Genomic DNA, 72,089 nt, shown 5'->3' with positions numbered 1-72,089 from the left:
ATTTGTGGCTCAGTCGTGATCGAGTGTCTGGACAGGTTTGAGAGGCACAGTGAGGAGGCAAGCATACCTCTTAGCTGCTGCTGCTATCGATCACATCACTCAGACCTCACTCCGTGTATGTTTTTCTCTGTCTCTTTCACAGACACACACACACACACACGCGCGCGCGCGCGCACACACACACACACCTTTTCTTCTTTCATGTAGGCAGAATTCATTCAGAAACGCAGACACTCACAGAAATTTATTTTTGTTTGGTGCATTTGTATTTTACACTCAGTAAATGGCAAAACCGTTGCTTAGGGAGTGTAAAATAATCACTCAATGAACATGCCTCGCTGTCTCATACTGGATCTCAATACTCTCTCTGCCATACACACAAAAGTAGTCCGTTCCGCATTCACACACACACACACACAAATTCTGCATTTCATGCATGCATTCACTCATACACAAACAGGCAGAAACAGTAATGCACTTATACGCACGCACACTTACTGGATCAGGGTGTTTGGGGACCATTACTGTGTACATTTATGCATTTGGAAATGGGAAACGGTGAAAAAGTGAAACGTTTTTCATAATGCATTTGGGGAAGAACACCATGGACTGAATTGTCAGCAGTTTAAAAATGCAATGTACTTACCAAATCAGTAATAGCAGCTTGTCTATTTGGAAACACTTTTGCAGCAGTTTCACCGGAGGAAGTACTTGCTCCGATACAGTTTTTACTCCTGACAGAAACAGTAGTCGTTAGAGAGTTCCACAACAAGTTTTGCACTGATTTATAGCAGCTGTTAAGTGGCCAAAACTCGATAATGCCTATGTCACAACGTGGGCGGGACATCAGGGGAGAGAGAACTACTGATATGAATATGTCGAAGGTACGTCACAAAGGTGGAGACAAATTCCACCTGAAGGGATGCGATACAACAGAATGGGGGATGGGCTTATCTGCCCTACACTAGGGAAGTGGTGAAAAGTAGAAACGAAAAGTTTCTTAGTGCATTATGTTAACTGCACGTGGCTAGCCTGATTTTACAGGGATAAAAGAAAACAAGCGGTTGAGTTTATATGTGGTTGAGTCCGGAGTTTTCCTTTAAGGATGCCTTTAAGAAACTGTCGCACATCAAATTTAGCAGATAAAGGAGGAGATAAAGGCAGACAAGTAGAGATAGCTGACAGATGGGCCTAAATAGAAGAATAGGCCAAATAAGCATTGAACAACTCACACAAATAAGAGAGAACCAAAGGAGCATCCACAGTAAGTGGGTCCATGTTATGAGAGAGACACCAAAAAGAAAACCTCTTCCATTTGGATAAGTAGGATTTCCTAGTTGTAGGTTTCCTGGTCTCCTGCATGAGTTGCAGCACATCCTCAGAAAAAAGGTGCCTATGAAGAATCAAAACCCTATCACCCACAGTGTCAGGTGAAACGTGGACAGATGGGGATGGATAAATGATCTCTTGCTTTTGTGATTAGATCCACCCTGTGAGGTAACTTGTGATTATTGCCCCTGGCTAGATGCAGAAGAAGAGGAAACCAGTGCTGTTGCTATCAAGAGAGAGACACCAACAAGATTTTGGGAGCATCTTGTTGGATTTTGAACAGGACTTTCAGAATGAGAGGAAGGGGAGGGAATGCATAAAGAAACATCCCCTTCCAAGAGAATGAGAGAGAATCCACTTTCCATACCAAAGGACATAGAACTCTGGCACAAAACAGAGGAAGTTGTCTGTTCAGAGGGGAGGCAAAAAGATCCACTTGAGGAGTATCCCACTGGTGGATAATGTCCAGAAACATATCTCTGTGAAGCATCCAGTTGTCGGACTGAGTTAAGGACCTGCTCAGAGTGTCTGCCACAATGTTCTGACCAAAAGGGATATAAACAGCTTGAAGAATCACTTGACACTTGACAGCAAGATCCCATACCAGAAGTGCCAACTGGCAAAGAAGATAAGATCTCATTCCACCCTCCTTGTTGATATATCACATTACTGTGGTACTGTCTGTGAATACCGTGAGAGTCCCTAGACAAAAGAAAGACTGAAAAGCCTGAAGAGCCAGCAGAAGGGCTCTCATCTCTTTGACATTGATGTGCTTCTTCTTCTGAAGGCCACACCCCTATACCTTTAAGGAGCCAAAAGTCGCCACCCATCCCATGTCTGAGGCATCCATGAACAATTACTGCAAGGGATCCCTAGATTAAGAGACAACTGCTGAATCCACCAGAGAAGTTCCTGTCTGAAGCAAGGAAGAAGGGGAACTACAAAGTCTAGAGGATGTGCATGTTGAAGCTACACTGACTTCAGAAACCACTGGAACTTTCTCATATGAAGCTTGGCCAAAGGGAGCATCAGAATGGTGGATGCCATGAAACCCAGAGGTCTCATAAACTCCCTGGGAGTAATGGAAGCCAGAGAAAGAAGAGTGTGAAAGAAAGAAAAGAGAGTTAAGGCCTTTGGAGGGGGCAGGGATGCAAGCATTGGCACCGTCTGAATCCTGCAACCCAGAAAAACATGACCCTGAGAAGGAGTCCAATAAGACATTTTGAAATTTACTGTGAACCCCAGACCCTGAAGAAGAGATATGGCAAAATTAAGATTTTGCAAATGGGTCTCTGGAGAAGATGCCTAAATCAACAGGTCATCCAAGTAAGGAAATATATGGTTCCCATGAAGACTGCAAAAGGCAATCACAGGAGCAAGGTATTTGGTGAACACCCTTGGGGCAGCAGAAAGGCCAAAATGCAAAGCAGAGAACTGAAAATGTCAGGAAGCAACAGAGAAATGCAAAAACTTCCTGAAAAGAGGATGGCTCAGAATATGGAGATAAGCATCCTTGAGATCCAGAGGCACCATATAGGCATGAGGGAGCAAGAGAGGAAACATAATCTGAAGAGACAACATCTAAAAGAAAGGTACCTTTAGAAAAGTGTTTAGATGAGAGATGACTAGAATAGGTCTTCAAGTGCCCTCTTTTCTGGGCACTAGAAACTGTCGGCAGTAGAACCCTTTCCCCCTTTGGGACACAAGCATCTCTTGAATAGTACCCTGAGACAACAGATCTTGTAGAATCTCTGGTAAAAAAGGGAAGCTGTTCCCAAGGAGGCTGAGGAATGCCCATAAAAGGAGGATGAGATTTCCACACCATGAAGTACCCTTGACAGATAGTTGACAGAACCCAAGAATCCTGAGTGATCTGAAGCCAAGCCAGAAAAGAAAGAGAAAGGTGAAGACAAAGAGGAATGTGGATGGGAGGGAAAGGATAGTCATACAGCACCTGGTTTGTCCAGAAAGGAAGGCTTCAGAGTCCCTGGAAATTGAATAGTCTTAGCAGGAGGAGTCCATTTCCACTCTTCTTACCCTTAGTAGAAGGATGGGATGACCTATGAACAAAGGCAGGCTTAGCAGTGTAGTTTCTCTGAAATTTAGGCACAGGAGAATCCTGTAAGGTCTTACCCTTAACCTGAAGGGACTTAAACAAACAAGCAGCACCTTCCCAAAACAAAAGTTTAGAATCCAGAGGGGCATCCATCAACTTAGCTTTAATATCATCAGGTAGAGGTTGAAGCCTAAGCCAAGAATACCTCCTCATAACTGAACCAAAAACAGCAGCCCTAGAAGAGGCATCCAACACATCATAACTACATTTAACAGAATGATGAACAACTTGAGAGGAAGTCCGTAGCAAGGAAAGAACAGACGTTTTACCTTCAAAGTCTGGAAAATCAGAAATGAGTTGACAGGCCTGAGAAAGAAGAGCCAAAACATACCTAGACATATAGGTCTAATAATTAATAGCCCTAAAAGTTAGGGTAGCAGAAATGTAAACCTTTTTGTCCAGCCTGTCCATAGTTCTGCTGTCCTTGACAGAAGGCAATATCGTGGGCAAAGGAAGCAGTTGAGACAGCTTTTCAGAGGCTACGGACACTACCAAGGGGCCAGCAGCATGACTTTTATATAACATTCCTCGGAAACCCTATAAAACCTATCAGGCTTCTTGGGAGCAGGGGGAAGAGAATCAGGTAAAAAACACCAGCAACGAAAAAGCAGTAGAATCAAATGACAGCCACAGATAAAATAAACAAAACTTTATTTCACTCTAGCACGTCAGCCAACAAGCTTTCAAGGAGTGAATAAAAGACCAAAAACACATCAAATAAATATTCAGAACAATAAAACAATCAATGCATCCTTCATTACCAATTAATTAATTAAATACTCCAATTAAGTTCAGTATTGAGTCCTTGTGGAGACAAAGTATTATATTTAAGAATAAAAACAGCCTCTTTATGCAGCGTTTTTTCTTTTATAGAAGTTACTTCACCCATACCAATAAGAATTTGTTCCAAAACACAGCCCCTGAGTAATATAACATTTCCAGAATGATATTTTCTAAAATGTACAGCTAAAGGGTTATCACAATTACAATTTTTTTATTTCCCTTATATGCTCTTAAAATCTAGTTTTAAACATCCTCTGGGTTCCCCAATATAATACTTATTACAGGGACACTTCAAAAGATATACAACCCCCACACTACAACAAGTGAAAACCTGATTTGGACTAAACCTAAATCCATTTAGGAAGAAAATCAGGTGCCTGACAGACATTGGAAAAAGCATCCAGTAAAGCATCCAAGACAGGAGGAATAGGTGCAGCTTTAGGAAAGTCCAACTGCAGCAACTCATTGTGCTTCTTATGGATATCAGAGATTGAGTACAATTCTATTTAAAAAATCATCATAGAGAGTGTGTCCCCAAAGGAAATGTGGTCCCAAGGAACATCAGGACCAAAAGAGTCTTCCACCTCTGACCCATAGTCCAAAGAAGGACTTTGGGTAGAATAAGTTAGGGATTTGTCAGCAGAATCTGACTCATCCTCAAAAGAATTCTGACCTCTAGGCCTTTTAAGAGGAGTAGAGGACCGAGGAGGAACAGGAACTGAAACCACATGAGGAGGCTTTATGGACAGTAAGGCAGAAAATGACCCCTGAGTAAAAGCCTGCCACTCACTTAGTGGAGCCCTAGAAGCAGAAGATGTTTAATTTTTTTTTTCTTTTTTAAGGGAACATCCTGAGAAGGCTCAGATCTAGGACGACAGTCGGGAACCATAGTAGAAACTTCTTCCCTAACTAAAAACTGAGGAACTTCCCTGAGGCCCCTTAGAAAAAATCAACCATACTTCCTTCTGAACGTCCAAGATGGACACCTGCAAAGCCTCTTCAGATGTGCTGCCAACTAGATCCTCTCCCGCTTCCAGCATTGTCATGACAGAGAAATCTGACACAGCCGGATGAGCCTCCAGGTTCATAACAACCTCTGGAGAAACACCTGTCAAAGGCTGGACAGCAGAAGATTCAGGTCGTACCTTTTTCACCTTCCTCTTCCCCAACAGCTGACCCTCACTGAGGAAGATTCCTTCCATAGTATCTTTAGTGAGTAGCTTAAGATGCTGGTTCTCAAGATACAAGGAAATGGAAGAAAGTCTACTGCGAAGGGTTTTTGGAATAAATGCCTGACAAATAAAACAAGACATATGGGCATAAGAAGCACCCAAGCTAAAAAGACACTTATCGTGGCGGTCTCTATGGAAAATCTGTCTCCTACACTGGTATTTACCCTTCCTGGATGACATTAACCTCAAGGAACACAAAAAATGGATATAAAACAAAATCCCAATGAGGCACATATCTTACAAAAACAGCAAACAGGAGTAGGAAGTCACTGGAGAACAAAAATGGCTTCAACTGGCAGAAGATGGACGCAGGTAAACAGACCGATGGTGTGAAAGATATGTTCAGACTGGCGGAAAAGAAGTTCTTTTTTGTAAGCCTGAATGTCACATTTATGCCCTACATTATACAGGGAGCGTATGGTGAAGTTTGGCATATCTTTTAAATTTAGAAGTCTTTGGAAAACTGGCCAGATGTCAGGCTTCCATGGCAGGGAATCCCCTTATCATTAAGAATACTGCAGCAGTGAATGTAAGGACATCTAATAACACCCAATACACCCTCTCAAGAGATGTTAACTTTCATTGAAACATAAATAGGGCTTGATGGTGAGACAGACAGATTTCCCAGAGAATCCCTCTTTTGTAGAAAATATGTCCTTTGTATATAAAAGAAAGCTGGCCCCTCACCCTCTTTAAGTGAAACCTGGACAAAAGGTTGGGGAATCATAAATGCAACCTGGGTCTGGACCCTCAAGCCCTCACTGGAAGGGGTCAAAATGAATTATAAATTAGTAATGTCAATGGATACCTATTATTTGAAATGTTGTGGCTCAGCTACTAATGATCCCCTGGATCAGCCTAGTATTAGCCTACAAATGTATGAACCTATAAATGCCACGGTAAATACACTTTCTGTGTAGACACATTACATGATTTTATAGTGTGAAAGTTAGATATTCTGTTGTATGTATAATGTTTAAACCTCACTCTGTAGTGCAAAATGTATTATTACATTTAAATGGCATAATACATTTTGCAAATGGTGAAATTATTGTAAGAAGCACTCAGAGTTCCTCCAAGGCACAAGGAAAGGCTATTATCTTAAAACAAGAAAGGGCATTAGATGATTCTGAAACATTTTTTTTATTTTTTTGTGTGAATTTTGGCTATATAGAGTAGCACTCACAAGTCACTTATGAATAAAACTAATACCTGACACAACACAACCATGAAAATTAAACAAAAATTCATAGGAAATGTTTTTGTAAGGGGTTTGTCTCCCCCCAGTTTACCCTTTTGATTATAAATATACTAACTCCAAGGTCATACAACAACACGGATAAGGGAAATACCCTGTTTAAAAAAAAAAATCACATCTTCCACTTTGCAAGACCATAGACCTTCTATACAGAAATTTAAGGAAATACTTCAGACAAACCAGCTTTTGATAAGCTGACTGTTTTATGCCACTTGGGACTTTGGACTGAATTGTGGGTTTAATATCAATAGTTACAGCAGTTATGCCAAAACTGACCATCCACACTCGTGAATATATTAATTTATTAAAAGCTGTCAAGATACTATCCACCTCAACAGATGCAGATCTAATTGTTAAACATATAACAGAAAACAATACAAAATATACCAAAATATATTTATGTCAACATCTGTTTTATTATAGGAACAAATGTGCATTTTAAAGCAGTAATAAGCTGTTGTACTGTAGAGATTATTTTTCAAACTGTTATTCATTTATTATTAGGGAACTCAAGGAATCTGGGGGTTATCTTGTCAGTGAAAGTAATTTTGTGAACATAAAAATATGAACTGCTCCATACCTGTAAAGATCTCACTTTATTTGGTATGATCAATAAGCTGGGCTAAAACTACACTAAATCTATCAGATATGGCTGAGTCATTGCCAGCTTTTCTTAATTTATACAACCTACACTTCCCAAGCTCTGCTTTATTACATCTCCTTATTCAAAGCAACATTTGTGTTACTCTGCATTATGTTATTATAATGCACCTTAATCCTGCTAGTTTGATGCATTACACCATCACAGAAAGTCTACATTAGCTCATCTTCTTTCAAAAATACCTTCCTGTGTGACTGCCTTTCCTTCCTTAACGTTCCACAACGTACTCTCTCCACACAATAACTCTTTTGTCTGTCTGATCTACTGCTGTTTACTCACTTCCATTGGTGCTAGCTATTATCTGTACAGGGCACTGGCTCATGCATATGTCACCTGTTGGGGCCACAGTCTTCTCATACAATGGGGAGAGAGTTTCAAGCACAGATAACATGCAATCCATTAGCTATCTGAGAGTGGCATGAGTAGCATTTACCAGTACCAAGGACTCCTGTCCTCACTCCATCCTATCTTCTACAGACAATACGTTTAGGTACTACATTCCTATCTGGAACTGATGATAGCAGTTTCACATTATAATTTCATTCCTTCTCCTCCCATCTGTTATTCTCGACTGATGCCCTTCACAGCAACTTGCAAGCTCTTTCCCTTTTACCTCTGTCCTACTGTGGAACCATCTATACACACACATACATATATATATATATATATATATATATATATATATATATATAGATATAGATACATGAGTCTAGGACGTTTGATCGAATGATCAAACATCCAAAACCCAAACGGCCAGGCATACATACACAAAAGTGCTTTTCATCGAAGAAGCACTTTCGCATAAGTATGTCTGTTGCCGAGGCTGTACTATGGTGTGGATAAGGGAAAATTTCCTTTTCCCCAATGTAGTGCAGTCTCAGAGGGAGAATATTAAAGTGGGGGGTTGTGGGGGGGCACAGTCCCCAACATGGGGGGTGCAGAGGGTGGCAAAGCCCCCCTGCTAAAATGTTAATGTAGTGTTTTTTTTTGTTTTTTTTTTAGTAACACACTTTAACGAAAGTGCTTTTTCGATAAAAACACTTTCAATAAAGTGTGTTCAGTGGTTATGGATTCAGACATTTGATCATTCAGTCAAATGTCCTAGATCCATATACATACATACACACACACATATACATATATACACACATGAACACATGGCTCCCTATTGAAATTTTGAGACCCGCATTGCCGAATCCCAAAATTCTTAAAAAAAAAAAAAAAAAAACTGAAAAAGTAGGGTAAAAGGGAATATGGAACACCACTTGTTTCTAAAAGCTTGTTTTTTGCTGGGGAACCCCACCGCCAAACTATATAAAAACTATGACATCTTCATACCTCAGAGAAAAGGGAATATTCTGAGAAATGGAAATCTCGGACTTTGCATATGCAAGCCCAGAATTTCAGTATTCAGTGTCCATATCTCAGGACATGGTAAAGCAGGTCCCAAGATTTCATATGGTTACATACATGCATGCGCACACACGCACGCACGCACACACACATGCACACACACACACACATACACACATATACATATATGTATATATATATATATATATATATATATATATATATATATATATATATGCGCCGCTGTAGCGTTGTTGCCTCACAGCAAGAGGTTCTCCTGTTCGATTCTCGGCTGGAGTGCCTTCTGTGTGGAGTCTGCATGTCCTCCCTGCGGTTGAGTGGCCTCCGAAAGACATGTGTGAATGGGCGTGCCTTTGCTGAAGGTTGGGCGTCGGGCTGGCAACTCAGCACCATAAAAATTGACTGCCAATCATTAGCAGACCGGAGTTCTGCTGTGGCGACCCCTAACCGGGAAAAGCCGAAATGACAAACAAATATATATATATATATATATATATATATAGATCTATTTCAGTAGATCGAACATATTACAAGTTCAACCACATATGGCCACAATCATATGTTTGAACTTGTAATAGTTCGAACAATGAAGTAACAAAAGAAAAAAACAACAAAAACCAAAATTAAATGTCTGTAACAGCAATGTCATGTACTTTAAATAGCAATTGACTCTTGTTACTGTTTTAGCAATGCATTATGCTTAGTTCATAGCTTCATAGGTAGGTACTAGGCTATTGGCCTTAGGGCCTATATAAGCCTAGCCAAAAAGGTAGTCTGGCTTTCACCACCCAAGAAAATTATTTACCTGTGCCACTGTCGAGCAGAGCCACAGAAGTGATCTCCGGGGTGAATTTCCTATTTCCCTTACAATCATCAAGATTTTTCTTGAAGAGTGCTAATGAGGAGCTTTGTTTGATATAGATAGGTAGTTTGTTCCAGAGTATGGGAAGTCTCTGGGACAGGAATCTATCCCAGGGCATGTTCTGTTTATTGTGGGGACAAGGTTTAGGTCCCTAGAGCATGTAGCTCAGAGGGATTGGGATTTCTTTAAGTGGAGCATGTCCAGCAGCTCTGGGTTTGACATAGCTTTGTATGTTAGGCAGAGATCGCCTCTGAGTAGGCGATATGTGATGGAGTAAAGCTGAAGTTTTTCGAGACAGTCTGCGTAGGGCATCTGTTTGAGGCCACTAATCCTCTTTGTGAGGTATTTCTGCGGCCTTTACAGTTGTTGTAGATATCTTGTGAGGTACATAGCAAAAGGGGTGTTGTACTCTATAATGGGTCTAATGAGTGACAAGTAGAGGGGAACAATGACCTATTTTTTTCCTAGATGTGAAACCTTTTGTGATGAGGTGTGCCACGTAGAAGGATTTTTTGACTACTGTGGCAACGTGATTATCAAAGGTGAGACTACTGTCCACCTGTGTCCCAAGGTCTCTTAGCACACTTTCAATGTTAAGTAGACTACCGCCTATGTGGTAGTTCATGGGTACAGAGTTTTTACCAAAAGGGATGACAATGCACTTTTTGGCATTGAGCTTGAGGCCATGGCTTTAACACCAGCCATATGTCTCAGTGAGGCCCTTTTGTAGTGTAATCATGTCACCATTTTAAATGGCTTTATGCTTAATATACTTTTTTATCAAACTGTCCTTGCTAGACCTTCCCAGACTGAGCCTGAAAATGGTACATCTGGAATAATGCCAGTTAATAAAGAATATATACAAATAATAATATCTTGAATTAGAGTTTTGTGGCAGTCTAAGTGTTACATACATGTGGTTTTCTCAACAAAATGGGAAAATCTTTGCTTAAAAAAAAAAAAGATATATATATATATATATATATATATATATATATATATATATATATATATATATATATATATATATATGCAGGTTATGATTACTACAAAACATTTAAAGCATGGATATACATTAGGCGATCTGTGACACATAATCTTCCACAGAAATATGTGTAAAGCTGTGCAGCACACAATATGTATTGCATGGAGCAGCATGATTATGCTATGAAATCAGGGAAAAAGATACATTTGTTAAGGACGTCCCTAGCAGAGTCCCCATCTTAACAGGGCCCAATAATAATTGCGTATATTAGTGCTCACAGTACTACTATAAGGTGTACATATTTTTCCCAAACGTCCAGTATAATAACTCCATGCTAATATCATATATCATTCCCCCACATTATACTATGCACCCCCTCAATGACATCCTGCTATTGTATACAGAAGGAAAGGTGCAAGATATGCAAAAGAAATTCTTCCAGAAGTCTCTATCCAGGTCATTGGAACTGCCATCAGCTCCTCACTTGATGACTTGATCTGCTTGGGTGAAAAGTTTGGTCTTAGTCACTCTTTCATATAAGGACTGAGACTGTGCAGGGCTTGGCAGGCGGGGTAAAAAAACAAACATCTGGCTGCAACTGTAAGCGCAATTCATGCAGCACAGGCATAGTATGGCACACCTGAGAAGTGACTCTCAACAGCCTTGCGACTGTGTTCTGTACCTGCTGCAGGTAAGCCAAATAAAGTGAAGGAGTTGACTAGAAGAATCAGGAACACCTTAGACTTAAACCAGACTGGTGTAGGGAGATGGAGATGATCCGGAAAATAGACAAGCAACACTGAAATTAATGAATACATTGGAGACTATAAAGCATCAATCCCTCTAGAAGTGAAAGACTGGAATTTTATTGACATTGTTAAATGTATGAGTGAACTGTAAAGGATATGCTCCAATATGTCACTAATTGAATGAGAAAGTAGCTGTAAGTAAAACAGTTTTTGTTCTTTTAATATTCGTATTAAAAATTTCATGATGAGATGTGAATGTTATATCGTAAAGCAGATTTGCATAGAGTGCAGTCATGTATTTTAAGTGTGAGATGGGGGGAGTCTTTATAAGTGATTGCTGTACATGTTAAAGATGTTAAAACAGGCAAGTACGTTTTTTAGCTTTATTCTATAACAAGATAAGAAAGGCTGGGTAAAAGCAAGTTAAGGATTATCTAATGTGATCTTAAGCTGTTGTGGGGTCTAAAAGTAGTATGCATGTGTTTAGAAAGGTTGCTGTTAACTTTTTTAAATAAACAACTCACAAAGAACTTTTAGCACAGTGACTTAGGCAACAGAAAGTAGAAAGGGCTGTCATAAACCTTAGGGATCCTAAAAACAATAAAAATGGTATTAGACATATTTACGAAATGTCATTAAATATGTATAAAACAGAGAGATGCATTTATTTCTACAATATTTAAGAGAATGACAAAGATGTCGTGAAAATTGATTACAAAGGATCAATATGATTTTGTGAAGGTGAGGCAACATATCTCTCAAACTCTTAGAGGAAGAAATCTGGACAAATCCATACATAATGAGGCAAATACCCCAAAATAGGGATAATTTTTAAATATTGCTCTTACAAAGTTAGGAAGGTGATAGAATAACAGGTTTTGCATTAACAAACATTTTCTGAAGGGTATGAAGTCTGAAACTCAACTGTCTGTCACTACTTCCTGAGTCCTAACCTCAATCCTCAATGATTTCCCAGAAAACCACAAGTTTATGAGAAATAGACCAAAAATATGAGGTACAAATATGGACATTCTGTGAAAATCTGTACAGTTGAGAGGAATGGGAGGTAAACATCTAACAACATAAATAGAACAATGATAAGCCAGATGGAAGCAGAATGTAAGAAAATACTGTTATTGTTTGTGGGCCTTAATGCAGATAAAGCATTCAGAAGACCCAGCTGGGATTTTATGAGTAGGGCAATGGAAGCATTTGCATATATGAAGGGCCAGAGGCAAGAATTAAGGCAGGAGAGTTTCTCTCATACAAGCTGTGTTTGAACAGAGGAATCAGGCAGAGGTGTCATCTTTTGCTTTGTTATTTGCTTTATATTTGGAGCCACTGGCAAAGTAAATAAGAGACTCACAATTTCAATGGTATAACTAGTATGTTATCACATAAAATGAGCTTTATTTGTAGATAATATTATATCTGATGTTGTCTTTTTCATTCTTCCTCACTGATGGGTCTCAAATCCATCCTTGGATCTGACTCGGTCACATTTCTAAGACTTCGGATCTTAATCTTGAGCTTCTCCCTCTTCCCATGATGCACTGCACCATCCTTAACTCATTAGATCTCATTTGCCACTACCATGGTAAGACAGAGGATTCTGAATCACAAGCTGTAAGAAGTTTTTATTTATCTAGTTTATTTTTTTGGTCTTTGCTCCCTTGGTTGCTGTTTTCAGCCAGAAGAGCTGCTATTTCCTTTTTTCTGATTATCTTTTGGCTAGGCTGCTTTGTGACTTTAAGATTGCACCATGTCTGTCTTCTTGTGTGATGCTTCAGTTTTGCAGCTAAAGGGTGTATGAACCGTGGCTTCAACCATCCACCTTTTTGCAGAATTGTCTCGTATTGTTGGTTCGTTCCTTAACAAGATATTGACAGACTTTTGTTATTTCAGTTTCCTATCTTACAGAAATCTCATGCATCTCATGTCATTGCAAAACCTACTATGTGCTTACTTATAGGTGGTAATTTTTATTTCTATGACAGGGTACTAGTTATGTCAGGGTTTCATCCCTCTCCGCTGTCCAGTTTTTGCAGAATGTCTAGTTCTGGTTTTCTGTCAACTAGTGACAACTTTTTTTTAGACTGAATTAAAAAAAATAATGACAGACTTTCAGATTTCAAACTAAATATCCTCAGAGGATTCATGCCAATGCAAACGTATTATTCTACTGGCCTTCTAAGTTTGTAGAGCAGTATTTAGGATTTGTCCCTGTTTTTGAGCCTTTGTTCCTCTTAAGGCTTTTACTGTTTCTGTTGGGGCTCAACCCCCATAGAAAAGAAATGAATCAGCACAAAAAATTATATTGGATCCAAGTTCCTAGGGCCTCGTTTAGATCCCAATTCCTCCTCAGATTTGACAGATTTGGTCCCTATGATGTTATCACTTACTTGCTGGTTTTCATCAGATCCCAAGTCTCAGATCCAAACAAATATGCTTTACCAGGTGACAACAAGACTTTGGACAACTTCCTGGCTTCAGAGGTAATTGTAACTCCTTTGAATCCTGATTTCCCCACCTCAGTTCTGACTGGTTCGACCAATCATTTAAATACAGAGAAATAAGCAGTAAAAAAAGACAAGGGACAACACAACAGGGATCTCAATTCCAATTCCTTGGAAACGAAGATCCTGGGGCTTCCATCAGATTTTAAGTCCTCCTGGGATCTACAGGTCCAGTTTCTAACTGTTTTAACTTGTCTGCTGATTCTCCTTGGATCTCAAGATCTGACGGAATAAAGCTTCCAGGAGATGCAGGGTTTTGGGCTACCTCCTGGGTTCAGAAGTAATTGGAGGCTCTGCCGGATCCTAAAATTCCCCCCTAGGATCTGATCAATTCCACCATTCCTTTTCTTCAGATATGACAGTTAACAGGTACAATTCTCAGATCTGAAACCACTGGATGTAGAGCTTCTAAACTAGTGTACCCTTCTTCAGATCTGAAGCACTCCTCTGATCTGATGGCTTCATTATTCATTATTCATATTATTTCACTGAAATAATGATGGGATGGCATTTAGCATTTACAATGCTCTTGAAAAAACTGGGAATAGTGTCTTCCTCAATTATCATTACCATATCTTTTGGTCTTTTCCTCATAAAATGTGTCATTTGCTGGCAAATGATGGGGCAGAGTTTTAAGCCACTAAATAGTGATATATATTTCAGTTTCAGACTTCATATTATTCAGAAAAATGCATGCTAAGACAAATCCTGTTTTCCTTTCGGTAACTTTCTAAAGTTATATGACCCATATCTAGAGCATATCCCTATCTTGGTGCGTGTTCCCTCATTCTGTCAGGCTTTCTCTAGAATGTTGTTGCTCAAAAGAATTGAGAGATATGTCCCTTACCGCACATGGAGATTTTGTCAGTTCTGTTCTGTCATAGCTACATGGAGTTGGTTAGTTCCCAGTTTTCCTGACTCTGGTCTGCCCCCACAGGATCTTCCATTGCAGAGTCCATTTTCCACCCTGGCACTAAGGTTCGAGAAAGAAACAGGTCCTCCTTCCTAAAGACTATCGCTCGATAGGAAGAGAATGAGATCTTCCTTCACTAGTCGATCCCCCCAACACATTTTACTTTAGTTCTAAGGATCTGCCTTTTACTGGCATGACTTTCTCTCCTTTTTTTAGATCTGGCCCAGTTTTCCTCCAGAATAATTGTTTTACTGAGGGGAATTCCCCCTTAGAAGTACAATTACTAGGAGCATATATTATGACTCCTCCTTGGGGTCTGTCACAGAGGAGAGGAGGACTCTCCAAACTTTCTACCATAATGTTCCCTTTCCCTTGAACTGCTGTGGAGTGCAGGAGTCCCATTGGATGTGGTGGTAGTGACAGATGTCAGAAGCAGGAGATGGGGTTCAAAGTCTGGCTATCCATCCATCCTCCCAATAGTAAGTCTGGAACAATGGACACATTTGTATAAAACTAGTTCACCTAAGATACTTCCACCCTGAGGATATATAATTACTCCACACTTTCTCTAGACCTTAGCGGTTTATGAGATGGAACTTCAAGACTCTCCCAACCTCCACATCTGTGAAACACCTTAAAGAACAACTGCACCCACAGACTCAAAATACATGTTTATTTCATCATGGTTTGGTGTTTCCTACATTTTAACACCACTCTGGGGCTTGTTAGAGCTTTTTAGATATTTTTATAAGCAATTTCTGACTCTGACCACATGGGGTCTGGCATCTTGAAATAATTCTGACTTTTTAGTCTGCCTCTAAGTATGCCAGGATACATTGTTTGTCTCCAAAAAATTGCATCAGATCTGCCACATTTTCCCTAAAGCTCCTGTTAGTGCACTGATTTTACAGGCATTCACTGCTGTGTTATAATCACCTACTTTTGGCTAAAATTTTATCCTTTTTCAATGACTACTTCAAACACAAGCCATGAAAATGCTACACAACAGAACTGAAAATGCATTTTATTGCTCTTTCTTCTTAGAAATGCTAACTTGATTTCTTTTGTGAAGGCTGAAATCTAGTTCTTCAAGGTATCTTCCCTCCCCCTTAACACCTACCTTCCCTAGCTGTCAAAGAGCTAAGGGTAATTTGACCCATTATCTGCATGTGATTGACAGCTCACAGCAGGTGACCAGACTAATGTACTGTTTTCTTGTCAGCCTTTCCTTCCTTACAGTGGGAGACTTTTTTTGTTGCACTCCTCCTGTCAAATTTAGAACTAAGCTCCATAGCACTGGGAATAATAACTTTTTCAAAGCATCAAACTCCCACTTATTTTTCCTTCCTGTTTGGTTAAGTAGCTAACAAATGATGCACTATAAACAAACAATATTTCACAGCCTTGCATGACAGCACCCACATGCTTTTTTTAAGTGGAAATTTAAGAAATTTACGGTATTGCATACTTCTTGTAATCTGTAGTGTTGTCGAGTAATTGTGACAGACATCTGCTTCTTATGTAAAAGCATGCAATTAATGTCTACACATGGTCATTGCAAATTTATGCTCTTAGTTTTTGCAGCTGTTACTGTGCTTCTGCCTGTACTTTGTCACATATTGGTAGGGCTCTGCAGAAAAGTGAAATTATAGTTTGACATTTTTGCTAGGTTAAGAATGGGCTGGGCAAGGCAGCTCTGACATCACAATGTGTGAGGTCCACTCGCTCTTCTATACAGCATGCAAATCAGGCGGGGATTACATCACTTTGGAGGAGAAAACGTCCCGGTAGCTAGAACAAGAGCTCTGGCAGATGTGACATCATCATTTCAGAGCCAGCTAGAGGTTTTTCAACTTGGTTTTCAAAATGAAAGTAAAACAGTACAGAAAGGTAGGAAGCCTAACAGGGAAAACAGTTGAGTGGATTAGTTTTTAAAGCTGCAAGGGTGATTTTTCGAGGCTATATCAATGAACAGGGACTAAAAGAGACAGCAGGGTGAGCAATCTGCTTTAATATCCTGTTGGTGCCTTTTAAAAAAAAATTCCTAGCATCCCCAAGATCCCCTCTATCCTTTCCTACTTGCTCTTGAATCCAACTTGATGGAAAGCCTCAAGAAGGTCTCTTCTCAACTACTATTCTACTCCATCACCCATTCCTAACACTTCAAACAGGCTCAGACCTTTTCAACGGAGGGTGCTTTCCAACCAACTGGCCCCAACTAGACGATTGTCAGATTTGTCTGCATGATTCTATTTTACTTTGAATAACTCTTTAAAGCATTGTTGCTTAATGCCCTTTTGTATGGGCTTTCTTTGTTCAGGATATCAGTGAAGGAGGGCATCATGAAGGCATGACCTTGGCTGCCGCTGGAATCAAATTCTTCTTCTTCTTCTCCCCTTGACATACATTTTCAGGAAACATAGCGGTGGTAAGAAAATGTGGCTATAGTCTCCTTTGGGGTTCCTCAAAATTTATGCGAGAATGCTTCCTCCAAAGGCTAGGGAGGACTGCTTCAACTATAGGCATCCCTACAGAGATAGAAGGGATCCACAGCACCTGGGTTTTAAATACTCCTTCTTTGATAGCCTCAATCAGCATACTGAACTATCTACCAACTTTCCACCTCTCAAGACTTTTGAGGGTTCTGTTTCCTTCCATCTGGACACCAGTACTAATATTATAGACAATACTAGGAGTATCGAATATAAGAGATTTCTACATCCTCCTTTTTCCCTTACCCAGTTGGAAAGAGTTTGTAGTTTAATAGACTCTAAAGCTGCTACAAAAAAAGTATACTGGGGTCGTGAGACCAATCCTAAATCTAACTAATCTCAATCAGTATGTAAGGAGTTGAAGTTCTGTATGCTTTACAGCTCAGTCCATCCTGTTTCTTATGCGCAAGGTTGAATGAATGCACTCCATTTGTCTCCAGGATGCACAATACCACATTAAAATAAATAGGCATTTCAGGAGTCATCTTGTTTTCGACTAGGAGCCAGTCACTTCCATTCATATTACCATCCTTTACTCTCACCACAGCCCCCAGGGTATTTACCTGACACTGGCTGGTCATGGAACTCACATGAGATTAGCAGGATTCCAGCTGTTTTCCTTATTCGTATGGCTGGCTTCTCACTGCCTGAACCATATATCACCTTCTACAAACCTTTTTTGGTATACACCCTTTGAATCCTGGACATTATGGAAAATATAGCCAAATGAAAACTGATTCCTTACAGTTCTACGACTCATGTTCATCCTCACTTTGATAAGTCAGAGATAGGTTTTACTGTTTTTGCATGTCACTTTCAACAAAAACACTGTTGTTAAGCTTTGAGTTGTCATTTTTTCTCCATTTCTCTAGCTCTTCTAGATACAATTTTTCATGTGAATCCTTCAATAGACTTGACAGTACAAGGACCTATTCTTTAACAGCCTCTATCTTTCATGCAAAACACACCCAAAATTACAACCTTGTATTCACTGCTGGACCCATTCAGAGGACATTTTTTTCAAACACACCATTCTCTTTCCTTCTGTATTTGCTACAGTATCCACATATGGCCTACTCCCCATCTATCATTGATCCCAAAGTATTTGCATAAAGCCAGCAGGCTGAGGAACTCTGTTATCTCATTGCCTCCTTCTGGCATCATCGGGTATGTTTCTCTCTCTCTCTTCTAGTTTCATCTGAAACATCCTCCAAGGTTTCTAGAGCTCTATCTGGATTTCCTATCTCACCCGCTGGAGATCAAGTATCTGTTTTTCCATACCTTCTAGCTAACTGCATGGTTACTCCAATTTCAGTGCATATGTTATGGTCCAGCCTCGCTTCCTCTGTCGTGATATTATTTAGCTTCCCAGAAGAATTTGACTAAGAAGGCCTATAGAAGCAAAAGGAAAACATGACCCAAATGGGCTCCCTATCAGAAGATTTGCCCTTTCTCTGTTACTACTTCTGCCATCCTTCCCTTTCTTGCCAACTCTTTTTAAGGAGAAGGCAAGTTTTCTCTACTATTAAACGTCAGTTAGTAACTATATTGATTTTTTCACTCTAGAAACAAATTCCTTTCTTTCCTTGACGACTTCCAGATTATGTAAAGCTTTCCTGAAGGGGATCTTGCTGCTTAGATCCCCCCATGAAAGAGCCATCTTCTCCTTCAGGTCTCACTGTTATTTTTCAGAGACTGACACTGAAACCCTTGAATCGGTAGGCAATTGTGATATGAAAGTTCTCTCATGGGAAACTTTCTTCTTGTTAACAAATACATTGGCAAAATAAATTTCAGAACTCCAAGCCTTGTTTGCCAAGCCTCATTTATATTTTTTACATAAAGATAGGGTCTCCATCTAGACCAGTCCCCCTTTATAACCATAGTAACCACAGATATGAACATTAGTCATCCATACTATTGCCAATTATCGTTCACAATTTTTCTAATTGGCAAACACATCTTAAACCTTTTTGATGTTCATATACAATTATGTTTATAATTCATGTGGCCAAACAGTACAGAAAGTCTGATCAGATGTTTATCTCCCTTCCCTTCTAATCACTTTGGTTAAGCAGTCTTCAATATTAACCTGGTCAAATAGATTACTGACCGTATTTTCACTGACTTATTTCCAAAGTAGTTGTAGAATTGCCTCCTCATTCTAAAGCAATTCTACCATTTTTTTGGCCACTGCAATTAACTTTTCTTTTAGAATTTCTATCAACATTATCAAAGTTGCAGTCACTTGGTCAAAGCCTCAGACCTTTATGACACTTCATAAGCTTCTTTTGCTTCAACAGTGTTCAGGCACATATCCTTCTTTCAGGGCCTCCCAAGAGTTATATTGCTGGAGATTCTGACCCATCAGTGAGGAAGAATGAAAAGGACAACATCAGATAAAGAAGTTGTGGACTTCACCTTAACGTTCCCTCTGTGTCGTCCATTTTCTTTCTTCCTCACCTTCCCTCCCAGCCATCCCCGACCTTGTCATTCCTAGAGGGATACAGGATGATATAAGAACTTTCATGTTCCTTGTTCGAGCATTAATAATTTCATCATCTATCCTGTCTTTGAATACCTGTAGGCAGTAGGAAGCAAACTCAATCTGAGGAGTTAGGGATTGTGCAGTGCATTATAGGAAGAGGGATGAGCTCAAGAGTAGGATCCAAAGTCTTGGATATTCAGCCAAATTGGATACAAGGTCAGATCCAAGACTCATCAGTGCGGAAGAATGAAAATGGACAACACAGATGGAAAATTATGGTGAGTACATAACTTCTTTTTTGTTCTTAAATAAATCCAGAAAATTGTGGAATATTTTGAGACAGCCTGGCTGTTTCAGCATCCAAGACACTATTTGAACTCAGTTTATACAGGTCATAGTCGGGGTTTTAGTTCCCTATGCTACATAGCCAAACAACTGGACTTCCTGCAATTAATGCTGGAATGATTACAATTGCACCTGGCAGCCCACAACCATCAAAATGTCATTTTTTTATTTGCTTTAAGTGTGGTTCACACAAGAAGCTTTATACCATAATTTTATAAGAATTCCTATAATACTGAATAATTCTACAGCTAATTTGTTTTTTGTTTTTTTACCATAGTGTTTATATAGCAACAGTTCAGAGTCATAAGACTGTCATATGGAATGTTTAAAGATAAGCATCCTCTTGGGAAAGAAGCTATGCAGAATAACTCAGTATTCTGATTAGTGAGAAGGTAGCCAGTGAGCATGCATTTGATTTACAGGAAATGCTGCTTATATCATTAAATGCCTGAAATCCTGAAATGCTCCTAGACTTGCTGGACCCATGGAGGAGTCTGCAGTATCAAAAGGCCATTGACCTTATAATTTTTGATTTAATTAACAAACAGGAAATGTCTGGGATTTTGTTAAAGGCTGATGCAACACATAAGTAGACTGGAGCCAAGGATGGTCACATTGGAAATGTTACTGTTCTTTTCTTCCTATTAGCTCCCATATTAATTTGTCATTAGCAACTAGATACATGACTTCTTTTTTCATCAAGATTGCCATTACTCAATTATTTAAATTAGGATGGCCCTGCAGTGCTGATGTGCGCAGGTATGTGCTCACAAAGAATGCAGTCCAGGCGCAGTAAACACCTGAAGAATATTAACTCATGACCTAGTTCTGTGCGGTCTTTAAATAGTATATAAAATATATCAGGTCAAATAAAGTTTAAACTGCTGCCTTCCAGAATTATTTCAGTACGTTGTCTCAAGCAATATAATTAATTCTTCAGGTAAGCACCATAAATGAGGTTCTAGCTACTATGCACAACCCCCCCCCCCCCCTTACAGCACCTACTGTAGTTTCTGGTCTTTGAATTTCCTGTAAACTATACATTCTTTGCTATGTCAGCATGTACATATTCTGCATATACAATACCTAGACTCTACACTCCTTATGACTTGTTGACATGAAATTAATACAGACCTATGCACATTTGATATTAACTGTGTCTGACCATTGTGCTGAAATGTAAGACATGATGACCTGAACACAGCTTAGTCATACAAGCCCCAGCTAATGCACTTCTGTAGCTATATGTAGAGTACAGTTACACTGGCATGCACAGTATCTGCCTATACACTATCTGACCTTGCATTTTCATGGTAGTATTACATTCACATTTGGCATCAGGCACCTACATGTCCAAAGCAAGGTGCAGACTGTCTTCCATATTGGCAAACACATATTTCACGCACACTGCATTTTGTTCATCCATCGCCTCTACAAGACATTCAGCCTCAGTCATACTGGCATGTTGAACTTACTGTATGTGACACATGCATCTGTGTGATTTCATCATAATCCTTGGATATGCTGACACACACACTCAGCTTACACTCAGTACATGTAGCATCGCAAGTCTCCAAAATCACATGCTACCCTCATACCAGCACATAATTCATACATCCTGGCTAGCAAATGGGACACTGATACACTCAATGGAGCCTCCGTAACTCCTGTGCTAAATGCTAATTCTCAGAAATGGTGCCATGCATGTAATTAATGTACATTTTATGTGCATGATGCACTTCTGCAGATGCAAGTTTATCAAAAGTCACTGTGGCATGCATACAGTTTAAACACACAACACCTGGCTCTATTATATCCATTGTCAGTACCAGCCTTACATGCATATCTGTGGTTAATATACAACAGCTTATCCCTCCATCTCTTTGGTTAGGTGATAAAAGTTTGCATCTGCACCCCTTAGAAGCAATGGCAGCTCTAGGTTCTTTTTCTTGCTGGGGCACTGTAGGGGCACAGTAGTGGGGAATGTAGGTCATGTGAAAAAAAAAACACCATACTGATAACTTACAGAATGCATTGTGCTTGTTAACAACTCAGCTATGATCCAATATGAAAAATGAAAGACTATTTCCCTACAGGAAAAAAAAAACAGCAGTAAATGCTATAATCTTACATATCCTGGCAATGTCTCACAGCACAGAAAAAGTAATGATTTCTCATGCCCAAGGAATATGGTTTTGTTGGTGTTGATATGCTAAGGTGCAATAAGTTAAAGGTGTAACTACCAATACAACAGAGGTGGGAAAATGTCATGCACAAATACATTTGTGCCTCAGTTGAAAGAGAAAAAATATCATTAACCCAAATTCAAAAATAGAAAGTCATTCTTATTTTGCTCTGAGCTGTACTGTAAGAAAATACTTTTAAACCGATACAGCATATTTTACCAGCATTCAAGATAAAACACACATCTCACCCTGTAGACACTGGTGAAAAGCAATGGTAGTTTAAATGATAGTTAAAAGTTTTTTGGAGAAGAAGCAAGTCTGGTTACTTAACTGACCCTGGATTGCAAATATAGTGTTGATGCCTCAAGAAGAATGTGTGGGAGAGGGTCTGTGTCCCATGAACAAGCAGTTCAAATAGTTTTATTTTTGCTGAACATTTACAACTACTGTTAAAAAGGTAAGAGCTGACCTGAGGATACAAATCAGAGTAACTCACGCAAAAATGTGAAAACAAAAATAGTTTTCAAAAGCTGTTCAAGATGCCTGTGACTCCCACTACTCCTATTCTACTTAAATTAAAGTTAAAAAAATGATTTTGTTACATTTAACATGAATCATAAAGGGGAGGGCTTAAATGAATTATGGGGGGGAAAAACTCCAGGATCACTTTACTATGGCATAGCCATTGAAATATAATAAAGACTTAATGATTATGATGCATTAAAACAGTCAGAGTAAATAATAATATATAATGAAATAAATAACCTACAGTGGTAACCATAAACAAACATGTTAGTTTTCCAGCCCCCACCAAGGGATACAGCAATGAGAAAGAGAAAAACATACAGCAACATGAAACGCCTCGTACTTTGTTTCTGGTTTGCTGAAATAATGTCAACAGAAATAGTTTAGATCTGAATGTTTTGGGGAAGTACCAGACCTCTCAACTTATTTGGTCAAGAATACTGGACAAACCCAAAATAAAGGAGGGTTACAAAATGAAGAACAATATTTAAATAGAATATTATTGTAATTCACTTAATAGAGCAACAGTTGTTTCGCATCAACATGCAGTTTCTGGATATTTAAACAACTACGAAAATTCTAATAACTGGCATTACTGATGGACAATAAAAATGAGTGAGTTTTAACACTCAGTGACATATCAGAAAATTAAGTGATTCAAGATCTTGCGCTTAGTGCAGGGAATTAAAATTCTAATCCCTTTGTAAGCAGCCTGAATATATATGTATATATATATATATATATATATATATATATATATATATACACACACACACACACACACACACACACACACACACACACACACACACACACACACACACACACACACACACACATCATTCTTCTAACCATCCATTTTTCTGTACAAAAAGATGTTCTGTTCCAAAAGAAAAAAAGATGTTCTCCCATTCTCAAAACTCAGGATTCTGTTCAAAAAGACGGCACTTCAAAAGTCAGCTGAGCATGAACAGGAACTGCACATATGCAAACAGGAGTCAAATGAAGATAATTCAGTTCAGGATGAATAGGAATCGCACAAGCCGACTGGGGATAATTCATCTAAGAAGGAACAGAAACTGCGCTTCCACAAATGGAAGATGACTAAGGATAACAGATATATAAATATATTTTGTTTAATAAAAAGAGTATCTTTTTTAACTTTTTGTATTCCAGTGGCTGAAGCACATACAGTAAGATGTTAGTAATCAGCCATGCTGGCATGCATGCATTTTCCACATACACTATATGGATAATGTATTTCCTCAATAAGTTGTCTGATCTCAGCCATGCTGATTCCGCATTTGTCTGCCAGATTTTGTATCTCTGCAGACAGATGAAGATTCTCAGACATGCTGTCATGTAAGCCATTGGCACACACATTATTTACCCCATGCATCTCTCCAATAGCAGCAAGCCTTTAACCATGATGGCATAAGACAGTTTTTATATACTGTACCCATTCCACTTGGTTCTGCAGTTTGATGTTAATTTTCAGCCATGATTCTGCTTACACATTTACATACCATATCTGACATATGTAGTTCAGAAGCTGTTGGTTTACACCAATTAATGGAAATGGTGAACTGTTTCAATATGTATCACCTTCAAAAAACTGATTAATAACATTAAATATGCAGTCTCCTACATTTCCTTTATTACATAGTAATATAAAGGTGTGCTCTGCTACTGTTGATAGAGAGGAAGCTATACCATTATTCCCTTAATATGAAGCATGGGTAAAGAAAGAGATAGTGCAGCAATATATTGTTTACGGCAGTAACTACATACTGGTTGGCAAAAGCCACTAAATTATCTTTAATTTTTTGTTTACATAATGAGTAGATCAATGTTTCACAGACAAAATGTAACAAAATGTAACAAAACTAGAAAATGTGTGCACTGCTTTATACTGTAGCCACATGTAATATATTGCTTTACCTAGCTGTTTTGTACTTCACACTCTGCACCTTCATTCCATTTCATTTGGTAGGCTCAGTTAACTCAGAGGTGGGACCCCTTTATCTTGATTTATTACATAACTCTAGAAGTCAGCAGTACTAATCCCTTTGCATAAAGGTGGTCTTTCAGCTGAATGCAATAACTACAGGTCTACAAACTTATGTGTATTCTTTCAAAGATTTTGGAATAATGTGCATGATTTTATGCTTATCATTATATTAACACTCACAGCTTACCATCCAAAACACTGTGGATTTCATCTGGTCATGAGACTGACAAATGTCTTTTTGATAACAGAATACATAGGCTTATAACTTAACTGTGACAGTGTTGTCTGTTTTGCTCATTGACTTGTTAAAAGCATTTTAATAATGTCAATTACCACCTCCTTCTAAGCATACTAACAGTTACTGGACTATCTGCTAATGCTACCATTTAACAATTCCCTTGATGACAGAGCTTAGGCTGTAAAATGAAATAATAGTATTTTTCCCCTATCAGACTGTGACAATAGGAGGTACTGCCAGCCATGCCATGATAATTGGGGCAGTGGATGTGTAACATATGTCAGCACACCTAGCTAGAATTTTGGAAATAATTATATGTCATTTGTATATCAAACTGATTTGTACAGATGCTTGTGTTGAAAATGCATTTGTGAGGTTTGCTTGTGTAGTGTATCAACAGTTCACCCTGCTAGAAGAAAAATATATGTACATGTATTATTCTAGGTGAATTAAACGTATACATTTTAATAGAGGACTGGAAGAGAAAAGGTTAATCTCAAACTTTAAAATATATCTGAAATTAAATTACTTTATGGGTTAAGCCATAAAAACATTATCCCACAGTTTTAAATAGAGCCAAGAAACACTGTCTGTTCTAGAGAATGGGTTGTAGCTCCCTCCAGGAAGAGTGGAATGGTTTTATGACTTTCAGCAGCTGTACCACATCTGAGCAATGGTCTGTGTTTATGTTAACACATAGGTGCTAAAATCCTGTCAGCTTCTAGTAATGGGGGATAGTGTGAGAAACAAAGTCAGATGACCAGATGTGTGTGATGTAATTATGTAAGCCTGAAATAATATTTAGATGTAAGTATGAGATTTCTCTCAGCATTCTGTCTTGGATCTGACAACAAGGACCACTCACCCACATTATCTTGCCTTGCTCTATTCAGTAAGAATGAACAGTGATTCTCTTTAGAATAGTCAGGGCAATATATAGTGTATTTCAGAAATTGTATTATCTTGTAAGGGGAGAGGGTACCTAATATTTCCATCTTATTGTAAATACTATGCTATATATATGTACTTCAAGTTTATGTTATTTTTTGCCAAGTAAATACTATGGTATCTATGCCTTATAAAAGGTTGTTACATTGATATAATCTCTGCTATGTCATGGGACTTTTCTCTGTGTGGGCCTCCACTTAAAAAGGGAAATCTATTGCCCAGAGGACTATTCCTAATAAACAAATACAATAAATAAATAAAAATAAAAGACATAGAAACACACTGGTGCTGCCAGGTTAGGCCAGTATGCTGATAACTCAGTGCTGCTCTTTTCAGGCTCTTCTTTATCTGGTGCACAATCAGAACTTCAGCATTTATGTAACTCTTTTCAGACCTGTTTGTCACACTTGGCCCTTGAGCTAAATATCTTCAAACCAAAATGCACACTTAATTATAACCTGTGTGTGAAACAGTTATTCAGCCTGTAAAATCTATAAAATATCTTAGAGCATTCATGGCCAATTAACTAATTTTGGCCTCAGGATCAAGTATATCTTTACAAATATTAGTGCTAGGCTTGGCATACCACACAGGACTGACTACACCTGAACAGATGCAGCACACACTTTCCTGTTGGCCAGCATTCTGTACGCTTTCCATGCCCTAACTAACCATTTCCCAAACAGCATAAAGAACTTTAAGATAGCCCATAAACAGAACTGCACTCTTTGTTGCTGGTTATACCCAGTTTTTCTGTTATGAACAGTGGAGTAGCCAGGTCATCTGGTACCCTGGGTACAAGTTACACCTCGGATATTGAAGGTTTTCCTGGTAAGAATTTCCAAGCCATCTGAAACTTGTACAGATAACAATAGCACACAGGGTATTATCTTCTACAAATGCCAGCTATTATTTCAAACAATACCACTGTAGGCCTGCTTATTCCACTGGTGCCTTCCTAGTACAACTCGGTTTATCTACCAGTAGATAAGGAGGTTCAGTCTATGGTATCTACATAGCCTGAAAGACAATAAATTTCCTAAGTCTCATCTAGCCAATAACTTATGTTCCAAGCTACTTAACTACTAAATATCCATAAGCTTCTTTTTTATTTTCCAATGTATATATAGCTCCTCTGTTGTAGTCTTACCCTTGAATTTCTCCTACATTCACTCACTTCCTTGCAAACCATAGAACGGCTGAGTATCTGTATAAATTATATTCATACGTGGAACATTTCTCCCTAGGCTACCACTGTAAATTTGGTCTGCCTATTCTGACTTCTCAGCCAACAAACAAAAGCAAAACAAGCAAGAAACTGCATATTTTACTCAGTTGCTTCTCTGCACAACACCTACAAGTATATCTATCTCTCTGTGCCTTCTTTTCCCACATTTACTTCCTATAAGAGTATAGTCATCAGGAAAGCAGAGTTCTTGTGCATCCTGCAAGTGTGTGCCCATCACCACTAGAGACTTACCTATACTCCTGGAATGAGTATACGTGTCAGTGTTTTCAGTGTAATTTCCAAAGTCCTGGTACAGATTTCTACCAAGAACTAAGGAAGCAAAATTACAGCTACAAGCTGATATGATTTGCAAAACAAGCACAATTAAATGCTCAGCATGGAATATAAAGAAATGGAGTTGTTAAGGAGTGTTTGCAAAAAGTTATGAGAAATGTAAGAGTTGCAATGTTTACTTTAATAATGTAAAAATATTCATGTAATACTATCACGCTGGAGGGGATGTATGCAAGCAGTGAGTTTAAGCAAAAAATAACATTAAGCATGGTGGGGAACATGAAGACATTGACAGACATAAATGTTGTCATGTAAGGCAGTTATGACTATTAGCTGTATTTCATAACTTCATTTCATAAAAGCTGTGTGGTCTAAAGGTGAAGAAATTGTAGCATCTTATATAAAACATTAATGCGTACAGTGTTTTCCCTGAAACTTGCCATTGAACATGCATGGTTTTGTAGAGTAGAATTGTTCTGAAATATTATGAAACTATATTATAGGTTCATAGGTTCATAGGTTCATACTAGACTATCTGCCCTAGGGCATTTATAAACCTAGCCAGAGTGTGTGTGGCTTTCACCACCCCTTAGGATGAGAATACTATACCCATTAGTTTGCTGTGCCTCTGTCCAGCAGTGATACAGAGATGATTCCCGGGGTAAACCTACGATCTCCCATCCACTCGTCAAGATTTCTCTTGAACAGAGTCAGTGAGGGGCTCTGCCTCACATGGACTGGGATTCTGTTCCATAGTGTAGGGAGTCTCTGGGTGATGAATCTGTCCCTCCAGCACGTCCTATTTATATCCGTGTTGAGGTTTAAGTCTCTTGCTCTCGTGGCTCTGGTGGATTTGGATTTTTTGAGGTGGAGCATGTCCATTAATTCTGGGTTGGACATGGCCTTGTATGACAGGCACAGATCACCTCTGAGCAGACGGTATGCGACTGAATAGAGCTGGAGTTTCTTCAGTCGGGCATCGTATGACATATGTTTGAGCCCCTTTATCCTTTTGGTGAGGAACTTTTGGGGTCTTTCCAACTGCTGCAGGTGTCGGGTAAGGTACATTCCGAATGGGGCGTTGTACTCAATCATTGGTCTGATAAGTGAAGAGTACAGGGGTACAATGACCTCTCCTGATCTGGATGTGAATCCCTTCATGATCAGGTGGGCAATGTAGAAGGTCTTCCTAACCACTTTGGCAATGTGAGTGTCAAAAGAGAGGTTACTGTCAACTTGGGTCCCCAGGTCCCTGATAACTTCTTCCGTGTTTAATGGATTACCACCTATGTGGTAATTAGGGGTTACCTTGTTTTTCCCAAAGGGTATGACTATATATTTTTTGGCATTTAGCTTAAGGCCATGGCTCTGGCACCAGTTATCCATTTCTATGAGACCTTTCTGGAGGATGTCTGTGTCTGATGGAGTGTCAATTATGGTGCCCAGTTTGCAGTCATCTGCAAATTTTGTCAGCCACAATCCCCCTATGTTTGCCTGCACTTCAGAAAAATAAATGCCGAACAAGAGGGGGCCCAGGACTGAGCCCTGTGGGACACCGCTCGTGACCGGCTTAGAGTCTGACATGGCACCAGCAACTCTAACCCTGTGTGTTCTGTCTTTGAGCCAGTTTGCAACCCATCTTGTGACATATGGGTTTACATCTAAGCTGGTAAACTTTTCTATGATGCCCGAGTGGGGTATTGTGTCGAACGCTTTTGCTAGGTCAAGGTAGGCTGTGTGAACTGCCTTACCCTCATCAATGGCCTTAGTGACTGTTTCGAAAAAGTCGACCAAGTTCAAGAGGCAGGATCTGCCCTTGACAAAGCCAAATTGGGTAGGATCCAGTGTCTGTAGGTCCCCAATGTCTTTATTTATGAGTTCCATTATGATCCTCTCCATAGCTTTGCAGACAAGGCTCGTCAAGCTTATGGGGTGGTAATTTCCAGGGTCCGTAGAAGCACCACCTTTGTGGAGTGGGACCACAGTTGCCATACACCATTCTTTGGGTACGTATCCTGTAGTAAGGCTAAGATTAAACAGCAGCCTTATGTGTGGGTTTAGTTCCTCATTGAGTTTGTGTAGCACACAGCCAGGGACACCGTCCGGTCCCATTGATGCTGTGTTTTTTGCTTTAGAGAGAGCAGCTCTCACCTGGGCATCTGAGATGTTTGGGAGGCTAGACTCTGGTGGGATAGATATTTCTCCTTTTGGGTGGGGGGGGATTTGCACTGAACCTGTCTGCCAGTATGTTGGCAATGTCTGTGGGTTCAGTGATTTTTTTATCATTTTGGACTAATTCTGAGCATATCTGGGAGTTTCCACCCAGGTTTCTAACATAGCTAAAGAAGGCTTTATGATTGTCTTTTGTGTCATTAGCGATTTTTCTCTCAAAGTTGGCCTTGGAAGATTTTATGAGTGATCGTAGTTTTTTGCTAGTATTGATCAGAGATGCCTTCCCTTTTAGGGACTTTGCTCTGTCATGTAGTAGCTTTCTCCTCTTGTTGTAGAGTTTGTTTATGGCTGGAGTCCACCAGACCGGGCGCCTGCCTTTGGTGGAAAGGGTCTTGATTTAATTAGGGATTGCTTGATCCATACATTCCTGGAGGTGCTCATAGAAGGCATTTGTAAGGGTTTCAGCAGCGTGGGTTGTGGTTTCCACTGGCTCGGGGGCCTTGAAGGATACCACTCCAGTCTTAAGAAGTGTGAAGTTTGCTTTTGAGAAGTTCTTCACTGTGGTCTTTTTTGCTGGGGGTGGGGGCGGGATGTGGATCTCCAGTGAGATTAATTTATGGTCTGATCTCACCAATGAGGGATATACTTCCGGTGTGGAGCATTGTGTCCCCATGTTTGTGATGCATAATTTGCATAGATTTTACAATATCACAAACAGTAGTAAGCTACCCTACTTGTCGTATACCGTTGGAAAGGTCTCAAACAGGTGAGCAATCATCCAGTGAATTTTGGATCTTACACTCTTACAGAAATATAACCCTTTGCTTAATTATAACACTACCAATTTTTGGAAAATAAAATACATTTTTGTTTTGTAAATCTGCAATATAAAACCATCATCTACAGACAGAAACACTTTTATTAAATTATCACTTAAGACATAACCACACATACAGTAATAGAAAACAAACCATAATAACAGTTTTCCATGTACATACATTGTATATCACATTTTCTTTCTGCATGACTATCAGTTCAGCATTACATACATTACTCAAGTCCTGCCCTCCCTTAAACCCCACTCCTCCTGCTAAGCATTATTATGCATGTATTTTTCCCACACGTTCCATGTATTTCTATATAATTTGCTCCTTCCTTTTTCCAAAGATCCCTCTTACATTTCTTTTATCATTTTTACAATACACAATATTTAAAATTTAGTTGGTTTATATTTTGATTTCTATTCTCTGGCAACTAGTTTTTTTTTTGGCAGTCAACAGAATTAAACCTAATAGGTTCATAGGATGACACTAGACTATTGGCCCAGGGGCCCTTATAATCCTAGCCAAGAATTTCACCCATGTTCCCATAAAGTTAGCATCATAATAAGGCCTTACTGTTTATACACAATTCAGATCCTGTGACCCAGCTCAAAAAATCTTTTTCCTAGGTCAGGCATTTGTTCCCCCCAATATTTCTGACTGAGTACTCTCTACGGAATTTTTAAAATCTGTCATTTCATTACACTCCCAAAAATGCGTTCCCAGCTATACCTTTCTTTCCCATCACACCTCCAACATTTGCTGTTGTTTCTTTGAAATCTGCTTGGGATAAAAAAAAAATACCTCTATGGTATGGTATGGTATGGAGGTATGGGACCTCTATGGTAAAGTGCTTTTTTTATTTTTTTTTACATTAATCTATTGCTATAATGTTTTTTCTTTAAATAGATGCTTTGTATCTTTATTCACTTTATTTAATACTGTTTTGGAGCTTTTCTCCCCGGGCCTCTACTGAAAATGGACATATATCCAGTTAGACTAGCCCAGTCAACAAATGTAAAATAAATAAAATAGCTATGCAAACACTTCCAAGAAAAATTCTTAACCTTCTGGACTTTGTTGCATACTTCAGAATCACACATATGTCTTCCCATTATTTTCTTGCAAATTGCTTTTCCAGTCTCTCTTCCCAATCTTTTTTATTTTCTAACCTCCTTTGATCAATTCTTGTGGTTATTGTGCATTATTTTATATACCCTACTAATTATCTCTTTTTTAACAGGAACTTTTATTCTAGATTTAACTAAAAACTCTACTAGAGCAGGACTTTCACTTAGGACTCCCCCACCCCTTTCTCTTTGCACATACACTATCAGTACAGGTAGGGAAGACAGCCTCTAACATGCAATCCAAACTTCTTCTTGGCCTCATCCCACTCTGTTACCTTTCATTCTCTAGTTATTTGTTCCTAATACTGTGGTTCCCATGTAAGTTTTCTCCAGTAAATCATAACCCCCTCTTGTCTCTTTTCTGTACATTTACTTGTAGTCATCCTTATTGCCAAAATCTACTGGTAGGCCTTTGATACTGACTGTGATGATGTGAGGTAGTGCCAGCTATGCCAAAGATAAAATAGGGCAGTGCATGTATAAAATATGCCAGCATAGCTAGCTGGAGTTTTGTAAAGAATTATATGCCATTTGAATATCAAACTGATTTGCACAGATGCTTGTGTTAAATGTATCAACAGTGGGACCTGCTGGACAGAAAATAAATATACATGTATGTCAGACTGTTTTGTAACTGATGAAATGTATACATGTTAACAGAAGATGCTGGAAGGGAAGGTGTTCAGCTCAGCCCAAATAACTTTAAGAAAAATAGCTTGAAATGAAATGATTTGGTTTAGACCATAAAGATTTTATCTCACAGACCTGAATGCAGCCAGAGACACAATGTCCAGGCTAGGATCTTGCTCTTATTGTCCTTAGTGGTGAACTAATTACTACTCTAGTGTGCTAGAGAATGGCTGGTTAGTCTCTGCAGGAAGGATGAAAGTGTTAGAACTGTTTTACAGCCTCCAGAAGCTGTAATAAGCCTTTGCAAAGTTCTGGGTGTATATTGTTACACATCTGTGCCAGATCCTGGCTCAAGTTTCTAGAGGGTAGTGTGGGAACCACTGAATCAGGTGACCAGATGCAATGTCATCTAGTAGCCAGCACTGAAACTGTATTTAGGTACTAGTGAGAGATGTGGCGATGACACTCCGCACTCTGTTTTGGAACTGACAACATCACTCATCCACTTCGTCTTGCCTTGCTTTAGTAAGTAACTTAACTAGGGAACAGTAATTCTTCAGTCAGTTAGGAAAATATAGTGAAATTAGCTAGAAGTATTGCTTTTCTGTATCTGTCTGAGTCTTTTCTTCTGTGTTATTTTTTATATCTCCTGTGAATTTAAACTCTGGTGTTTCTTGTACATAGATACTCAGTTGTATCATGTTTTCTTTTATTATTTATTATTAAGTATATCTAAACATTTCATTGTGGCTGGTCAGAAAATATTTTAACCCTTGGAAGTACTTGTATTTATGTAGTGGCACTGTAGCATCACACTTCCAAAAGTCTTGCCGATTGGTTAACACTACCATTTGCATAAGTGTTAATTTTACTAAGAGTAATTGGGTACCCTGGTAAGAGCCTTAAAGTAGCTGACTGGTGCTGGCAGTGAATATATCTCATAGTCTGGGTGTAGGGTATATCTGTGCCAGGTATGTGTGTGTGTATATATCAAATGTCAAAGACTGTGTGTCAGCTACTTGAAACAGGGACACAGAGCACTGATTTCTGCACAGACAGAAAGGTAGGGTCTTATTTGGGGCCTCTAGAGGAAGTCCAGCCCCAGGACTGGAGTGTGCTCCCTGTGTGCTCTTAAGGGAAATTGTGCTTGGTACAAACAGCTACATCTGAAAATAGTGTATCTATTTTTGTTGTAAGTGAACGTTTCCCACTGGTGTCAATGGGAAGGACTGAGGCTCCTTGTTTACTGGCTCAGAGGAGGGACATCACAGTAACACCATTGTATGACCCACTGTGTAGGAAAGAACTTTCATATTTTACATTTTTTGTAACTCACATCATTTATTAAATATTGCAAATCTTATGAAGTGTTTTCACTAAAGAATTTTGAAGAAAGTTGCTCAGGAAGCAATTGGATTTTTGACTCAAAAAACCTAAGGAAGCAAAATGATTCATTAGTATCCTGCTACTCAGGACCGAATAAATTACGCAGTATTTTATCCTCTATTTTATATAGCATCTTTCAACTAGTAGTGAGCATGAAGAGAGCAAAAACTGGTGTCCTTTGCAAACCTTGACCTTGTTATCCATTTGGATTTCTCCTCCTTTACATTCCTACTAACAAACTGACTGCATCAGTCTGACACTGATATAGCAGCATGCTGTTTTACAGATATAAGGGAATAAGATACTGGAAATAAAAGCTTATCTGTATAACTGCTTCCCGAAAATGCCATCCTATTTATTGTCTTTTTGATGCTTTGCAGTGATGGTGTCACACATATTGGGGTGGTAGATCATTTATACTTCACAGAACCACCGTTTTGTCTTGTTTTGCTCATGCTACTCAATCACTGCTAGAATAGCACTTCATTAATATATAACTGAATTTTGTGACTTTTTTAAGCTTAAATCAAATATAAACTAACACGACTCTTTCCAGGATGTCTTTCTGATTATTCCATTTTGGTGTGGTTATGTATTTTTGTACCTTTGTACAGAGCAGAAACAAATGACTTGTGACTTTTGTAACAATATGAAAAAATAGTGAGTATACATGTAACCTTCACAAGAAACAGTTAGGAACTACTGTGGAAAAAAATGCAATTAATCACTTACTTCTGGTGACCAGGTTAACCCCAATAACACATGGTCTACTTTCATGGGAGATACGAGATAGCATTTTTACAGATAGTGAAATTGGAGAAAGACACTGGGGAAACTACCCTACTCCTTTGTGAGTATGGCGGAATCTCAGTGGACTGCCAACTACGGTGAAATGTAGACTTTCATTGTGTCTTCAGAGAGTGCTGCTGCTGCTGCTGGTGATCCAAATGAAGTTATCAATCTTGGCAGGGTCTAGATTGCTAGTAGATGTCCTTATGTAAATGTGTGATGAACCAAAATACCCTCCTAGACCTCAGATGATTTATTGAGTAATATTGTTGAGAAGGTCAGTGCTGCCAATGATGCAAAAGAATTGCTGGTAGTTGATATTCCATAACATACTAATTCTACAGCAAATCAATGGTCTACCCTGTGACTCAGTGCTAAGCTTTCTCCAGTGTTGCCTGCTACATCTGCAAAACCTACTCTTAGAAGGAATATGCTGTCAGGATATCCTGTGAAGCCTTACACAAAAATAACTTTGGAGTCTGCAGGCAGCTGGAGTCATCTAAATGTATATGTTTGCAGTTCTGTTGCTGGATGTTTCATAAGCAGGTTATATGCAGCTCTTCAGAGAGATTGTGGCTCCATAGAGGATTTCTGCAAGGCACCCAAGATCACTCATCCATACTGACAATGAAGAACTGTAAAATGTTTCTTTCTAGACTGCTGGCTTTGCCTTATCTTGTGTGGATGCTTTCACAGAATAGAAGATTGTTCCTCATTGACTGTCTTTCATTTTGCAGGACTTTGTCACTTTGCTTTAATACTATTTATTTATTCAATTGTGGACTGACATTTTGTCATATTCTACTGTATTTTATGCTTTAACATTTTATTGCGCTGATGCCCTTGAACTGAAAAATACTTTGGACAAGACTGGGTTTGATCTGAGGGTGGGTTGTACTTCATTAATTAAATTTTCAAATGACATTGCCATTCATTTCTTATCATCATTCATGTTATCTGGTAAGGCTATTATTCATTACTTGGGAGAGCCCAGGATCTTTTGCCTATAGGTAACCAAAGTATTTGTTCTGCTGTTTGTCCTTCATGGAAGTGTAATAATTTTGAGGCATATGGGCATATTGATTCTGACTGCACCACTCAGTGATACAAGTGTAAATCAAGGACTTATGAATGGAATGTACAAATAAGCATGATATTGATCCTATAGATGACAACGGGTCTGAAACTGATTCTGATGAGAATAGGTGGAACGGGGGGGGGGGGTTGTTCGAGAGGACAGTACTGATGTTGAGACTGGTAACTTCCAGTCTCCTATGAAAGTTTCTAGAATGAGAACAGTATCAAAGGGTTGTACTTCTTTGAAATACTCTTCTCAGGTCTGGGGTGGGAAGGGTAAGGTTATCAGACCTTCCTCATCTGATGACAAGGTTTCTATATTTGGAAGTGCCAAGAATAGAACATGTAAGCTGAAACAGCATACTAAAAAACTGTAGTTTTATGGGGGAATATGCATCACTTCCATAAATGTTATTGATTTCAGAAATTAGACTTATAACCTATTACCTTTTCAATAAGTCAAGGGCTATAAAGCTGACTTGATTTTTCTACAAGATGCCCATTTTTTTAACATAATGGAAAAGCAGAGAATTAAGTGAAAGTGGCCTAGGGACATCATTTGGTCCCAGGGTGTTTTTTTTTTCTGTATTTGATTACTAATGGCAAGGCTTGCATTCTTGATTATTTTATGGTGCTGCTGGTTGGTGATTTTATGGTGACAAGTCAGCATGTCCATCTCTGTAACATCTATACTTTTGTTTATTGGGGGTAGGGGGGAATGTTTGTCATAGTTAGACCTTACTTGTACATTAATAATGCAGTTTGTTGAGCAAGAAATTTCAACACCCATTTACTTCTCACTGCTATTATGATTTTCAAACTCTCGGACATTTTACAGGCTATTAGGTTAAGCACAGTGCATCCTGTGGGACACACTTACACATGGGTTATATTACAATTACAATGGATTACGTTTGTGCAGGTACCCATTTTAAAATATATACCTTGAGTTTATTAGATTGCATTATTTCTGATCATAGACCCTTTTTATTTATAACTGGTATCCTTATTGTTGGTGTGTTAGCAGGAGAAACTTTATTTCTCAGTTTTGCAACATTTTAACTTCATCAGTTTACAGTCTATAAGGGGGAATTCTTTAGACAGGAGGGTATTTTATGATTCTTAAACACAATGATGGAAGACCTTCAGGGGAAAAATCCATTCTGAAATACAAATTACTGACCACTCCTTGCTGGCAAGCTCTATGGAAGAAGGATAGAAGTACTTTAATTAGTTTTCATCCTGCCTTGGAAAAAAAAAACTCGGACTCTATTTTTTCTGGTTACAAAGGCCCTTATGGCAGAAATGATGATAGAATAAAAAAATGACTAGCCAGAAAATGTTTTGCTATGTCACTGGGAGTACCCCTTCAGATATGTCTGCTTTGTGGGAGAATTGTATTAAGGAGGAGAAGGTGGGAAAGCCCAGTCTTTATCTAAGAACAGTACTAGAGTATTTTTGGATGACATTTTTGTGATTCCACTATGAAATATTGTAAATAAATCACTGTCATGATCACAACTGATTAAAACACATCTCCACCATTCAGTGCAATTGCACAGATTGAAGGCAGTTGCTCTCATCTACCAAAACACCCCTGAAGTTTATACATACCAACTCCATGGTTACGCAACATTGAGAAAATGAGAAATTCCCAAAACAGTGCACCATAATCTTCAGCAATCACTATTTTCACTTCAACATGAGCCAGCAAGTGATTTCTGAGGAACCATGGATCAAGGAAATGTGACAGCCTATTTTTACTGTTGTTGATGAATATTTGTCTGACTTGTTCAGGGGTAAGGAATACACTGGTTCCATGTGTTGACTGGTTCAACACTTAAATTCAGTAGGTAGGTGAGTTCTTAATTGTAAGACCGAAATGGCTAAAGTTCAAAAGGTTTCAAGTCTGGTTTATCTGGATCTGTGTCCCAGGTCCTGATGGTCTTACTTACAGTTTCTACTCCCTTTTAGAGGTCTGAAAATTAGCCTCATTAGTCAATGTATTTTAAAAATTGTTTATTGATGGCTTCATTCCATTTACATTCTTTGAGGGTGGGTCAGTGAAATTTGTCATCACATGCCAGGAAAAGGACACCATTGGGAACCAGCAACCTTTAGTAAATAAATACATTTTAAATGTCGATTACAAATAGGTTGCAAAAATAATGCAGCTATGTGAGAGCAGTTTACTGTGCTCTACTCTAGAGTCTTAAATGTATGGATTCGTCAATAGTCAGGATACTAGCTGTTTGTTGCAGATTGTAAATTATATTGTGGGCAATGTTTTAGGTTCTTACAGCAAAGCTGATTAGTTGTGACACACTGAAAGCATTAGACAATGTTTTGCACACTGCCCTTTATTCAGTCTTGGATGTATACCATTTGAGTTCTCAGTTTTACCTTCATTTCCAGTATTTTTTTTCGGTACATGGGTGAGACCTGAAATTAACAGGATTTTTGAAGGCAGAATTCTTTTAACATTGTTCATCAAGACTGCCTTCTCAGCCCTGTTTTATTTGGTCTTATGATAAAAACCTTTCTTACTCACTTGGCTATAGGCACTGCTTTAACAAGTTAGTCCCTGGGGGACAGAATCTCTATCCTGAATGCCATGAGTTAAGTGGATGATTTGGATTAATGTCAACAGATAACTCATCACTATGCGCAGATTCTCCAAAACCAGTAAGCTGAAATCAGTTTCAGTACATTTCAGAATAAGCCCCATCTGATGGGGAAAGCCTCCACACTTCTACTCTTATATATACACTACTCTGAGGTCACACAACAGCGGAATAAAGTGAAAATGCCACTGCTGATTGAAGTGGCTTCAGCAAATTGACTTCATGGCATTGTCATTTGCCAAAAGACTGCCTGATCTAATAAGTTCATGATTTCATTTTAGTGATTTGAGCTTTTTTCTTTTATTGATAACATTATTTCCTACAGACAGAAACTACCTTTCTGGCTTCCGCAGACATTGTACCAAACACTGAAAAGTGTATGGATTTTGGGGGGGCACAGGCTTTAATAGGGGAATGAGCTTTGAGGACATTAAGGTTCAGCTTCTTGGGATTCCCTATTGCATGTTTCAGGTACTCCTGGAGAAGTGTAAACAGCTGTTAGGTGAACTAACGGCTATCGTATACACCTGGAAGGCTATTCATACATCTTTACAGAAAAAGGCACCTTTTCTCAAGGCTGCCTAGGCGAGAGTGTTCCTAGAGGACTGCACTTGAAGAGCTGGTTGACTAGAGCTTTCCCAGTATGAAAAAGTAAACAAAGGTAAAGCAGCTTGTAGAAGATGACAATTTAGGTAAAACTCAGTTACTGGTTAGTGTATACTGCCTGCATGTCTGTAAAAAAATATGGTGAAAGTAAGAGAAAATCAGTGAAACAGAAAAGAAAACAAATCTCTGATGGAGTAGTCTTGCAGCTTCTTCAAAAAGCAGTTCCAATTTCAGATGCATTCAAAGATGCTTACAATAAGTGAGAAACTGGAAGAATATATAAAGTCTAATGGCAAAAGGCTGAAAATAATAGAAATTTTAAGGAGCTCTTCAGATGAACTAATAAAACTACAGAAATCAGAGATTCAGATCAAGGAAAGACTGGCTGATATAAAGCTTCTCAAGAACGTTTTTTTTTTTTTTTTTTTTTAAATAATAGAGTTAGAAGATACAGCACACAGAGAAAACCTATGATTTTCTGGTATACCAGAGAAACTAGAAGTAATACACCGCACTAATTGTACTTAGTACAAATAAGCAACTGGACTGATATTACACAAGATTTATTAACTGGAAAGGGCAAACCATGTGCATGCTCCAATTTAGTCAAAAGAAAGAAGCCAAGACTTCTAGTAGTAAAGATGCAGTCATACCATCAGAAAGAGCTGCATCTGACACAATTGTGTCAGAAGGCAAATATATTAACAACTGGGAACACCAGGTTGTTTGTAAAAAATGATTATTCGCTGTACACCAGACATGAGCAGGTCTGTCTCTGCAATCAGAGGATGTTGAGAAGGTATGAGATTCAAGTTGCTATATCTAGCTGTTTTTAGAATTTTTTGTTTCCTTGGAGGATCAAATATATTTTAGATCCAGAACAGGCTTAGCAAGAAATAAAAAGTTTACCCAGCAAAGAGAAAGAGAGACAGCAAGCTGTAAAGGACTCTGCTTCTAATTCTTTTGACAATAGCAAAGGTCATAGACAGAACTTGGCAGTAAAACCTTTTCCACTGTTTCCAAAGAAAAATGACTGTCAGAAAAAAAGTCTAGGAGCTGACATGAAAAATAGAGTACTTTGGACTTGAGCCAGAGACTGGAGTTGGGGTAATAATGAGGAACACTAGTAATAATGTGAAACTAGAAAATCAATGTAAGAAATAGAAAGTGTAATTTCCGTAATATGCAGCCTGGACATGAGAACTGTGCTTTTGTTAGAAGTGGCCAAAACAGACTGGAAGTTTGTGAACTATGTTAAATTGGGGGAGAACTCTAAAGCATAATTCCCACTTTGTCACCAATATTGAGAAGGATAATGTGGGGAATGAAGATGTAATTCTTAAGATTTTAGTTTTATTAATATGTGCATAATGCATTTCTTTAAGTAAATTCCATGTTACGTTGTAAATTAACTCTGGGCAGTGCAAAGAGGCAAGAATTAAATTAGGAGGGTCGCTCTCTAACAAGCTATGTTTGAAGAGAGAAATCCAGTGGGGGGGGGGTCATCTTTCCCCTTTATTTGTTTTATACATAGAACCATTGACCAAGAAAATAAGGGAATCGTAAAAGCAAGGATATACCTGGTATGGCAATCAAAAAATTAGCCTTGTTTGCAGATGATATTATTTTGCACTTTATAAATCCAGAAAATGACATTTTAGTGTTGTGGAACATTTTGAGATAGTGTCAGGTTTTCTCATTGTATAAAATAAATGAAGATAAAACAAAGGCTATAGCAGTAAACTATGCCCTCACACATGAATTGGTTCAGCAATACCCATATTTATGTGGACATAAGATGATGTACTTAGAAGTACGGATTAGAAAAGATACCAGTATGGCAGCTAAAGATGTATAGCAAGAGGCATAACAAAGATAATACAAAAATTGAGAATTTGGAAGCACTTGCCAATGGATATAGAAATTTAGTATTACAAACAGTTCAGGTATTTTATTATATATGATAAAGCAAGAGTTAAGAGGGATAAGTTAACTCTCACCATAGAACAAGGTGGTTTGGGATTAGTAGATTTTAAGGGATGCTTTAGGGCTATACAGTTAATTCATTTGTACCTACAACATTACCTACATTAATCTTAGAACGGAACCTACAGTGCCATAGCAAAGTAAAATATCTGCAGCATGCCGGCATCACTGCTGTGTGTTGCAAACTTCAGTTCATGGTTATAAGCATTTCTAAAGGATTTGCAGATGCAAAAAGGTAGTCAGAGTACAACTGTGCATCTGTAAATGCACCAACTCAAAAAATACCGACCACATTTCAAATTTCAATAAAAAATGCACATTTTCTCTCCAAGAGGAGACCTAAAAGAAAAGTAGTGTAAATACTTTATTTTCTTTGAGGGCCATGAATTCCATGCCAGTTCACAGCACACTAAGGATCCCGCAGTATAAACCAGATGAGTTTCAGATTTTAAGATCTTCCCCACAAAATGACCTTAAAATAATACACTAAAGAAAGGCTTGTACGACCTTTCCCCTTCAACTATCTGGTAGAACAGGAAAAACGTCTGATAGCTACTTTCTAACCAATCGTCTGTGCAGGTGCCTCTCCTTGAAAAAAGAACCATAACAGTCTTATAATACATTATTTTCAAGAACTTTGGTTCACGCCTATGCCTCTTCCCTCTTAACCACTGCATCCATGACCCAAAGCTGTAATTGTAAGGTCATGGATGAGCCCCGCCCCTTTTTATTTTCCTCAGCGGTTTTGTTTTTGTTTTGTTTTTTTGAAACAGTAGAAGTTGAGAGAACCATGTTGTAATTCTTGACAATACCAAAAGTAATGGCTGGAAAAAGGACTAAAATCAAGAAAACTATTTAAATATTACTTTAGTTCACTAACACATTAAAAAGATCAACAGTTTTGGCGTTAGCTTGCGTTTTCTGAACAATAAGTACAGCACTGAAATGCCAATGATTTACAAGAAAATGAAAAGTGTTATGAGGTTAATTCTGTTGTAGTGGACTTTCTGCCAATTTTTTAACAAATATACTACCATAACTGAAGGGCTACAGTGAAGAAAAAAACAGTAGGGACACTCGGCACCTGGGAAAGGGAGTTATTTTCTGAAATATTACAAATACATGGCCTACATTAGTAATTATATTAATTTAACATCCTTAACTTGAAGGGGTTTATATGGTACTCCATGGAATCATATAAAAGCATATGCTACCACTTGTTGACAAACTACCATTGTTTTGTAATAAATATCATTATGCATATTTCATATTTTATGTAAATATTTCAGCCAGTGTCCACATAGAAGTATAGGTGGACTTGCATGTCACATGACAAATCATTACACAGGTCAAGAAGGTCTGCTGCTACAAATAGAGATAGTGTGTGTGTGTTTCTGTATGTCTTTCTATGCATATGATATTTCATGGTATTATGTAAAAGCATGTTTGTGCCTTTCAGCTTTTTCCCGGTTAGAACTCCGGTCCGCTAATGATTGGCAGTTGATTTTTACATACCGGCTTGCCAGGCCTGATGCACAACCTTCAACGAAGGTACGCCCATTCATGCATGTCTCCACGCAGAAGACGCTCTAGCTGAGAATCGAACAGGACAGCGTCTTACTGTGAGGCGACAACGCTACCGCGTAAAAGCATAAATGATGCAAAACCTGCCACCAAAACCAGTTGTGTACGGAATAACAGAATATGCACATATGCATAAAATCGTACTTTTCTACATATCTCTAGAATTGTTCGCTTGAACATATTGTCAAACTGCATTTCATGTGCCCCATCATCACAGAAGTCAGGAAAACTCCTTAAACAGTACCAGAGAAAATGTGAGTTATGTTCCAGAAATATTATGAATATAAACTATGTGTCGATTACTATATTAACAGATTTGAACCATAACAGTTTTTATATGGTATTTCATAGTATCAAATGAAAGCATGCACAATGCTGAAAAACACTATGCACTTGCAGATATTTACATGCAATTGTAAATTAAATATGCAGACATATAAATCCTAACTGTGCAAATACATCAAAAATAGAGTTACATCTACAGAACTACTTTACAGCAAAATGAAAATCACATTTAATTGGGGTGCACCTATTATGGTCAATATACAATTACCATTATGTCATGTTCCTATCACCACTGTAAAGAGGAATGCATGCTAAGAAACTTAGGCATTTTAACCTTTTTGTAACTTTTTGTTTACTTTAAGATGTACATGTGTTTACAAGTCGGTTGCAAAACAGCATTCTCAGAATTTTAGCTCAGGTGAAAGTTGTCTGGGCAGAAACACTACAGGTGTCAGGACATGTGAAATTTTACTCTGGCATGGTGTTAAATAACTAAAGCTCAGACACAACACAAGTAGAGAAATACAAATTGAAGTGGAAAGAAATTATGCTAAAATGGGGGAGGGGTCACAAAAAAAGAAAGGATTTGAGATATAGGCTCTTAAGGAGAATAATGATAACCATAATGAATATTAAATTTAAAAAAAAAGTAGCAGGAAGTGTATTAAAAACTAAGCCAACAGGAGAATGGAGAAGAGAGATTTTACCAATATGGATGATTACAAACAGGGGCATATGAGGAGGTAGGAATTTATTGGAGAAAATAAGTAAAGGGGCTATGGTACTGAAAGCAAATAACTATGAAGGAAAAGGTAGAAAAGTATGATATGATGTCAAGCAGAAGTTTGAACTATGGGTTGGAGACTGCCTTCCCTAGCACAGATTAATAATAGAGTACAAGCAAAAATAAAGGGATGGTGATGTGTTAAGTGAAAGACCAACACTGGTTGAGTCTAGAATGGATGCTGCTGTTAAAAAGGGACAATTACTACGACATATAAAAAAATCAATCAGCAGAGGTAAGAAATTACTGGAAAGTGAGACTAGAAAGGCAATATACACCAAAACAATAGGAGTACATTTGCAACAAAGTTTAGAAAGTGTAGAATTTCTGCATGGAAGTGTTTGCATAGGTATTTTATACCCCATGCTGACTTCAGAGAATTTTCCTAGAGTAAACAGCAAATGCAGAAGGTACCACTGGAAAGAAGAGGTAATTGGAAATTTTGGGGAGGAATGTAAGGAACTGGTAAAAGTTACAAAAATTCTAGCTGCAACTTTTTCAGAAGTGCTGGGGAGGAAATTATTGTAACTACGGAAATTATTCTTTTGAGCTAGAATATAACAAAGTGAACTGCCTAGACATAGTATGCCCTTATTAAGTTTAATGATATTGACTTTCAAAAAATAAATTATTAGAAAGTGGAAATCAAAATCTAAACCAACTGCAACTGAAGTAGTGAATGTTGTAAATGAGATAAAAGAATTGGAAGTTGGCTCTTTAGAAGAGGGTAGCTGCAAACTACACTGAAATAAATGGAATTTGTGGGAACAATACATGCAGAATAATGTTCAGGAGGAGAAGTGAGGTTTAAGGGAAGGTAGGACTTAAGCAATTTATGTAATGTTGAAGTGAATGATGATTCTTAAAAGGACAACCTATATGTTTCATGCATAAATATCAAAATGTTTGCTATGGTTTTCATTTCTATTAATTCACGTGTGTCATTACTAAATATGCACGAATAAAGGTGTTTTAACAAAAGATTGCTCTTTCGGGATTTATTAACTAGTCATATACAGACCTAATGGGCATTTGCTTCTAAGCTTTATGGGGGTGTCATATTAATCTTATTCAGAGAAGGGTTCTGTATAGGTCTGATGAAAAATCTTGTATTTGTATGATGAACTCTGTTGTATATTTAGCTTCTCTTCACATTTTACATATGGATACACTGATGTATGGTTCTAGTTTGGTTAGATGATGGCTTACATTTAGTAATGACTCCCTGCATTATATCACATTGTAAAACAAATGAAAGGTAACTGGTCTTGCTGTGTAGTTTTTGTTACTACTGTAGGAAAGTCTAGTGTTGGAGGATTGTTTGGGAATTGAACTTGATTGTTTGGTAGGAAATGGCAACTTCTACCTATTATGCATCACTCGGGTATGCCTCTGGATTATCACAATAGTCTGTACTAGAGGTTGAGGTGGCAAAGCGTAATGTCTGTTTTTCACAGTTTTGACAATTAAGTCACAAACAGACTTCACCTTCTTTCCGATTGTGGAGACCACTTCCCATGTTTTTTTTTTTTTTTTTTTTTTTTTGCTGGGGTTTGGGAGGATGAGGGACTTTTGAAAGACATTTGTTATTAAGCAGATTTTATCCTACAGTCCCTCTCAAAAAATGGATGAATTGACCTTGATGAACTTGTTAAAAGTGCCTGGGCTATTTAAAATGCAAGTTGTAAGCACTCCTTTTATGACAAACTTTAGAAAATATAGTGAACCAAGTTTGCAGGTTGTTTCATTTTGATTTAAATTTATTCTTGGTGATCTGTAATAAATCTTTACTGCTCCCCACCCCTTTTATTTCACAATGATATTCATTCAAATCATTTTTGCAACTGTTTTCTTTTAATAAACCACTTACTTTCAATTATTTCTATTGATATTACAAAGAAGCGGACATGGCTGATAGAGGCTGAAATGGCAACACAGCAAGAGTCAGAAAGTTGCCAGAGTGTTTCAGATGTTCCAGTTTGTTGATCCAAGTAAGGAAGAATTGTGTCTTGTGATCTAATGGATGACATACTAGTATTATGGTCATATAGTTTTGTTTCCTGGATAAAGCAAGCCCAAAAATAGACACACACCTCAAAAAATAGGTACATCATGCAAAGGGGTTAATCATGCCTGAAAATAGGTACATATCTCAAAAATAGGTACAGATGAGAGATATTTTTGCAATGCACATTCATTAGTATGTCTGATATTACACAACCCCTGCAAAATATTAAAATGACGACTCCTACATAATATTTCAATTAACGCACATGGCATTTGAATGCCAGACATGCTAGCTCAACTACAGAGAATTCAGACTCAGCAGCTGATAACATTTACTAACATATATTACTGATTATTCTAAGCAGTTAGCCAAAAACTGCCTTCAAAGTTGGTCCTAAAAAAGTCTAAAAAAATCAAGCAAGTTAAATATTGGTGCAAAATGAAATGTTTGTTAAATGGGTCCTAGTGTGCATTAACAAGCTGCAATCTTTTACCTCAAGTCTCCCTGGTGAAATTAAGTATATATCAACAATATTAAATAATCAACTAGATCAATGCTCCAAATTGTCTTCAACTGTTTTATTTTTCATTAGTTTTTTAAAGCTGTTGTTTACTTAGACCTATAAATCCCATTTACCACCTGCTGAACCAGAAATATAGTTGAGGTCCCTCAAAAAGTAAATTTAATTGGGTTCACATTTAAATTAGCCATTTGCGTTGTCTCTTGACCATTATGAATATGCTACAATTTGTACTCCAACTATAGATAAAAATGACGTCATTAATACACAACAATGTTGTGAGTGTGGTTTGCAAGATACACTCTGTTAATCACAGGAAATTAGTGCCTCGTGAAGACCAAATTGCTTGACTGTGAACTTCAAATTTTGAAAAGGTGTCAAGATTTGGCCATATCCAAACTGCTAAAGCATTTAGCAAATGCTAATCAATGGAAGAAAAAGCACAAGAATCAAACTGAAAAATTTGAGTTGCCTTTCTAAAATTTTCACAAAATCTTAGCACTCAGTCTGGTTTATTCATGGTCACAACTGCAATGTTCAATAATTCTATGCTGTAATAAGTTTTTTTAGTTTATTAGCAACACTCTGTCTTAGCACTTCAGGAATGGTACTGTCTTAGCCTTATGGCTACTGTTTGATTTTATTCATCTTGATTTCATATTCCTTTAATAAGTTTTTTTTTCTGAATACCATAGCAAATAAGTCCTCTCTCTCTCTCTCGCTCTCTCTCTCTTTATTTATTTATTTAACATTTGTTTACTGGGAAAGTCTGACTTGGAATGAGCCAATTTTCAGTGGAGGCCTGGGGAGAAACACTTGACACATGTCTTTGTAATGTGGGAGGAAACCCACATGAACGAAAGGAGGACATGCAGACTTCACACAAAAAGCACCCAACCGAGAATTGAACCAGAGAACCTCTTGCTGTGAGGCAATAACGCAAACTGCTGTACCACTGCACCATGTATATAATATGTATGTGTGTGTGGTTTACTATCAAAATCAGGAATTGCACATCTTCGTATAGTGTTGCATCAAATGCTTGTTTTTAACATCTCTAAATATTGAACTGAAAGTGCTTGAATTTATATTAGCGAACATGAGTGCACATTCACTAAAATGAGATCGACTTTCTATACAGTGCTGACTGGGAACTTTATCCTTTTCCCAACTGTAGTGTGATATTGGAGTTGGTATATATAATATGCAGGGGGTGTGGGGGTGCTATCCCCCTGCAAAAACTAAAAGGAAACATAGGCATTTGAAACGATAAATTAGGAAGTTCTTTTAATCAAAAAATATTCTGTAATTCCTGATTATGATAGTAAACCTGTGTGTGTGTGTGTGTGTATATATATATATATATATATATATATACATATATATATATATATATATACACACACAAACAAACAAAGAAACTCCAATTTGCTTTTTGTATATTTGGTAGTACGTCATTAATGAGAAAGCATTAAGTTTCATCTCCTTAGGCAAAAATCAGAGGTCTTCAACTTAGTCTCAGAATTTGTCCAAAATTTTAAAAGATTACAATGGCATATTTTCTTTTCCTGAGGACTTTACTGGACATGCCTGTCATTTAACAGTAAACAGATGTGTCAGTTTTTAGTAAACTTTGTATGAGAATCTATTAACTAGTGAAAACAGCAGCCTCTATTTAAATGCTTTATTATACTGAATTAATTGCTTTTGCTGTGATTATATAATGTTCATCATAGCTATTTCCAAATAATAACAGTGATATGTATTCTGGTAATGAAATATTGAGTTGTACTCTATAAATAGTAATTTTCTTCTCTTTGGTTACATATAGCATCCCTCAGGGATTCAGACTATAAATTAATTCAAATTAAGAGGAAGAGAGAAACTGTAGTAGCTTGTTGTGCTTCCCGGGATGTCATTAACAAACTGTAAAAAAAAAAAAAAAAAAAAAGTATGGTCGCCACGCTCACTAGAAGTGAAACTTCTGTAAGGAAGTGAGAAAACCAGATTTCTTGCTGTAAGAGGTTAAGATGTATGGGCAAACCTCTTCACTGCTGCCAGGGGATTGCTTGCTCTCACTCCTCACTGTCTGTCTCACACACAGTCTTGGTGGATCGCTGTCACTCTCACAAAGTCTCTTCTGCTTTCATATACGTATTCACTCACAGAAGATCGCTCTCACTGTCTCTCTCAATGGCTTTCCCCCAGTCACTCTCTCTCACACACATATACACACACACACACACACACACACACACAAGCCCTGGACCTGTCCCTTCTCTATCTTCCCTCCCATGGCTCCTCTCAGCCCATAATACTTTAATGTTATTATGGCATGTATATAGTAGGCTGTGGTGGTGTCATGTATCCCCCCACCCCCCAATCCCCATTATGATGCTGGCACTGGTATTGCACTTTACAGGATAATCCCTTGTGTCTAGTGTATCTGCCCATCCTCTGATCCCCTTTAGGATATTTGTGACATTACAGCACTTCACTTTATCCCTGGTGCCGCACCACCACCCCCAAACTCCATAGTAATGTTGGCGCTATCATGACACTTAAAGTAAGCCCTGGTGGTTTAATGTGTGCCCTCCACCTCCACAATGCCTGTAGTAGTTGCTGCCATCATGGCACTTAAAGTAAGCCCTGGTAGTCTAGAGCATCCTCCCCACCCCCAATCCCCAAAGTAATTTCAGTACCATCACAACACTTAAAGCAATCCTTGGTGTCCGGTGCTTCCCCCTACTGCCCAATCCCCATAGGAAAATTGGTGGCATTACTGCTCTTAAACCATTCCCTGGTGTCTGGTGGTTCTTCCTACCCCATCTCTGTTCTCTGTAGTAATGTTGATCCCATTGTGGCACTTTACAGATGTGTACCTGGTGTCTGGTTTATTACCCCACCCCCCCATTTCCAGATTCCTGTTTTGCTGTTGCTCTCTCTCACACACACACACAGTCTCTACTGCTTTCACAAACACATTCACTCACAGAAGTTCACTCTGACTTTCTCTCTTGATCTCTCTCACACAGTCTCTTTTACTTTCATACATGCATTCACTCACACAAGCTCTCTCTTGAGCTATCTCCTGTCCCTCATTTTGTGTGTGAGATCACTCGCTCTCAGTCTTCACTGTCAGTGTGCATGCATGTGTGCAGTATCGCTCACTCGCTCTAACTCGTCATTGTGTGTGTGTGTGTGGGATTGCTTGCTTGCTCTAACTCGTCATTGTGTGTGTGTGTATGTGTGGGATTGCTTGCTTGCTCTAACACTTCATTATGTGTGTGTGCTTGAAAAGCTGAAGTAAAGTATGATAGTCAAACTCTGTCTTTAATGGCGGAGTTTTACTTGCGTACTTTTTTTTCACTTTTCCGTTACACTCAGAGTTCTCACACCATCCCATATGAAGTTTCACTTCAAAAATAGTAACACCTATTTCCCTCACTGTTCACACTCTTCTACCAGTCCAGTCATTTTCTTTAATTCATACAGCCAAATATAACTAATGTAACAAAGCTCCAATTAAATGAATACCTTGATCAGGCAATATTTCACTTGGTATATCATTAGATACCAGGAAATGAAATAAAACTTAATGATTTTTCTTGCAACAACAGAAGCCACAGCCATATCTACGATGGAGCAAAGGAAGAGGCTGCCCTGGGCGCAAGCATTCTGTCAAGAGGTGGTACTGGAAGGTGCTGATAGTGGTAGACTAATGTTCCAACTTCATTAATTAATAAATGCCAGTAGCACCTTTGTGGTCATGGTTCAAGTGTCAAGTGTCAAAGACATCAGTGTGTGTACAGACTTATTTGTAGCAACTTGCAACAGTATTCTTTGTTTGCTCCCCAACTGTGAATTAAGGAGGGAGCACTGATTCAGGGATCCGAACAGGTTGCCTAATGATCTAGCTATTGACAGAAGCAGCATTATTTCTAATGCAAGTAGCCTCCATGTACTCTTAAAATAACCACAAGTTGTTACAATACATTTGCATTACCTTTCCTTTCAACAAAGGACTAATGATGTGTTTTCCTGATAACGCAAAAGATTTTATGGTTGGTGTAAATAAAGATTTTTTTCCTTGTGGCTTATCATTGGTGATTTGACATTCAGAGCTAACATTTTTAATTTCAGAAAACATGGCCAATAAAACAGAATATGTATCTTCGAGTTATTTCTTTTTCCCCAAAACAGTTTTCAATGTACAGTCCTGCATTTGCAGAGTCGATAAATACAACTTCGCGTACTTTCACATGAATTTTGTTCCATCTTTCTTAATTTTTTAATTTTCAAAAAATATCCTCCCAACAGAGGGAATCATTTTCCAAAATGGGTCTCTAGGGATGAGACAGCTGGTAGGTAAGTGATCTACCAAATAAAGTAGTGACTGCTGCAGAGTTTATACACTGCAATTACTGAAAGACATGAATAATCCTTTCCAATAATAATTGTGAATGGTAGGACAAGGACAACCTATAACCCCATCAGGCAATCCCCGTTGAACAGATTAACAGTAACATCTATTCTGTGCGATCTCCAATAGCAATCATTTCTGTTGCTTCATTGCTCAAGTCAGCACTACAGACACATGAATGAAAGTCTGCTGGGTGGCAGTATCTACTTAAGCCTCAAGCCTTCGCTCATTGATATGTTTCAATAATAACTTACCTCTATGTTCTACTGTATTTTGTTGAAATAAAAATTAAATTACACATGTTTATCTGAACAGAACCTCTAAATGTGTTTTTTTTTTTTTTTCATGATACCATTTACATGCAACTACTGGCTAAAACAGCATTCCCAAAGATCATGAATGATGCTGCCCTGTTTTCATTACATGCTCTTGATGGGTATGGTAACCGTTTGCTGCTTCTGGTTGGTGGGCTTCCATGTTACTATCAGTGAAGTGTAATAAAGGCCTCCACAACATTTGGTTTCTGATCTTGAATGCAGGGCCCAAGTTCCACCAGAAGAATGAAAATAAACTGTTGTACGGTTAAATTCAGAGTATCCTCTCTACTGATGACTTCAGGCTTAAAGCATTTTTGAAAACAGTTGCTGAGCCTATTGAATGCATCCCTTATCCCATGTCGCTTTATCAGCTGATGTCAACCATTGGTCTCTTGTAGCTTCATTCATACTTAAAGAATTATCTCCTTCCTACATCACAAGCTATTGCTAATGTCAGTTGATAAACTGCTCTAAGAATGAATAGAAAACTACTGTCACATCATCCATTTGCTTGTTGGCATTCCCACTTTTGCAGTTTGCCCATATGACATTAAAGACATCTTAATATAAACAGATTCTGAAAATTAGTACATTTTATTTTGCTTACTGCATACTTAAATTGGGAGACTGAACTCCTTGATGGACTTCACACAAGTGATTGTTCCATGACAGTAAATCTGCCACTAGTAGTCTTCTGATACCACCTATAACCTCAATTTCTTTTCTCTTCTAATGCTCATAGCTGAAGACATGATTTTGCAAGATTAGTGTACAGTTTCACAAAGCAACTTGGAATACATTATTGTGGCCATTTCTTTTACTATCTGAATTGGACATCGGAGATGTACACAGTCAATAAAGTGGTTGCAACTGATGGGTATGGGAACTATCTGTAGATAAAAGTGAATCACCCCTGCTGTTCTTTGACTACAATTTAACAGTCACTGGTCAGACTAGGCAAAAACATGGTCAAATAATGCACTGCATTTCCTGAAATCCATAAAAAATGAGTGCATCATGTGTGTATTACTTATGGGGGGGGGGGGGTCAGTGCCAAAGTGTATAAAATTTTTAACAAGCTGTTCAACTTCTTTCCTTACCATCACAGTCAAAACAATAAATAGGTGTTTTTGATGGCATAGCTAGCATGTTTGTAAAATCAACTGATCAGTGGCACAGTGGTGCAGAAAATAAAACTGCCATTTTACAGTGCTTGATTCACTAGTTGAGTTCTGGCCTTTGGTTCTTCCTGTGTGGAGTCTGCAAGTATTCCTCGTCTCTATATGGATTTTATCCAGGTGCTCTGGTTTTTTAACACTTCACAGACATGCAGTTGGTGAACTGGTGTTTCATCAATTTGCCTGCAGTTAAATGTGCACATTGTGTGTGTGTGTGTGTGTACGTGTTCACACTAGGACAAACCTGGGTTGTCAGATACAAACTCAGTATGCATGCATGAAGAATACCTGTTCACCTTGTAATAGACCTGCCTTGGCAGAGACAGTGTCAGAATGTGTGTGTGTGTGTGTGTGTGTGTGTGTGTGTGTGTGTGTGTGTGTGTGTGTGTGTGCATATGAAAAAAATATACCCCACATTTTATCTGTAGTAACACTTAAGGAGGCATGTACATTATTCTTCTAGATAGTAGTACAAAAAAAAGTTAACAAGTAACGATCTTTCAAAATGAAGGCATAAAATGCATCACAGAAATTACAGATGCACATAGATTCTAGGAGCCTGGTGGCCCCCAGACCCCTACTGTATAAGCACATTAACAGGTGGGCCCCAACCTCATCCTCTGCCCTGGGCCTCACCTAGTTTAAAACTGGTCCTGCTCACAGGTATATACAGAAGGTTGCTAAAGCATGTGTTGGGGGTTACAGATAGTATGGCAATTATTTATTTAACTTCACAATCAGACTTCACAGACTTGTACAGAACTACAGTTCATCTAAAGGCAATGCACTGCCAAGAAAGAACACGTTGGAATTCATTACTGAGATTATTCTTTTGTGATCACTTTCCTGACAATCAGATGTATTCACAGTTGGATAATTTTTGGAGATGGGGTAAAGATAAATGCTATGTATATAGAACAGCAACTAGTTGAAATACTATTGTTACCATTAACTCTTTCACTTTTGTCCAAGATGGACATTAGAAAGTGCATTTTTGAGGTAGGAGTGAGGTGAAATGTATGCTGTATGTATGCAGGAGTATGGCCATTTCTTTGTTCACCTTCACCCCAGTATCACACCAGAGGTATGCACAGAAAGTAACTTATCATTTTTGGGGAGGTAGGGAGGCAATAACTATTTTCAGAAATGATTTTATGTATTGTCATAAGCATCTGTCTCCTCAGTTTATTGAGAATAGTATTTTTTGTCAGCTTTGCACATGAACATTAAGACAGTTTCTTCAGTAAAAGAAAAAAATCTACTTTATTTTCTTCAGTCAATTTTTGTTTAGGCTGTCACTTGATCAAAATGTTAGGGGGAAAAGCTGTAAAATGCACCACACATTATTTAGAACTTCATGGATTCTGGGGGCCTACAGAGCCCTAGACCCCCCTGACTTAACTCATTTAATTCCTCCACAGTTGATACAGTGCAGTGTTTGCAGTAAGGATGTGTTGAAAGGATGTGGAAAGTGGCTAGGACCGAGGGAAAACAGGATATGGGCAAGCAAGAATTAACCCCTTGGACTAAACTTAACACCCAGCATTATGGATTCTTTCTATGTAGTTGAGTGTTCACAGTTCTTATGTGCATTTCTAGACATGCAAAACAAGAAAAGAAAATAAGGAGTGAGTGCAGTTGGATTTAGTAGTACTGAATGACAACTGACTCTTGTCAAAAGCATCTCCTCCAAACATCTCTCTTTTGAATCACGGGTTAACTTGATGTAATCTTGAACTGAAGTGCAAATTTGGGCATTTAATTGCAATGCATACTTCAAACATGTTATCATCAGTTACTCATCCAGCAGACAATTCTTCATTGAGTAGACCCTGATTAAAAAGTATTTCTTAGGAGTATCAAGACCTTCTCCTTCAGATATACATGCATAAGCTTTCTTCTCCTATTATATAAGCTTGTAACTTTCAAAAACATTGAAATAATCTATAGTCAGGCACACTGATGTCCCACTCACCAGGCTGAACAAGGAGAAAATTACAGTCAGCTGCCTGTCTGGTGCCAGGATCCGCCACATAACGTATGCACTCGAGTCACTCCACAACAAGTACAAATACAACTCTGTCATTGTCCATGCTGGAGTGAATGACTTGAGATGTACCTCCCTGGACTACATGAAGAGCTCTCAGATCATGTGGCCCAGGCAGGTATGACCCTAGCCCTGAGTAGCATCCTGCCTTCGCCCAGAATGATACCACAGTATAAGGACAGAATGATGGACTTCAACAATTGGCTAAGATTCTGGTGTCATTCAAAGGGGATCCAGTATCTGTCTGCCTAGGAAGACATGATCGACAGACCACAATGCTTTGCCAGAGATGGTCTGCACCTGTTACCCCAGGGATTCAGGTTACTGGCTAAAGCTCTTGCCACCCCTATAGTGCCTTTTTTAGGCAAGATTCAAAGGACAAAACCACCACCGTAACAGATACAAGCATACAAAATCTGAAGGTAATGCTACTCAATGCTAGAAGTCTAAACCTCAAAATGCACTCTCTCGAAGCACTCCTATAAATGGAGAATATCGATATCTGTGCAGTAACTGAGACTTGGTTCAATGCTCCAGAGAGCACCCCTGCAATAGCAGGCTACAACGCTTACCACACTTTTCGGCCACAAAACCAAGACCGAAACACTAAAGGTGGGGGAGTGTCCATATTCACCAAGGATATTCACACCTCCGGGCTAGTTGCCCAACACAGTGCATCTGAAATTCTCCAGGTGCAACTAACACTAGGTAAGACTGCAATGCAAATTGTAGCTTGTTACAGATCCCCCACCATGCCCCAAGATTCTCACTACACCTTTCTAAACATACTTGAAAATATTAAGATACAACCAAACACCCTAATACTGGGTGATTTCAACTACCCTGCCATTAACTGGGAAAACTACTCAGGTACCAACTCCTTTTTCCAACGGTTCTTGGAATTCATAAATTCCAATGCCCTGGATCAACTAATCCATTGTCCCACCAGGGACTCCAATATCCTAGACCTGGTCATTACCAACATGGGAGATAGATGCTCCACACCAGCAGTCACCCCCTCATTGGTCAGGTCTGACCATAAGCAAATCACCCTTGACATCCACATCCCACCTCCCAGTAAGGAAACCTCCTTAAAAAAGTTCTCCAAAGCCAACTTCATGCTAATGAAGTCAGAAGTGACAAACTTCATGACACCCATGCAGACGGGATCTGAAAGTTCAACTGCAGAATCCTACACTAAGGCACTGTACGAGCACATCCACTCGTGCATGAATCGTGCCATCCCAAATAGAACCAAGATGCTCTCCTCCAACTATACAACAGAAGGAAGAAACTGTTGCAGAAAAGAAGAAAATACCAGGATGCAAAAAACTCCCTCACCAGCCTCAGTAAGAAGCTGAGATCCCTCATAAAATCCTCAAAAGCTAGTTATGAAAATAAAATTGCCAAAGATTCCAAAGACAACCACAAGGCATTCTATAGTTATGTCAAGAATCTAAATGGCAATGCTCAGATCTGCTTTGAGCTTCAACAGAATGGCATTAAATATACTGATCCCAAGGATATTGCCAATATCCTGGCAGATCGATTTAGTGCCAACTTCACCCCTCTCTCACCCACTAAAGGGCCCATCTCAATACCAAAAGATTGCCAAATTCCAGTAATCACAGCCACAGAGGTAGAAACCACACTCTCCAAAGCTAAGAATACAGCATCCATGGGACCAGATGACATCCCAGGCTGTGTACTACATGAACTACAAAATGAACTGGCACCTCACCTAAGTGTCATGTTTAATCATAGCCTCACCTCAGGCTTCATGCCCACTGAGTGGTGGACAGCTACAGTTATCCCACTCCACAAGGAGAGATCCACCTTGGATCCCGAACTACCGTCTCATCAGTCTGACGAGCCTGATCTGTAAGGGTATGGAATGCATTATCATAGAACTTATAAACAAAGACATTGGCAACCTTCAAACACTGGATCCCACCCAGTTTGGGTTTGTGAAGGGCTGATCTTGTCTCCTGAACCTGACTGACTTCTTTGAATCAGTTTCCAGAGCTGTGGATGAGGGTAAGGCAGTCCACACAGCCTATCTGGACCTCGCCAAGGCCTTCAACACCATCCCCCACTCTGGAATCATAGATAAAATTACTAAGCTGGGCATAAATCCCAACGTCACTCGATGGTTGCCAACTGGCTTACTGACAGAACCCAGACTGTAAAAGTAGCCAACTCCAAATCCAGCTCCAGACAAGTGACAAGTGGAGTACCTCAGGGTTCAGTCCTGGGACCACTCTTGTTTGGCATCTACTTCTCTGAAGTACAGGCCAACACTAAGGGAATCTGGCTAACAAAGTTCGCAGATGACTGCAAAATGGGAGCCATTATTGAATCCCCAAATGATGTGGATATTCTACAAAAGGGCCTTACAGAAACAGATGCCTGGTGCCAGAGCCATGTGCTCAAGCTTAATGCCAAGAAATGTATAGTTATCCCCTTTGGAAAAAAAAACATGTACCCATGAATTACCACATAGGTGGCAGTACACTAAACACTGAAAGTATGATGAGACTTAGGGACACAGGTGGACAGTGGTCGCATTTTCGATAACCACTTCACCACAACAGTCCGGAAATCCTTCTATGTGGCACACCTCATCACTAAGGGCTTTTCATTCAGAAAATAGGTGATAATATTTGTGATAAATTGTTAGAACTTGAAACTAGGATGATTATAAAATTTAATACATTAAGGCCTTTTGGCTTGAATCTAGAATTAGGGATTTGAAATTTAACTAATTTATGTTAAAGTGTCATGAAGCAATATTAATGTTCGTTTAAGTATATGTATATAAATATTTCACTGCATTTTGTAATTTGACACACATTGTAGAGGTCATATTATAACATAAGAAATATATTTGATAAAATAGTCTTTAGTATAGTATAGTATTAAATATAACTTAAAAGTTTTTTTCCCTCCATTTTTGAGGCTAATTGATTAATTAATTGAATGATTGTTATAATCAATGTATATATAAAGACTGTTATTTTTCATAATGTACTGTGACCCATTGAAGGCGAGATGCCGAGGTACCAGGTCTTGGAAATATAAGGAGAATTGCTGCTACTACTGGCTGTTTGGTGTGTTTATTATTATATTTTCGTGTTGTTTGATTACTTTGCCAGAGATGGTCTGCACCTGTTACCCCAGGGATTCAGGTTACTGGCTAAAGCTCTTGCCACCCCTATAGTGCCTTTTTTAGGCAAGATTCAAAGGACAAAACCACCACCGTAACAGATACAAGCATACAAAATCTGAAGGTAATGCTACTCAATGCTAGAAGTCTAAACCTCAAAATGCACTCTCTCGAAGCACTCCTATAAATGGAGAATATCGATATCTGTGCAGTAACTGAGACTTGGTTCAATGCTCCAGAGAGCACCCCTGCAATAGCAGGCTACAACGCTTACCACACTTTTCGGCCACAAAACCAAGACCGAAACACTAAAGGTGGGGGAGTGTCCATATTCACCAAGGATATTCACACCTCCGGGCTAGTTGCCCAACACAGTGCATCTGAAATTCTCCAGGTGCAACTAACACTAGGTAAGACTGCAATGCAAATTGTAGCTTGTTACAGATCCCCCACCATGCCCCAAGATTCTCACTACACCTTTCTAAACATACTTGAAAATATTAAGATACAACCAAACACCCTAATACTGGGTGATTTCAACTACCCTGCCATTAACTGGGAAAACTACTCAGGTACCAACTCCTTTTTCCAACGGTTCTTGGAATTCATAAATTCCAATGCCCTGGATCAACTAATCCATTGTCCCACCAGGGACTCCAATATCCTAGACCTGGTCATTACCAACATGGGAGATAGATGCTCCACACCAGCAGTCACCCCCTCATTGGTCAGGTCTGACCATAAGCAAATCACCCTTGACATCCACATCCCACCTCCCAGTAAGGAAACCTCCTTAAAAAAGTTCTCCAAAGCCAACTTCATGCTAATGAAGTCAGAAGTGACAAACTTCATGACACCCATGCAGACGGGATCTGAAAGTTCAACTGCAGAATCCTACACTAAGGCACTGTACGAGCACATCCACTCGTGCATGAATCGTGCCATCCCAAATAGAACCAAGATGCTCTCCTCCAACTATACAACAGAAGGAAGAAACTGTTGCAGAAAAGAAGAAAATACCAGGATGCAAAAAACTCCCTCACCAGCCTCAGTAAGAAGCTGAGATCCCTCATAAAATCCTCAAAAGCTAGTTACGAAAATAAAATTGCCAAAGATTCCAAAGACAACCACAAGGCATTCTATAGTTATGTCAAGAATCTAAATGGCAATGCTCAGATCTGCTTTGAGCTTCAACAGAATGGCATTAAATATACTGATCCCAAGGATATTGCCAATATCCTGGCAGATCGATTTAGTGCCAACTTCACCCCTCTCTCACCCACTAAAGGGCCCATCTCAATACCAAAAGATTGCCAAATTCCAGTAATCACAGCCACAGAGGTAGAAACCACACTCTCCAAAGCTAAGAATACAGCATCCATGGGACCAGATGACATCCCAGGCTGTGTACTACATGAACTACAAAATGAACTGGCACCTCACCTAAGTGTCATGTTTAATCATAGCCTCACCTCAGGCTTCATGCCCACTGAGTGGTGGACAGCTACAGTTATCCCACTCCACAAGGAGAGATCCACCTTGGATCCCGGGAACTACCGTCTCATCAGTCTGACGAGCCTGATCTGTAAGGGTATGGAATGCATTATCATAGAACTTATAAACAAAGACATTGGCAACCTTCAAACACTGGATCCCACCCAGTTTGGGTTTGTGAAGGGCTGATCTTGTCTCCTGAACCTGACTGACTTCTTTGAATCAGTTTCCAGAGCTGTGGATGAGGGTAAGGCAGTCCACACAGCCTATCTGGACCTCGCCAAGGCCTTCAACACCATCCCCCACTCTGGAATCATAGATAAAATTACTAAGCTGGGCATAAATCCCAACGTCACTCGATGGTTGCCAACTGGCTTACTGACAGAACCCAGACTGTAAAAGTAGCCAACTCCAAATCCAGCTCCAGACAAGTGACAAGTGGAGTACCTCAGGGTTCAGTCCTGGGACCACTCTTGTTTGGCATCTACTTCTCTGAAGTACAGGCCAACACTAAGGGAATCTGGCTAACAAAGTTCGCAGATGACTGCAAAATGGGAGCCATTATTGAATCCCCAAATGATGTGGATATTCTACAAAAGGGCCTTACAGAAACAGATGCCTGGTGCCAGAGCCATGTGCTCAAGCTTAATGCCAAGAAATGTATAGTTATCCCCTTTGGAAAAAAAAACATGTACCCATGAATTACCACATAGGTGGCAGTACACTAAACACTGAAAGTATGATGAGACTTAGGGACACAGGTGGACAGTGGTCGCATTTTCGATAACCACTTCACCACAACAGTCCGGAAATCCTTCTATGTGGCACACCTCATCACTAAGGGCTTTTCATTCAGAAAAAAGGAGGTCATTGTCCCACTGTACTCATCCCTCACTAGACCCATTATAGAGTATAATGCCCCATTTGGTATGTACCTCACAAGACATCTGCAACAGCTGGAAAGGCCACAGAAATACCTCACTAAAAGAATCACAGGCCTAAAGCTGATGCCATATGCTGACCATCTAAAAAAAACTCCAGCTATACTCTGTGGCATATCGTCTACTCAGGGACCATCTCTGCTTAACATACAAGGCCATGTCAAACCCTGACCTGTTGGACAGGCTCCACTTAAAGAAATCCCAATCCCTCAGAGCCACATGTTCCAGGGATCTAAACCTTCTCATCACAATGGACAAAACATGCTGGAGGGATAGGTTCCTGACCCAGAGACTCCCCATACTCTGGAACAGACTGCCCATACATGTCAAGCAGAGTGCCTCCTTGGCCCTCTTCAAAAGGAACCCTGATGATTTGATGGGAGATAGGAAATTCACCCCGGGGATCATGTCAGTAGCCCTGCTAGACAGGGGTCCAGAGAAGTAAATATTGTGGGAAGAAATATCCAGGGAATTGTTATGGCTAGGCTTGTATAGGCCCAAGGGCCGATAGCCTTGTACCAACCTAAGAAAATGTGCATTTATATGTCTCCCAAAGAAACTGACTCTCCCATCCAACCTCAGAGACTGAAATGCTCCTTCAGGTCTGCAAGCACCAGTATTTCTTTGCTTTTATATGGATTGCTGGGAATCTGGAAAACTCCGATTCGAGGGCTCTGAAATAATGGGTTGGATTAGAGAAGGAATTATCGGTGGAGTAACAGGACGGATGGACTTCCTGACCCAAAGGGGGTAGAAGCCAGGATAATTCCCATCTAAATCTTTGCCTTGAGAAATCTCATTATCCTGTCCACATCGGTTTGGTCAGACTTCTGGAAGACCGACAGGATGCCAAGGATGGGGATTTTGAGTGTGTGAGTTCCAGAAATCAAACTGGAACTCTGGATGGTACTGGGTCTACAGAAGGAGAGTACCTAGTCATAGGTAAAATAGTCGGATCCAAGGTGTTCAGAGCCAAAGAAGACATCTGATCTTGCACTGAAACAGCCGAGGAAGTCTTCAGATCCAGTTTTTGATTTTTCTTGGGAGGCTCCGAAGAAAACAATAGAGATTTTAATGAAGTCTTCTTAGATTTTGACTTGGAGGGTTGAGCTCCAGTAATTGCTTCAGAAAAGGGTGTTGGAAGCAACCCTTTCACTATGAGTTTGTTTTTACAGTCAGCAATAGCCCTAGGATTAAAATTAATTCTGGCAAATGCTGCACTTGACCTTTAGGTGATCATGGCCTAGACAGTAAAGGCAAAGAGAATGTGCGTCTGATACAAGTAACTTGTATCCACACATCACATTTTTATTAAACCCAGAAGGCTTTTTTCTCACATTTTGCTGGGCTGTAGAAAACAAAACTACACAGAAGAAAGGGAAGAAACAGATTTGTTTATATCTATACATGTATATGTGTATGTATGTATGTGTGTGTGTATGTGTATATATATATATATATATATATATATATATATATATATATATATATATATATATATATATATATATTTCTAGATAGATAGCAATACAACAACGGTATAAAAATAACACAAAGCACATATAAAATATATGGAGAAAGAAGGGGTAAATACCAACTATGGTAAGAAGAAAGAATAGCTGTGTAAAGTCTTACTACAAGCATAGATGTCCTCCTCTTCTGTGTTGCAGTATTCTTTACATATGGGTTGTATTCCGTCAAACAACCTTAAGTCCGGCCTGTATACAAAAGCTTAATGCCACTGCCTGTATGTGGGACATCACATGAAAGCAGAGAGAATGTCAGCCATAAAAGGGACGTCCACACGTATAATCTTCAGAATAAGATAGCCCCATGAGGAAAAGAAGTGCAAAGGGAGGCTAAGAAGGAGTCATTCTAGGAAAGGGCAAGATGTAGGGGAAAGGTGGGTGGGATAGAATACTGCAACATGGAAGGACATCTATGGTTATGGTAAGATTTTACACAAATATTCTATGTCCTAATTCAATGGTGCAGTATTCTTTACATATGGGAGAGTGCAAAAGATCAAAGGGGACCCAGGGAGGAGGATGGTGCAGAGGAAGACTAAGAAGAAATATTTTCCATGAATCCATGTAGAATTGTCCTGGCAAATCCTGCCCTGGATCTGGAGATAGTATCCAACTTGTAATGCTTTGTAAAGGTATGAAAAGATGACTAGGTGGCAGCTGCCAAATGGAGTGGGCATCTAGGCCTTTGAAGAAAGCCTCTGAAGATGCAACTGATCTGGTGGAATGGGCCTTAATGGAAGATAAGGGTTTCCCATGAAAATCCTAGCAAAACACAATGGTCTTATAAATCCAAGTAGAAATTGTTTGTTTGGAAACAGGTAACCCCAGTGCCCTGGGATGAAAGGACGCACAAAGTTGATCAGATTTAGCTTTGTCAAGGTGAAATCAGAGTTGTCTATGCACATCTAAAGAATGCAGAATCCTCTCACTAGGGGATTGAGGAGAAGGGAAGAAAGTAGGCAACTGGATAGACTGATTCACACACAATTCATTCACCATGAAGGATGGATTAGTTCTCAAAGATACTCAAGTCCTTGTGGAAAACCAAAAAAGGGGGAGGAGCCATCAATGCCTGAATTTCAGAGACCCTTTTAGCAAAGTCGGTCTGTTCTTTTTATTTTTATGTAATCTAATAAATATATTTTGATATTTGTTACAGCTTACAGTTGCTGGCTCATTTTTTCCTTAAAGTTTAAGAATACCAAAAGTAGTTTTCTATGTGCAAAACTTTAGAGAAGCAGAGGTCGCTGGCTCAAAGGGGTCCTGAGTAAGCTTCTCTAACACATTAAGATCCCAAGGAGGAGGGCAGTTTCCTGGGAGGTTTCATGTATAGAACGCCTTTAAGAAAAAGCTTAACCTCTAGTCTTAGAAGCTAAGGGGGGAGTTAATGGCAAGCAAGTAGACAAGGCTGAACAATGGACCTTGACTGAGGAATAGGAAAGACAACTGTTAAGCAACTCACATAGGCAAGAAAGCACTAAAGGAATATCCGCAGAGAGGGGATTGTCTTTTCTTTTTTAGCACCACTTGGAAATGTAAGACTTTCTAGTATTGGGTTTCCTGGCCTCCTGCAAAACCCAAAGCACATCCTTAGAAAACAGGTGCCTGAAAGGGATCAAAAGTTGATCACTCACAAGGTCATTTGCAGAGTTGACAGATGTAGATGAATCAGGGACCCCTTGTCCTGAGTGAGTAGGTCCACCCAGTGAGGTAAATTGTAGTGATGACCCTTGGCTAATTGCAGAAGAATAAGAGGGAACCAGTGCTGCCTTGGTCAAAAGGGGTCACTAGCAAGATTTTTGTTTTTTCCTGAAGAATTATCAACAGGGCTTTTTGAATTAAAGGGAAGGGGGGAATGCATAAAAAGCATCTCCTTCCATGGGAAGGTTACAGTGTCTACCTTCCAAACCTGAGGGTGAGGGACCCTAGCACAAAACAGAAAGCTGCCTGTTCAGAATGCAGGAAAAGAGGGCCACATTTGTGGAGTACCCCACCAGTGAACTAGATCCAGGAACACATACCTGTGAAGCATCCACTTGTGGGATTGTGTCATGGATCTGCTTAATGAGTCTGCCACTAAGTTCTGAGCCGAGAGGAGGTACACAGCACACAGAGTCACTTTGTACTGAATAGTCAATTCCCATGCTTTGATGGCTAAGTGACAAAGAAGGTAAGATTTTGTGCCCCCATGCTTGTTTTTGTACCAAAGGAGCATTGTATTGTTTGTATGAATCCTGAGGGGTCCTGGCAAGAATAGAATATAAAAGGTCTGCAAGGCTAGACTCAGTGCTCTCATCTCTCTGATGTTGATGTGCTCCCTCTTTTCAGTGGAGGACCAAAGACAATGTACCTTTCTGGCAGCAAAGATTGCTCCCCAAACTAAATCTGAGGCATCTGTGAAAAGTTGCAGGGCTGGCTGAGGTACCTGAAGAGGTAAGCCAGGGTTCTGACTGAAGTGTTGTATTCACCAACATAGCTCTGTTTTCAAGCAGGGAAGAAGAGGAATCAAGACATCTAAGGGGTGAGCATGCTGGGACCAAACTGTCTTTAGAAACCACTGGAACTTTCTCATATGTAGTTTGGCAAAAGGCATCATGGGGATTGCAGAGTCCATGAACCTTAGCAGTCTCAGAAACTCCCTGGCAGTGATGGAGGGAAAGGGGAGAAGAGATTCTATGAATGCCATGAGAGAAAAAACTTTTTCTGAAGGGAGAAAAAAACATCATTAAGCTTGTCCGGAATCTGCACCCTATGAATATAAGATCCTGACTTGAGGTCAGACTTGATTTCTTGCAGTTTATTGTGAACCCTAGACCATACAGAAAGGGAATAGCTAGGTCAAGGTGTTGGAGAAAGAGGTCTGGACTGCTGGCCATTAAAAGCCAATTGTCCATGTAGGGGCAAACTTGAAGCCCTTTCAATCTTAAATAGGCAATGGCTGGGGCTAGGTACTTAGTGAATACCCTTGGAGCAGTGGAAAGACCAAAGAGCAAGACAGAAAATAAGAAGTTATGTACCTACCATAACGTTCCATGTTAGTTGTCTTCTTCTCGCCTTCTTCCTTGCTGGATGGGTTCAGAGCCGATCCTCAGCTCTGACTCGGCCTATACCAAAGCTCGAGAGCTATTTACCGGCTCAAAACCCTCCCTACATCCCACAATGCTAGACGTCCAATACCCAGATCTCGTTTGGTAGAGCTAACACCATGGAGTCACCTGTCCCAACTATAAGGATTACCTACAGTGGTAACAGAGGGGGGCATAACCTATGAATAGTCCAGTAGAGGAATACGGCCTCAGAAGGATTCTTCTCAGTCTGTCCAGGCTAGGGGGATGGCAGGTGGGACACAAGAAAGAAGGCGAGAAGACAACTAACATGGAATGTTATGGTAGGTACATAACTTTTTAATGTTAAGTTGTCAATCTCGCCTTCATTCTTGCTGGATGGGACAGCATCCCTAGCACCTTAGTCCTGGGTGGCTCATCGGAACAGACTCTTGAGCACAGTGGAACCAAACTCAGCCCGATTCCAGGAGGCCATATCCAACTTGTAATGAGAAATAAAGGTATGAGGAGTGTCCCACGTGGCTACAGCACAAATAGATTCCATTGGGAGCTTTGCTTGAAAAGCTACCGACGTGACTAATGCTCTGGTGGAATGAGCTTTTGGTTTTACGGGGAGTTCTTTGTGTCTTAATTGGTAAATGAAGGATATGATTGAAGCCAGCCAGCCAGCCATCTGGATAAAGATACTTTAGAAACTGGCAAGCCCTGCTTGCCCTCAGCATAAGACAGGAAGAGTTGGTCTGACTTCCTAATTTGATTTGTCCTATCCAAATAAAAACGTAATTGCCTGTGAATATCCAAAAGGTGCAGCTTTTGTTCAGCTCTGTTTGAATAGTTAGGAAAAAAGACAGGAAGCTCAATAGCCTGATTCAGGTCTGTCTCAGAAGGAACCTTGGGTAAAAAGGAAGGGTTAGTTCTAAGTGAGACTCTATCCTTGTGAAAAACAAGATAGGGAGGACGAATGCAGAGGGCTTGAAGTTCCGACACTCTTCTAGCTGAGGTGATAACTGCTAAGAACAGAGTCTTCCAGGAGAGTAACTTTAAAGAACAGGAGGCCGCAGGTTCAAAGGGAGGAAGGGAGGTAGAATCAGAGAGGATAATATAAGGTTCAGATCCCACGGAGATGGGGGATCTCTAACTGGAGGCCTGAGTAATACAGTTCCTTTGAGAATGGCTTTACAAAGTTTATGGGACATGATGCTGGTCTCTGACAGTCCAGCATGAAAATTAGCGATGGCAGCCAATTAGACTCTAATGGTGGCAGAAGAGGAGCCTCCTCGAAAGAGCTCTGCCAAAAAATCAGAACAGTGTGGACAGGGGCTGTAAAGGGATCTATATTCCTGGTCTCTGGCCAGCAGGAGAAATGTTTCCACTTACTAGCATAGGTTTTTCTGGTAGTAGATTTATGTGAAGAAAGGATGATTTCACGTACTGGCTGAGGAATCTGCGGAAGCCTGGCTAAGGTTGGAAGTGGAGCAACCAAGCTGTGAGGTTGAGAGACTGAAGGGATTGGTGCAGCCCGCCCGACTGATGGACCAACAGGTCTGGCACTGGGTCCAGACTCCAGGGCTGCTCCAACAGATGATGATGCAGGAACGGGAACCAAATTTGTCGAGGCCAGTAAGGGGTAATGAGGATCATCCTGGAACCCAAAGCGGTCGCTTTCTGAATCAGTTTGGGAATTAAGGGAAATGGAGGGAATGCATACAGAAGACCCCAGAGCCAATCGTGGGCTAGAGCGTCTCTGGGGGAATGGCTGGGGAGGGGGAATAGAGTGAAGAAGTCTTTGCACTTGCTGTTGAGAGGGGTTGTGAAAAGGTCGCAGCAAGGTTAACCCCATCTGCAAAAAATTTTGTCCGCTACTGACTGATTGAGAGACCACTCGTGAGGCTTGAGAATGGCTCTGCTCAGCCTGTCTGGTATGACGTTGGACTTCCCGGGGATGTGTGTTGCTATCAGAAACCATTGGGAAGAGATCACCCACTGCCAGAGTCTGAGTGCTTCTTGACATAAGGGGTAGGATCTGGTTCCGCCCTGCTTGTTGATGTACCACACTACAGACATATTGTCTGTTTGAATTGCAATAGTCCTGATAGGTAGAGTCCTGAAGAGTTTGCAACGCTAAAAGTACCGCTCTCATCTCCAAGACGTTTATATGCAGGAGGTATTCTAGGGGTTGCCAAGTTCCCTAGACAGTCCTGCCCTGAAAATGCCCCCCCCACCCGATCAGGGAAGCATCCGTGGTCACCGTGGCAACAGGAGAAGGAAGAACAAACGGTCTGCCCTGGAGAACTGTAGGGGAGACCATCCACCAAGCCAGGTGGTCTTTGCATGTTTGAGTGATCATTATTCTGTGGGACATTGGGAGCTGTTGAAAGGGCCATTGGGTAAAAAGCATCCACTGAAGGATCCGCATGTGGAAACGAGCCAGGGGGACTAGAATGATCGCTGCCGCCATAAGACCCAATGTTTTTAGTACAAATCTGGCCTGAATCGTCTTGCACTTTAGTAGTACTTGCACAGGTCGGCGAATGTCTGATACTCTGTCTGGAGGAAGTTTTGCAGACAGATCTTTTGTGTTTATTTCTGCGCCTATAAATGTTATAGATTGACAAGGCGACAATGCAGACTTTTCGAAATTTATTGATATACCTAGCTCGGAGCAAGTCTGAATGGTATATTCCCTGGCTCGCAGAAGTTGATGCCTGGTGGAAGCAGTAAGGAGCCAGTCGTCAAGATATGGAAACACCTGGAATCCCCGTCGTCTCAGGTGAGCCGTCGCCACTGCCATGCATTTGGTGAACACCCTGGGGGCTGTGGTGAGACCAAAGGGCAGGGCTCTGAATTGATAGTGACTGGCTCCCAGCCGGAAGCGGAGAAACCTTCTGGAGCGCATGTTCATTTTGATATGGTAGTACGCATCCTGAAGGTCTATAGAGCACATCCAATTGTCCTGACCCAAAAAGGGTAGAATGGACTGAAGTGTGACCATCCGGAACTTTGTTCTTTGTATAGACCTGTTCAGTCTGCTGAGATCCAGAATGGGTCTCCAGTCCCGTCTTTTTTGGTACCAAAAAGAACTTGGAGTAAATTCTGGATCCTTGCTGGTCTGCTGGAACTGGCTGGATGGCACTCTTTTTTAGCAGTTTTGAAATTTCCAGTACTGCTTGATCCCTTAGTGCGGGTGGGACATCTTGAAGGGATCTGCTTCTTTGTACAGGGGTGTGGACGAAGGGAATTTTGTAACCCTCGGATATGATAGACCGTACCCATTTGTCTTGTGTGAGGAGTTGCCTGGCTTCTGGGTACAGTGACAATCTTCCCCCGACTGCCTCCGAAGGTGGACAGTCGGGCAGCCCCTCAGGGGTGCTGGAAGGGTTTGTTAGAGAAAGATTCCCTACTACCCTAATTCTGCGGACCCCCTCTGCCCCTTGAGCGGGGTCTATTATTGTTCCCTCCTCTGCCCCTGGAGGGAAACTCGCCACGTGTGTCAGGCATGACTCCCTGGGGTTTGCGAAACCACATTTTTCCACCCTTCTGACGTTTCAGGTATGGTCTAGATGGGGTAGAAAAACGGACTCCCACGGCAGAGAGATTCTTGCCTTCCTGCTCGCACCTGTGGTCCAAACAAAGCCGAACCATCAAAGGGGGTTTTGGTGAAGGACGCCTTGAAGGGGTCAGCAAAGTTGCACAACCGCATCCAGGCATGTCGTCTCAAGGCTACACCTGTGCCTGCGGCTCTACTCACCCCATCAGCTGCATAAGAAATGAGCCGCATGGAGGAGTTAACTATGGCGTTAAGGGTTGCCAGCTGGGAGTTAATCTTTTCCTGAGACCCCGCAGCAGATGGATCCTGAAGGGCATCACCCAATTCCTTAAGGATATCCCTTTGAAGGCGGGTGAAATGGCACAGGTAGCTCAGCGACCACATGGCAAAGGTCGCCGAAGAAAACATCCACTTCCCGTACCTGTCCATTGTCCTAGATTCTTTATTAGGTGGATGGACAGGGACAGAAGGATCAGCCAACTCCTTCTTAGTGGCTGCTGCAACCACCATGGCATCAACCAGGACACCCTTCGTAAGAAACTGTTTGTTGGACGGGGCTGTAATAAAGTTTGTGGGGCTACGGGGAGTTGGTTCCACTGTGTCCGGGGCCGTCCATGCCTTCCGAGCCACCACCTCCATGAGTGGGACGAAAGGCGGTGACACCCTGGAGGTGGAGGGGCGAGAACCAAATGCGTCCAGGTACACTGACTCGTCCTCGGAGGGGTTAAGGGCAGTCCAGTTCCCCCTCTGCCTAAGGATCTCAAGGATGTCTGTAAAGGAGACATCCTCAGAGGGGGACCTTGGGGGACCCTTCCGAATCCTCCAAATCTGTGTCTGAGGTGACTGACTCGGGGGAGTCAACAGGTTTCCTCTTACATTTTCTCTTCTGAGGGGGCTCCTCTGAATGATCAGGGGAGGCCTCGGAAGAGGAAGACACACCCAATGGGGCAACCTGGAGCGTCTGTTCTCCACGCTTGGGGTCAGGAGGGAGAACAGAGACCGACGTAGGCACCATGGGGGTAGGAGCCGATCGTGGGTCCGACCCAGGAGTCAGTACGCTCCTCATGACCTTGAAGGCGCCCCTATTGGGCAGAGAGGAAGGTCCCCGCTCCGAAGAGATGAAAACCGCTCTCGGCACTGAGAGTGACGGCTCCGAGGCCGATGTTAGGGCAGAGCTCACCTGCGCCGAGGCACCGAGAGGGAGGACGGGGTCGGACAAGGGTCCGATGCCACTCGCCCCCTCGGAGCCGACAAGGGAGTCTCGGCACCCGGATCCCTCCACGGATGGAACCAATGAAGAGATCGGAGCCGACAAAGGAGCCGAAATGTGTGGTATCGGCTCCGACGTACCGACGATCCGAGCCCCAACGAGCTCCGTCTCCGAGCATAATGGAAGAGTCAGAGGAGCAATTGTTGAAGATGAAGGGATAGCCACAATCTGTTGAGAAGGGCTAGATAACATTCGGGCAAGTGCCTGCGACTTTAGGAGTCTACTGATCACCCTCTCAAGGTCGTGATCAGAAAGCCTGGAAGACCAAGAGGAATGTGACCTATGGCTCCGCTCCGATTGTAGTAACGGAGATCTCGGAGCCGAACGAACAGACTCCAAAGAGGGAGATCTCGAGCGTTTTTGGCTCAGAAAAGGCTCCGACACTACAACAGGAGCCGACTGAGATCTCAAAGTGTCGGTTCCAGCAGGAACCGACGAGGAGGCAGCAGCTCTGCTTGGCGACGGCTCCGAACAGGGAGCCGACAGTTTGGCGGGCTTGGAGGGTTTACCCGATGAAGGCTTAGTCGGGGACCCTTCAGGCTTAAGTAAGCCCCTCAAAATAAGTTTGTTCCTACGCTCCTGCGGGACTCTCGGACTGAAGGCATGACAGACCGAACAAGAGTCCTGCATGTGTAGGGGGCCCAAACAATACACACAAGAAGTGTGACCGTCTGTCAGAGATATCTTCTGACAGCACAAGTCACACTTCTTGAAACCTGAGACCTTAGTATCCTTAGACATAACAACACTATAACAGGGTACCAAGGAAAAAAGAACCTAGTGCCTAACACACTACAAACACACACACACACTAGAACTAACTCTACAATATATAGTAGTAATAATACTGCTATAAGAAATACAGTTAACAAGACTAGTAGAAATATAAATATAAATAAGAAAAAAATAACTCTACCCTAAAGGGTGGGGGAGAAACTCTGAAAACTACTAGCCAAGAGAGTTTCTAAATGGGATTTCTCAAGGGATCAGAAAGGGGACACTAAAGGAAAAAAAAATCTAACAAGAAATTAGCTATTTATATCTAAATAAACTTAGTAAAAAAGTTTTATACGACCTGGAGCTGGTAAAAACGCAACCTCGCAGCTGAAGCGGCAAACGAGATCTGGGTATTGGATGCCTAGCATTATGGGATATAGGGAGGGCCTCAAGCCGGTAAATAGCTCTCAAGCTTTGGTATAGGCCGAGTCGGAGCCGAGGATCGGCTCCGAACCCATCCAGCAAGAATGAAGGCGAGATTGACAACTTAACATCAAAGTGCAAAAAATCCACCGAAAAATGCAAGAACTTCCTGAAGTGAGAGAGAATAGGGCTATGTAAATAGGCATCCTTGAGATCCACAGAAACTAGAAAAGCTTAAGGACGAACCAGGGGAAGAAGAGATTACAGGGATAGCATCCTGAAGGAAGGCACCACAAGGAATGTATTCAATAATGAAAGATCTAGGATAGGCCTCAGAGGACCATCTTTTCTTGGAACAAGAAACATCCTGGAGTAAAACTCCCTTCCTGGTTGGTCTGGAAGGACAGGCTGAATAGTGCCTTGGTTGAAAAGTTGAGAAAGTAACTGAGGAAACAGATGCAGTTGACTGCAGGGAGACTAAGGTATCCCCTGAAAGGGGGATAAGTCTAACAGGTCATAAAGTCTCCATTTTGGATAACTGAAATCACCCAGAAATCCTGGGAGACTTCCTTTCAAGCTGAGAGGGAAAGAGAAAGGCAAAGAGATAAAGGAGCTTGACTTAGAAGATGAAGCAGTGTGTCACAGGGTGCTTTGCCTGGGCTGAAATGGCTGCTGAGGAGAATGAGCCGAAGCAACCACCTTAGGCTGAGGGAGTCTCCTGAAGGACTTATGTGGCCTAGTAGCAGAAGGAGTACAAGAGGAAGAGTGAACAGGTTTCCTGAAAAAGGGAGTCTTGGCAGGGAAATTCCTATGGAATTTAGGGACTGGGGAGAAAATTAAATGCTCCAAATCCTGCAGCTCCTTACCTTTTTCTTTTAGAGATTCAAGAGTTCTGCAGCCACTTTGCAAAACAGGGCAGTATTGTCCAAAAAAGCATCAAGTAATTTGGCTTTAATATCATCAGGGAGAGCCTGGAGACATAGCCAAGGATGCCTCCTGAGAACCGAGGCAGAAGATGCAGCCCTGGAAGAAGATTCAACTGTATCATAACTGCATTTGATTGAATGTCTGGCTACCTGGGAGGAAGTAAACAAAAGAGAAAGAGCCAGTGACTTTACCTCTGATTCAGGTAATTGGGAGAGAGCCTGTGAAGCCTGAGAAAGTAAGGCTAGGGCGTCTCTAGACATACGCGTCTGGTAATTGATAGCTCTGACAGCCAAGGTGGAAGAGGTACAGACCTTCTTCCCTAGCCTTTCTAAAATCTTACTTTCTTTATCAGAAGGAAACAACTTTGTATAAGGAGAAACGTGAGAGGATTTATCAGAAGTCATGGCGCAGTGGTGCAGCGGCAGAATTGTCGCCTCACAGCATGAGGTTCTCCAGTTCGATTCTCAGATGGGGTGCCTTCTGTGTGGAGTCTGCATGTCCTCTCTGCATTCATGTGAGTTTTCTCCAGGTATTCCAGTTTCCTCCCATGTTATAAAGCCATGTACATCTGGAGTGCTTCTCCTCGGGCCTCTGCTGAAAAATGGCTTTGTTCCAAGTCAGACTTTCCCGGTAAACAAATGTTAAATAAATAAATAATAAAAAGTAATGGAGACCACGGGTGGATCAGCTGAGGGGCATTTAAAGAGAAACTTAATCCTCAGAGACCTTATAGAAATGATCAAGTCTTTTAGGGGCAGAAGGTTGTGAATCTGGGGATTTAGAAGCAAATGTAAAGGCATCTAAGAAAGCTGGGAGGACTGGAGGGACTGCTGAAGGAGCAGGGGCCTTCAACTGAAGATCATATCTTTTTTGTTCCTCTGAAATCCGAGAAGAATCCCACTTAAAGAATTCCCTCATTTTATTAATAGTTTCCCCAAAGGAAAGCACCTGTATGGGGGAATTCCCCCCATTAGACTCTTCTTCTGGAGAAGCATATTCCAGAGGGGAAGGAATCTGGGTAGAGTATGCTACAGAGTCTTCATCTGAAGATGACCCCTCTGAGTCCAAATCCTGAACTGGATATGTGACAGCTTGCAAGAACACAGCAAA

This window comes from Protopterus annectens, chromosome 9.part0 (genome assembly GCF_019279795.1).
Source record: "Protopterus annectens isolate FY-2018-M chromosome 9.part0, PAN1.0, whole genome shotgun sequence".
NCBI classification, from domain to species: domain Eukaryota; kingdom Metazoa; phylum Chordata; order Ceratodontiformes; family Protopteridae; genus Protopterus; species Protopterus annectens.
Note: the sequence above shows the minus strand (reverse complement) of the source record.